This window comes from Gorilla gorilla, chromosome 15 (assembly GCF_029281585.2).
Source record: "Gorilla gorilla gorilla isolate KB3781 chromosome 15, NHGRI_mGorGor1-v2.1_pri, whole genome shotgun sequence".
Taxonomy (NCBI): Eukaryota; Metazoa; Chordata; class Mammalia; order Primates; family Hominidae; genus Gorilla; species Gorilla gorilla.
The window spans coordinates 37,845,080-37,917,168 of record NC_073239.2 but is presented as its reverse complement, the minus strand read 5'-3'; the positions used below and the strand labels follow the sequence as shown (position 1 = coordinate 37,917,168).

The 72,089-nt window shown below is 37.8% G+C and overlaps 1 protein-coding gene and 1 pseudogene across 1 annotated transcript; both read left to right on the top strand.

Moving 5' to 3' along the window:
• The first annotated feature begins 28,268 nt into the window (after window positions 1-28,268).
• LOC134757141 (uncharacterized) lies at window positions 28,269-41,907 on the top strand (annotated as a pseudogene).
• A 595-nt stretch (window positions 41,908-42,502) lies between these two features.
• Window positions 42,503-47,329, top strand: LOC115930605 (putative ankyrin repeat domain-containing protein 30B-like). Its single transcript, XM_055361172.2, is given in 4 exon segments — window positions 42,503-42,693; window positions 42,696-42,771; window positions 46,843-46,957; window positions 47,120-47,329. Coding segments are annotated over 4 exon segments (540 nt in total). The 5' UTR covers window positions 42,503-42,554.
• The last annotated feature ends 24,760 nt before the right edge of the window (window positions 47,330-72,089 follow it).

Sequence of the window (72,089 nt, the reverse complement as noted above, 5' to 3'; positions counted from 1 at the left end):
TCTTTATATCTTCTCTTATTTAAATTCCTGGAGTACCAGATAACTTCCTCTATTATAATTCTTACTGTATACAACCATAACTCTCATTTGAAAACAATGAATACATAATTATAAAATCAGATATATCATAAAATGATTGGTATCAATATGTGAAAAAAAATCTTCAATGTTGAAAGTACAAGATTACAAGCCATCTGAAAGTAACTAAACATCAATCAGAGAAAAATGCTCATCATTTTTTGATGAAACCAAAAGTAAGAGAATTTGGTATTAATCTACTACATCATTGGTAAATTACATATTAATTATTGTGAGAAAGAAATAATTGATGGAATTTAAAGAAAATCGGTTTTCCTTTATTTTTATTATTCTACCTAAAAGTATTATATCTAATTAAAATGATGATTTTAAAATTATCCCATCAAGTATGTCATCACACTAAAATCCATTGTATTTAATTTCTCAACTGAGAAATTGTATTTAATTGTATTCAATTTCTCTACTGAAAAATTAACATGAAAGCAATCACACAGCGTTCAGAAATTAATAAATATTTAAAGAAATTAAACAGCATTAGATTTTCTTGTTGTAAAATTTTTTTCTTCTCTCAGTATGGCTTATGTCTCATTGCTTCTATTGAACATACCACAATTCAAGTATTAATACAGCACCTTTATAAAAGTTGTGAATCTCAGAAATGAACAAGCTTACCTCCCTAGTTATTTATTAAAAGTTACAAGTCACGTTTTTTTAACTTCCTAATAATCTTAGAGGGGTATATTTTGTGTTTTTGTTTCCTACATCTTTTACAAAGAAGATCCCTAATGGTTTGAAAGTTAGAACCAATTTTCTGCAGGATTGAGCCACGCTCCTTGAACTTGTGTGTTTGTGGGTGGCACACTATGTCTTTTGCAGACCCGGTACCTACCCCTTGGTCTAGAACATATTTTCCTCCACCTGCCTTTAAGTTTTTATTTCAGCAGGGGTGGATGGTTTGTGGTTGACCGAAAATATAACGGACTACAAAAGCCCTTCCTGTTTGATATTGAATCTGCTATTTGAGTCACACTTACATTATGAACTGACTGTTAATTAACACATTTGGTAAGAGAATATCCTGATCTGCTTTGCATGTGAGGCTCTCCCAGTAATAAACAGAGAAGCATAATCAAACAAGATTTTAATTTCTCTATGCCCTGTTAGAAATTCAGATACAATTCAAGTCATCTTGGAAATTTTAAGTTGCATTCCGATGTCGTCTCTGTTCTGGTCATTGTGCAATGGGCCTTCAAATGTTGTAGTAGAGGCCAACTGATATTCCACTGTTATTCATTTATACACAGGTATATATATGGTGTATGTATGCAAATATATATATAAATATTCATATATGTGTATATGTGTACATACATACATATGGAGGTAATACAAGTTTGCATTGTTTTTAAAATTTTTTTACCCAAATTAACAATGACTCTATTGCATATCTTTATTGGTTATATCACATTTATATAAATAAATTTATATCAGTGAGAATTTTCAAGTAAGTGAAATTTGAATTGGATTCAGGGTTTTATTTTTTTGAAATTTCCGATTAAAATTACTTGATTTTTTAAAATTTTATCTTAAAATATTCAAGTCCCATTTGTAAAAAAAAATAGAGGATAAAAATGAAGTGTGTCTTTATGAGTCACAAATTTTTATTTTACTTTAATAATTGTTAAAATAATATTTTTTCCATGAGGCATTTTATACTGCCCTCTTTATTTGTTTATTTTTTTGGTGAAGTACTTTATTATTATTATTATTATTATACTTTAAGTTTTAGGGTACATTGTGCAGGTTAGTTACACATGTATACATGTGCCATGCTGGTGCACTGCACCCACAAACTCATCATCTAGCATTAGGAATATCTCCCAATGCTATCCCTCCCCCCTCCCCACACCCCACAACAGTCCACAGAGTGTGATGTTCCCCTTCCTGTGTCCATGTGTTCTCATTCTTCAATTCCCACCTATGAGTGAGAATATGCGGTGTTTGGTTTTTTGTTCTTGCGATAGTTTGCTGAGAATGATGATTTCCAATTTCATCCATGTCCCTACAAAGGACGTGAACACATCATTTTTTATGGCTGCATAGTATTCCATGGTGTATATGTGCCACATTTTCTTAATCCAGTCTATCATTGTTGGACATTTGGGTTGGTTCCAAGTCTTTGCTATTGTGAATAATGCCACAATAAACATACGTGTGCATGTGTCTTTATAGCAGCATGATTTATAGTCCTTTGGGTATATACCCAGTAATGGGATGGCTGGGTCAAATGGTGTTTCTAGTTCTAGATCCCTGAGGAATCACCACACTGACTTCCACAGTGGTTGAATTAGTTTACAGTCCCACCAACAGTGTAAAAGTGTTCCTATTTCTCCACATCCTCTCCAGCACCTGTTGTTTCCTGACTTTTTAATGATTGCCATTCTAACTTGTGTGAGATGGTATCTCATTGTGGTTTTGATTTGCATTTCTCTGATGGCCAGTGATGGTGAGCATTTTTTCATGTGTTTTTTGGATGCATAAATGTCTTCTTCTGAGAAGTGTCTGTTCATGTCCTTCGCCCACTTTTTGATGGGGTGGTTTGTTTTTTTCTTGTAAATTTGTTTGAGTTCATTGTAGATTCTGGATATTAGCCCTTTGTCAGATGAGTAGTTTGTGAAAATTTTCTCCCATTTTGTAGGTTGCCTGTTCACTCTGATGGTAGTTTCTTTTGCTGTGCAGAAGCTCTTTAGTTTAATCAGATCCCATTTGTCAATTTTGGCTTTGGTTGCCATTGCTTTTGGTGTTTTAGACATGAAGTCCTTGCCCATGCCTATGTCCTGAATGGTAATGCCTAGGTTTTCTTCTAGGGTTTTTATGGTTTTAGGTCGAACGTTTAAGTCTTTAATCCGTCTTGAATTGATTTTTGTATGAGGTGTAAGGAAGGGATCCAGTTTCAGCTTTCTACATATGGCTAGCCAGTTTTCCCAGCACCATTTATTAAATAGGGAATCCTTTCCCCATTGCTTGTTTTTCTCAGGTTTGTCAAAGATCAGATAGTTGTAGATATGTGGCGTTATTTCTGAGGGCTCTGTTCTGTTCCATTGATCTATATCTCTGTTTTGGTACCAGTACCATGCTGTTTTGGTTACTGTAGCCTTCTAGTATAGTTTGAAGTCAGGTAGTGTGATGCCTCCAGCTTTGTTCTTTTGGCTTAGGATTGACTTGGCGATGCAGACTCTTTTTTGGTTCCATATGAACTTTAAAGTAGTTTTTTCCAATTCTGTGAAGAAAGTCATTGGCAGCTTGATGGGGATGGCATTGAATCTGTAAATTACCTTGGGCACTATGGCCGTTTTCACGATATTGATTCTTCCTACCCATGAGCATGGAATGTTCTTCCATTTGTTTGTATCCTCTTTTATTTCCTTGAGCAGTGGTTTGAAGTTCTCCTTGAAGAGGTCCTTCACATCCCTTGTAAGTTGGATTCCTAGGTATTTTATTCTCTTTGAAGCAATTGTGAATGGGAGTTCACTCATGATTTGGCTCTCTGTTTGTCTGTTGTTGGTGTATAAGAATGCTTGTGATTTTTGTACGTTGATTTTGTATCCTGAGATTTTGCTGAAGTTCCTTATCAGCTTAAGGAGATTTTGGGCTGAGACAATGGGATTTTCTAGATATACAATCATGTCATCTGCAAACAGGGACAATTTGACTTCCTCTTTTCCTAACTGAATGCCCTTTATTTCCTTCTTCTGCCTGATTGCCCTGGCCAGAACTTCCATCACTATATTGAATAGGAGTGGTGAGAGAGGGCATCCCTGTCTTGTGCCAGTTTTCAAAGGGAATGCTTCCAGTTTTTGCCCATTCAGTATGATATTGGCTGTGGGTTTGTCATAGATAGCTCTTATTATTTTGAAATACGTCCCATCAATACCTAATTTATTGAGAGTTTTTAGCATGAAAGTTGTTGAATTTTGTCAAAGGCCTTTTCTGCATCTATTGAGATAATCATGTGGTTTTTGCCTTTGGTTCTGTTTATATGCTGGATTACATTTATTGATTTGCATATATTGAACCAGCCTTGCATCCCAGGGATGAAGCCCACTTGATCATGGTGGATAAGCTTTTTGATGTGCTGCTGGATTCGTTTTGCCAGTATTTTGTTGAGGATTTTTGCATCTATGTTCATCAAGGATATTGGCCCAAAATTCTCTTTTTTGGTTGTGTCTCTACCCGTATATTGCCCTCTTTAAAGGCTCAAAAATCTCAAATGCAGAAAGAATGACTTTTAAATATCCTACATATTTAAACCATTTATTTTATACAACAATCCCATAGATGCAAAACTACTACTAATAAACAAGTAACCTAAGCCGAATTAAATAAAAGTATACAAAGAAAAAATTAGCCATCTGTGGTGGTGGATGCCTGTAATCCCAGCTACTCATGAGGCTGAGGCAGGAGATTTGCTTGAACTCGGGAGGTGGAGGTTGAAGTGAGCCGAGATCCCGCCACTGCACTCCAGCTTGGACCACAGAGCGAGACTGTCTCAAACAAAAAATAAAAAAAAAGAAAGGAAAAGAAAGAAATTACTTCTTTTACACTTGCTCTTCTGTGTTTAGTTTTGAAATTATCATTTTCATGCAAAGTATTTAGCACAGTGCCCGGCAGATAGAAAAAGTTACCTATTATTTATTTATTTATTTATTTGAGATGGAGTCTTGCTGTATCTCCAGGCTGCAGTGCAGTGGTGCAACCTTGTCTCATTGCAACCTCTGCCTCCCGAGTTCAAGCGATTCTCTTGTCTCAGCCTCCTGAGTAGCTAGGATTACAGGCATGCACCACCACGCCAAGCTAATTTTTTTAAATTTTATTTTTTAAGTAGAGATGGGGTTTCACCATGTTGGCCAAAATGGTCTATGTCTCTTGACCTTCTGATCTGCCCGCCTTGGCCTCGCAAGGTGCTGGGATTACAGGCGTGAGCCACTGCACCCAGCTGCTAGCTATTATTTCTAATCCTTTGCCATGCTCAGGTATAATCTTCCCAAATCTAGAAGTAATTTTATAACTTCAGCTAATTGCAGTGATAAATTATTGAAATATTTTCCTAAAGAAAATGCACAAATGAAATCTTAAAAATACAAGGACTGGGCCGGGCACGGTGGCTCGCGCCTGTAATTCCAGTACTTTGGGAGGCCGAGCTGGGTGGATCACCTGAGGTCAGGATTTCGAGACAAGCCTAGCCAACATGGCGAAACGTTGTCTCTACTAAAAATACAAAAATTAGCTGTGCATGGTGGTGGGCGCCTGTAATCCCAGCTACTCGGGAGGCTGAGGCAGGAAAATCGCTTGAACCTGGAGGCGGAGGTTGAAGTGAGGCTAGTTCTCACTGCTGGACTGCAGCCTGGGGCAACAGAGCAAAAACTGTCTAAAAAAAAAAAAAAGGCTGGGCGCGGTGGCTCATGCCTGTTATCCCAGCACTTTGGGAGGCCAAGGCGGGCAGATCACGAGGTCAGGAGATGGAGACCATCCTGGCTAACACAGTGAAACCCCGTCTCTACTGAAGATGCAAAAAATTAGCGGGGCATGGTGGCGGATGCCTGTAGTCCCAGCTGCTCAGGAAGCTGAGGCAGGAGAATGGTGTGAACCCGGGAGGCAGAGCTTGCAGTGAGCCGAGATCGCGCCACTTCACTCCAGCCTGGGCGACAGAGGGAGACTCTGTCTCAAAAAAGGAAGGAAGAAAGAAAGAAAGAAAGAAAGAAAGAAAGAAAGAAAGAAAGAAAGAAAGAAAGAAAGATGGATGAAGGTATAGTAAATTATGAAAGAGAAAAAGAGAGAATAAGCATCTTCAACAAGAAAAATTAAAATAATAAAAACTATACAATTGCAAAACAATAACTCTTGTTAAAATATTTTACATGTCATATTGTAAATAAGACACCCTCCGTGTATGCAGAAATGATTACATTAGTATAGGAAACAGCTGTGATTGTAGATATATAAACTAGAGAAATGCGAATCAGAAATAACTTTATCAACTAGAAGAGAGGAGAAATTTTTATTTGAGTAAATCTACTGTCTGCAATTTAAAAATACACAATGGTATTTCTGTCATTAAATAGCTTTATTTAAATATAAAAATAAAAGCTTATACATAGGCCAGAAGAAATATTGCTAGTTTATAATAAGGTTCATAAGAACTAAAACAGGGTAATTAGATAAGACGGTGTGTAAATAATTATGTTATTTTAGTAAAAATATCCAACACTGTACCTTTCAAATAAAAATATACTGTTTTAAAGGTCAACAAAAAGTTATTGTGATTCAAATTTTAACATTTATCCTCCAAGTGAAATTACTATAAGAAGAAACAACTAACCTATAAATAAGTAATCTATTTTTTGGAAAAGTTAACAAACCTCTCTACACACAATATAATTAAGAAAGATAATAAGAAACATATATAATTTCAAGATTTTCAATTTTTTTTTACTAAGCCAGAGAAGATAAATGAGTTAATCATTCATGTCAGTAAGTAAATACAGGATCAAAAAACATACCTAATGGAAGGAAATTAATAACAGAAAAGTAAAACTTATAATCTAGAAAATGAAAGATATAAATCGATTCATAAATGGATAAGACTTTTAAGGCTTTTTTTTGAAGAAATCATTTCAAACTAGAATAAGCAAGAGGAATAGATCAAAACAAAAGGGAAAACAGTGAAGGTGATATGCACATCCTCTTACTGAAAATTAATTTTAAAGAACTGCTTTGTAAACACTAAAACTCAGAGTCATCAATGTGTCTGGATATGGATTCATTTTTATTTCTTCTGCTCAGCACTTGTTTTATACTGTAAGTTAGAGTCCTCAAGTCTTTCCTCTGCAATGGAAATTTTATGGCATCATGTAAAGTATACAAATAGTGAAGGCATTGCCAGTGTTTTCTTGTGTATAAGTATTCTCTACCATTAGAATGGAAACGTCATCAAAGTGGGCCCTTAGTGAGAGTTTGCTGAGTGGATGAATACTGTCCTTAAATATGGCTTCTCCATTCTCTTTGGACTCCTTTTGAAACTCCTATCATACATGTGTTGGGGACTTTCTTGACTGGTCTTTCAGACTTTTAAATCCTTTTATCTGGATAAATTCATCATTATCTCCCAATTGACTAATTCTTTGTGTTTATTGCATTTACACTTCTTTTTTATATAATTTTCATTTCTAGAGCTTTTATTTTTTTTTCCTTTTTTGAGATGGAGTCGTGCTCTGTCACCCAGGCTGAAGTGCAGTGGCATGATCTCGGTTCACTGCAACCTCCTACTCCTGGGTTCAAGTGACTCTCCTCCTGCCTCAGCCTCCTCTCCTGCTTCAACCTCCTGAGTGGCTGGAATTACAGGCATGCGCCACCACACTCGGCTAATTTTTGAATTTTTAGTAGAGACGGGGTTTCATTATGTTGGTCACCCTGGTCTAGAACTCCTGATATCATGATCCACCCGCCTCAGCCTACCAAAGTGCTGGGATTACAGGTGTGAGCCACCACGCCTGGCTGCTTTTAATTTTTTATATCAATCTTTACTTTGTTCTTTTTTGCCTCCTTTTTTTCTTCCCCCAGGGTCTTACTCTGTTGCCCCGGCCAGAGTGCAATGGCATGATCTCTGCTCACTGCAATCCCCAAGGGTTCTATCTATTCTCTTACCTCAGCCTCTGGAGTAGCTGGGATTGCAGGCACCCACCACCATTCCCAGCTATGGTTTCACCATGTTGGCCAGGTTGGTCTTGAAGTCCTGACCTCAGGTGATCCACCCACCTTGGCCTCCCAAAGTGTTAGGATTACAGGCGTAAGCCACTACGCCTGGTCTTTTGCCTGTTTTTATTTACATTTTTTTCTTTTCTTTCTTTTTTTTTTTTAGATGGAGTCTAGCTCTGTCGCCCAGACTGGCGTGCAGTGGCACGATCTCAGCTCACTGCCAGCTCTGCCTCCCAGGTTCATGCTATTCTCCTGCCCCAGCCTCCCGAGTAGCTGGGACTGCAGATGCCCGCCACCATGCTGGGCTAATTTTTTTGTATTTTTAGTAGAGAGAGGGTTTCACTGTGTTAGCCAGGATGGTCTTCATCTCCTGACCCCGTGATCCACCCAACTCGTCCTCCCAAAGTGCTGGAATTACAGGAGTGAGCCACCACACTCGGCGTCTGTTTCTATTTTTAAGTCTTCTATTCTTTTTGATGAATTTTATTCTTTTTTTTTGTTTTTGGCAGAGGCTCACTCTGTTGCCCAGGTTTGAATACAGTGATGCCATCTTGGCTCACTACAAAGTCCGCCTCCTGGGGTCAAGAAATTCTTCTGCCTCAGCTTCTTGTGTAGCTGGGATTACATGCACCCACCACCGTGCCCTGCTAATTTTTGAATTTTTAGTAGAGATGGGGTTTCACGGTGTTTGCCAGGCTGGTCTTGAACTCCCGACCTCAGATGATTTACCCATCTCAGCCTCCCAAGGTGCTGGGATTACAAGCGTGAGCCACCATGCCTGGCCCTGGATGTTTTCTTCTTAAAAAGCCAGTTGAGAATTCTAAGTGTACTCACTTAAAAGGAAAATTTAGTTTGCTATAATATTTCTCATATTTGCTGTGGTGAATTCACCTCTAGGAGGTTTCTTTGTATAATTATTTCATTATCTCTCTAATAGTTAATTCTCCATATGTTTTGTAATGTTTTTGCACACTCACCTTGAATGAGAAGTTCTCTACATGTCATAGTCGTATAACAAACAGAATTCACCCTCCTTCACCACAAATCACACTTCTGTATATTCAATAAAATGTGCATTTCTTCATGAATACTCTTTGAATCATCTAAATGGAGACTCTTTATAGAAATATTGAATCATTAATTCTTCCAACTATTGTACTCCTTTCCAACATACTGTCTTACTGATTTTTCACTTTTTCCTATTTATATCCATTTTGTTCTACTAACCCATCTGTCATTGGCCTTCTTCTATAGCCAACCTCAAATTTCAGTTCACACTAGCTGTGAACAGCACTCAAATTGCTGCTGTATTCTTAAAATATAAATTTACTTCATAAAGCAAAAGTGAATTATACGCATGTTACAAAAAATATTCCTAGCAGAGTTAAGATGGGATGGTATTTGCTGGGATGTACAGCATCGTTTTTTCCAAATTAATTTCTCTCATAATTCTCTCCTCCCTACTGCCAGGCAGAGCTCACCACTCACATGTCATGAATGACATTTTTAGTCATTTTTCATCTTATCTGATCATATGACTTGAATTAATGTTTAGATCTGCTAAGGGCAAACACTACCATGGAATTAAATTTGCAAGAGGGAAGAAGGAGGAAGCAGGAGAAGGTGGATAGAGTCTTCAGACTAGGGTGCAGATCTTACATCTGTAGAGGGAAAGAGGGAAGGAAGGCTGATTGGGGTAGAAAGAGACTGCAGCATGGTTCCAAGAATGCTTTGGCCTAGGTCACTGCGGACTCCTTAAATTAAAGTTACTCATTGGAGACTCTCACAACTCATTGGAAACGTCCTCACATACAATCCCCATGTAGCTCTATGACTGTTGGAAACATGACTGCTGCACAAGTGTAGAAGTGCTTCCAGAGACAGAGGGCTAAAGCCAGGCTGTCGCTGACTTATGCTGTCTGATTCAGGATATCTGCATTGCAAATTTCCTTGGTCATTAAAATCCATTACCCCCACCTCCTAACCCCACCACAGCACACACATATTTGTCCAAACAGGTTCTTCATACCAGCTCTTCCAAAATTCCCATGATCCTCTCTTTTCCAAGGGGAATCTTAGAAAAGGAAGGTTAATGAGACCAACTCTAGCCCATGCTATAGCAGTTGGTCCCAGAACTGCCTTTGAATGCCCAGTTGTGTGAGGGGGAGAGAAAGAGAGAGACAGAGTATGGGAGTGGGGAGTGTGTGTGTGTGTGAGTGTGTGTGTGTGAGAGAGAGAGAAAGAGAGAAATTATCTCTGCTTCTTTTGTAGAAAAGTAGCCCTACCTCCTCCTGCTAATCAGGGTGTATTCATCCTGTCCCAGTGGTGACGTATTTCTTGTCTTTTGGTTACTGGACCTAAGGAATCTAAAGCACCCAACAGATAACATTCTTTAGAGAGCAGGACTTGCTTGCCTTCCAGATCCCAGAGCTGCAGTGATGAGAAGCACAGGAAAACCTGAGAAGATTATTGGGAGCATTTGTAATTAGGGACATTCCTGTTTCTACCTCTGGTTTTCTGAACCTGTAGATTCTTCCTATGGAAGAAGAACTACTATATAAAGATCTGTGATAGAATATATATAAAAGATGGCGCCCCCTGCATTCAGAATGTCTCCTTTAGCATAGTGCCTCAGTTGCATCTTTAGAATGTTTCTCCAGGGCTCCATGAGTCTAGCTGCTTCTTGAAGAGTGTATGTAATACAAATAGTAGATTACATGGTCATGGACCCATTTCTGCCCATCCTTTGCTGTGAACAAGGAACCCTGGTCAGATGCTATACCACGTGGGAGTTTATGCCTGTGGATCAGGAATTCTGGAAGCCTCAGAAAAGTGGTCCTGGCTCAGGCTCTGTGAACAGAAGTGCCAAACCCAGCCCTGGAATAAGGATATATCCCTCTGAGGATGAAAAGGTGGTCATTCAAGGTCAAAAGACTTGCCATATAAGAGTCTCATTATTGATTTATGCTGCTGAAAAGTAGGACAGTCAGAGGCAGCAGTAGTTAGATAAACCTTGATACATAGAAGTCCAGGCTGTGGGGCCCATATGTATGGTCCATCTCTGCCAACATGGTCATATGAGTGACTGCATATGTGTGACTGTTGTGTTTGTTGTGGGAAAGCCAATCTCCAAGGCTGTCAGCTTGTCGAGTCATTTTGTCTGATTGGTTATTGAGTGTCTCTTCTGTGGTGAGTGCTTTCTTGTGAGTGTTAACGTGCAATACAATATTCTTTACACTCCGTGCCTGCTCCTGCATGTCCACTCATATGCTTCTAACCCAGTCTCCTTGTCTCAGATATTTCAGTTCTTTTCTATCTAAGCCTCTGACCAGATGATTCACCCACTGACTACGGCAAAGAAATCTGTTTATATTCCTGCCTTAGGCCATGTTTCTTCTATGTAAAGTAGATGGCCAGGGCCACTGCTCCCAGTGCTGCTAATAGGGAATATTTTAATTTCCTTCTGTCTTTCAGAGTCATTCTTGCATTGGGCTGCAATGCAACTACACCTTTAAACAGAGATTGCCCCTTTCTCCCTCCTTCAGATGTCCACAGGGACACAAATGCAGTCACAGGTGTGAGCTGAAGGAAGGTTGCTGGTGCAAACATGGTGGGTGACATGAGGATCTGGGTTACCTGCTACTCAACTTATCCACTTGCTTTCATCTTGCTTGGCCTTTGTCTCATATTTACTATTTCCACCTCATGATGAACTACTTCTTTTCCCTTCTGGTGTCATGACTTGGTGGTTCCAATAGAACTCAGCCTGCAAGAGGTAGTGCCAGAAGCATGGTAACTTATCAAGCACAGCATCTCTCCTAGGTCCAACATATAATTCTCTGCTATGGAAGGCATGGCTTTGTTTCAGAATCCCAGGAGCTGGTGTTGTAATTCTTTCACTGAGAATTGCCATGTGTGCCACACTGTGACCACCATTGACACCTGCAAGAATACAGGTCCTGCAAGATCATATGACCCAAGCTGCAGGGCTGTTCACAATGGAGCCTGGACATGCTGTGGAGCCCTGTCCTGCCCTGCACTCTTCAAACCCTGTGGTCTTCCTATCTCCCTGACTTGTCTTGTGGCTTACTTGTGTCATGTTGCTTAGGGTTTCTTGAGTTTCATGAGTTTGTATTTTTATAACTGTATAGATATAGATGGATATATATAGATATGGTCAAAGAGGAAGAGTAAGAGAGAAGAAAAAGAATTTTACAAAAGACTTTACTGGACATGTAGAAAAAAATATCAAACTCCACCTCTATTTCCAGCACTTTGGAAGGCCAAGGTGGGTGAATCAGAAGGTCAGGAGATCGAGACAATCCTGGCTAACACGGTGAAACCCCGTCTCTACTAAAAATATACAAAAAAATTAGCCAGGTATGGTGGTGGGAGTCTGTAGTCCCAGCTACTCAGGAGGCTGAGGCAGGAGAATGGTGTGAACCCAGGAGGCAGAGCTTGCAGTGAGCTGAGATCTTGCCACTGCACTCCAGCCTGGGTGACAGAGCGAGAATCCATCTCCAAAAAAAAAAAAACAAAAAAAAATCAAACTCCATAGTGAGAAGTAAAACAACACAATAACAAAATGGGCAAGAGATTTGAGTAGATGAAAATAACCAAAGATATATTAATGATTGATAAACACTGAAAAATGCATCATTAACCACCTGGGAATGGAATTTAAAAATCAAAATGCAATAACACTGCACAGAAACTATAATGGATCCAAAAAAATGTCAATTCTGAATGTTTGAGAGGACATACAACACCCTGAATTATCATATTTAGGTGGAAGTATAAAGTGGATAATCAGTTTGGATTGCAGTTTGGCAGTTAAACATACACTTACAATTTGACCTAGAATATTCCATTCTTACTTACTCAAGAGAAATGAAAACATGTGCATACAAATGAACATAGCAGCTTTACTTGTAATAATCAAGGAATAGAAACATTTGTAAATGGTTCACCAACAGGCTAAAGGATAAACATATTGTAGTATTTCCATACAATAGAATAAAATAGAAAGAACCACTGATTTTGCAACATAGGTGATCCTAAAATATATTGAGAGAATGAACCAACAGTAGGCATATTATAAAAGTTTATTACTACAAAATTGTAGAAACTGAATTTATAGTGGTAGGTTGCAGATCAGTGGCTGCTTGGAGCCAGAGGTTTTGGTAAGGAGTACAAAAGAACTTTTGAGGTGATAGACAGCTTCAATATCTTCATTGGTGGTAGCCACATAACTTTATATGTTTGTACTTAATTTGGATGTATTTTATTGTATTGAAAGTAAACCTCAGTTAAGTTGACTTTTAAAATTTATTAGATTCTAAAACATTAATTTGCTTCCATCCATTATATTTATTCACAAATCCTACAATAGTATATTTTGGAAGACCTGTAATAGACACAGTAACTGGCATATTCATAAAGGAAATTTCCTTATGTAGGATAGTTTTTAGGGGAAATGCCTGAAACAAAAAAATCTGCATCTGCTTATCATAATTCGCTGCATAAAAGATCTAAATGTGTAACTGGCAATCAGCTTTAGCTTTGATTATCTTTCATAGCAGCATGGATCAATTATGTTTACCCAGTTGGCTATTTCTCCATGCTAAACTCATATTGCATACATGCCTCTGAAATTCCAGTCATGTATAGTCTATAATGTATACCTATATTACACAATTTGTATACTTTTCCACTTTAAAGGAGGGATTTATACCTGCAAAGGGACTTGACCTACAACTATCATCCAATTCTGTTCCAAATTTTGGATACTATGACTCTATCCTGGAAATGATTCAGTAGTTTTGTTTCATTTGACTCTTCCTACAGACATAATGTGTTGAAGTAAACCTGTTTTTTATGTTTGTAAAGTAGCCTTTGGACGGGTGTTTTCTAGCTTTTGGAAAACATGTACTCGAAGCAGAAGTAACTAGTTGTTGAGGGAATAGAACCACAGCATTTCTGACCTAGACAAATTGAAACCTTGTCATCCTTGATGACAAACATGACATGACACATGATTGCCTTTTTCAGGGAGTTCTTATGTAAAATATTTTATCCCCAACTAGTTGGTATCATTCAAATCAAATTTGATAATTTTACTCTGTATTAGGATGCAGTTTTGTAATGTCCAAAGCATCTTTACACATATTTTTTCTCAAATAAATCCTACAGCAACTGTGTGACATACTCAAAGGTGAGAATATTATCCCCATTTTACAACTGAGCAAGCAGACTTCAAGATTTGTTAACTTTTTAGAGCTGAAGTTTAGTCCACTATTTTATGTTATCAACCTTTGATTTGCTGTGCTATACCTACCAATTTAGAAAAGAATTTACCCAAGATTGTAACATATAATACAATTAATTTATTTTTTTTCCTCTCCGCTTGAAAACAGAAACAGTGGTGATTATGGAGTATCTACTGATTATTTTGCTGGGACAAGTTGATGCCACTAAATTTATAAATTGAACTGAACTGATAACCTCAGTTACTTTGCCAAAATTCCTTCTTTTAATAATACATAAACTGTAGAATGCAGAAGAGGTACTTTTAATTTCTAATTATTTAAGTAGAGAAAGACTCAACACTTCCTTTTAGGCTCACACATAAAATTTCTGGTTGATACATCACCAGCGATTGTGTTTCAGCATGTATGTAAATGCAGCTTTCTGAATAGGCAAACTTACAGGAAATATGGAATATCATTGTATTTACATACAAGCAGTATCTCAGACATCATTCCAAAAACTAAAGGACAATGAGGAAATATTTCCAAAAGCCATATTACAGTGCTTTGGGGGAGGTGAAAGAGAGAATGCTGCAATATGTTTTCCTGTTTGACTGACTCAAGCTACATTCTAGGAGATATTTTAAAAAGTGAATAAAATCTCTGTGTCATAGTCAAAAGATGTAAGGCAAACCACAATTATCCAAAGAAATCTGAAATGAATATTACTAAATACAACCTTCTGGATTTGGTTTTACTTACCTAGTATGTTGACTATGTCTGCTTATGGTTTTCTTACTTATGCCTACCTACACCATCTTTTAATTAAACGTGCCGATAAAATTTCTAAGTGCAGAATTTCCTTTGCTTGACACAAACACTTTGTTCTACTGTGAATCAACTGCTGGGGCTTTCTATTGTATGGATGTCTGCAAAGGGATGTGCTGTAACTCAAGTATAAGCAGATGGTTCTTTCATTGTTGTAAATCAAATTGGTATAACCTGTGACTGGGTTCGATGTGGCCCCAGTTTCCTGAGGCCTGTGAAAATTGCTAGGTTGCTCGTTTTCATTTTTTCTTATCACCTTAACTGGAGTTGGAGGCCCTTGCAAGTCCAGGACAATGACGTCTTAGGCAACCTCAGTTGTCTAGTGTGACTTAATAAGCCTGATGAATGTAGTAGAACCAATCTTTCTTTTATATATAATGCCATTTTAAGTGATGTGAACCTTATTCTCTAGGTTACAGGTATTGGATTACTTTAGTTCTTTATTATAATAAGCAAGGTGTTAATTTGTTGTTGTTGTTGTTGTTGTTTTTTGAGACAGAGGCTCGCTCTATCGCCCAGGCTGGAGTGCAGTGGCGTGATCTTGGCTCACTACAAGCTCCACCTCCCAGGTTCACGCCATTCTCCTGCCTCAACCTCCTGAGAAGCTGGGATTACAGGCACCTGCCACCATGCCCGGCTAATTTTTTGTATTTTCAGTGGAGACAGGGTTTCACCCTGTTAGCCAGGATGATCTAGATCTCCTGATCTCCTGATCCGCCCGCCTCAGCCTCCCAAAGTGCTGGGATTATAGGCGTGAGCCACCGCGCCCTACCCGCTAATTTGATTTTTTAACTCCTAAATTCTACCACTTTCCTTACTCGCTTTCTAATGAAAATTGATGGAGAAAATAAACTGAAAATATCACAATTCTAAACATTCCACTATTTTGAGATTCTAAAATTATTGGCTTTTGGTGTTCACTGATTCATGTCAGATTTTTAGTAGCATAATCAAACCTTTTTTTGGCAATGGTATACAGTGCAAAATGCAAAGCCATTTGCCATGGTGTAGATGCTCACAGTATGCCCCTGCATCTAAAGAGATACAATTCTCCAACATAAATCAGACATATAGAAAATACTTACAGCACAGAAAATATGAACTATGGCATAGAAATACATTAAATTAGCTAAATGACATCCCTAATAAAAATCTGAATCTGGCCGGGCACGGTGGCTCACGCCTGTAATCTCAGCACTTTGGGAGGCCGAGGCAGGCGGATCACCTGAGGTTAGTTCGAGACCAGCCAGGCCAACATGGTCTGCAGAAAAAATACAGAAATTAGCTGGGCATGGTGGCAGGCACCTGTAATCCCAGCTACTTGGGAGGCTGCAGCAGGAGAGTCACTTGAACCAGGGAGGCGGAGGTTGCAATGAGCTGAGATTGTGCCATTGAACTCCAGCCTGTGCGACAAGAGCAAAACTCCATCTCAAAAAAAAAAAAAAAAAAAAAGAATCTATTCTAAAACTGGGAATTTTATGTTTAAGTAGATTCACTTAATTTTTTCCTATAATCTCCTGGGACAAATAAATGTTTTCAACAGTTGCGCTTAACAAACTGAAGAACTGGAAGGAGAGACAACATTATTAATAATTACTTCCAGAGTGGGGTGTGGCTCACATCTGTAATCCCAGCACTTTGGGAGGCCGAGGTGGGCTCATCACGAGGTTAAGAGATCGAGACCATCCTGGCTAACACGGTGAAAACCCGCCTCTACTAAAAATACAAAAAATTAGCCGGGAATGGTGGCGGGCGCCTGTGGTCCCAGCTACTTGGGAGTCTGAGGCAAGAGAATCGCTTGAGGAAGGCTGGCCAACATGGCTAAACCCCATCTCTACTAAAACTACAAAAATTTGCTGGGCATGTTGGCGCATGTCTGTAATCCTAGCTACTCCCAGAGGCTGAGACAAGAGAATCGCTTGATCCCGGGAGGCGGAAGTTACAGCAAGCGGAGATCACGCCACTCCACTCCAGCCTGCTCTACAGAACAAAACTCTGTCTCTCAAAAACAAAAAAAATAACAAAAAAAAAACAAAAAACAAAAAACTTCCTACGATGCATGATTAAATTACAAAGTTTTCTATTCTTTTCTTTTAAAAATAAATATCTTAGCTGCCTGTTTTCATTCTGGCCATCAAAATTGCCTAAATTCTTTGTGGGCAATATCATCAACCCTTGAGGGAAATTCAAGATATTCCCAACACAGAAATATTCTTAGCTGAAAAGAGTATGGGATGACAATTTTCAACCTGGCTTATATAAAAAGAAGAAAAATGTTGGGTAAATGAACAGCAAAAGAAAGATGACATTCGTATGTCCTATGCAATTCTGAATACTTATTTTATGTAGGTGAATATTTTAATGAAAGACATTTATTGATTCAAAGTACTTTTTAACTTAACGAACTTTGGCAAAACAATGCCCTTCAGTCAGTGACTATATTAACAAGTTTCACCTACCTCTGATCAAGGAAACAAAAATAATAGTAATTCCATACTCAGCATATGTGAGAAAATAAGAGCTGTGTTTAGTTCTAATTATTTTGAGTTATGCCACATAACACATAACAGCATACATTTATTTTGAGTTCTTATGTAGAATTAGACTACTTTTTAATTTTGGGAACATGGAGAACAATATTATAGGATTATATTAGTAAGGCTGTGGTAAATACTAATGTTAAGCTCTCCTTATGTGACACACACAGTTCCTTCACCAAAATGGGCAAAATTTTAGCTGAAGACTTATAATGAAGCCTAGACATTCATGAAGAAATTAAACAACTTGACCATTATTAGAATATAGTAAATACATGCATGTTCAATACCAGCCTCTTTTTTTCTCACTTTATGTTTTTTGAATGCCATTAGATTTACATATCCTGCTAACATAACATAAAAACAAACCTTAAGTTTCAAGAAATTAACAATTCTAGTTACATACTATTTACATGTTTTTCTTATTAACTATTAGTTATTTCAAAACTTACCTTTTATGTTTTGAGATAAAAAATATCTAATAGAAAGGTAGTTTTTTGAGAAGAATGCCTTTTTTATTATTTTTATTTTTATTTCTTTATTTTTTTTTGAGACAACGTCTTGCTCTGTCACCCAGGCTGGAGTGCACTGGCGTGATGTTGGCTCACTGCAAACTCTGCCTCCCAGGTTCAGGTGATTCTCCTGCTTCATCCTCCTGAGCAGGTGGGATTAGAGTAGCATGCCACCACACCTGGCTAATTTTTGTATTTTTAGTAAACATGGAGTTTTACCATGTTGGCTAGGCTGGTCTTGAACTCCTGACCTCAAGTGATCCGTCCTCCTCAGCCTCCTAAAGTACTGGGATTACAGGCATGAGCTACTGCACCTGGCTCTTTTTAAATTATTTTTAAAGGATACTTTAGTTTTCCTAGTAATCCATGTGAATGTATTCTCTATGAACTATAGTGTGTGTGTTTACTTTTTATATATAGAATACTACTGAGGAACAAGCTGTTTCTGTAAATGAAATGGGACTGAACCTCTACTGTGGTTGTGTTCTACAAGTTACAGAGACCTGGACAGAGACAGTATGATTATCTCATGAACATCACATAATCTCCTGTCACAGTCCCAAGATAAAACATTTCCTTAAAATCAAGACTTACTTTAATAACCATCACATTTATTACAATAATACCTTCCCACTATAATCAATATGGATATAAACAGCCTTTGTTCTATTTTTCTCATACTTGGAAGACTTTTGCTTTCATTCCATGAAAATCTTGTATTTCTCCTCAATTATTCTAATTAGAAAAATAGTGCTGGGGGAGAAAAAATAAAACAGCACAGAAAGGAAAGGGGCTCCTGCAATGCACTGTTTAGACAGATAAGGTAGCCTGGCCAGGTGATGGTCAGGTACGGACTGCCTTCTTCTCTCTGGTGGTGAGAATTGAGAATTGCTGAGAGGTGTGCAAGTGGAACTGATTGAGCCTGAGCACAGTCCAGCTTTCTTCCATGTTCTCTACATAAAATAATCAATAATCTTCAGCATTAAGACCTCATGATCTCATGTTTTGAGAAGGAGAGTTGAGAAACACCTACTAGTCTTATGATAAGTTGAGTACTTTAAAGAGTTTTGGGCCAGGTGCGGTGACTCACGCCTGTAATACCAGCACTTTGGGAGGCTGAGGCACGTGGATCACGAGGTCAGGAGATCGAGTCCATCCTGGCCAACATGGTGAAACCCCATCTCTACTAAAAATACAAAAATTTAGCCGAGCATGGTGGCACACACCAGTACTCCCAGCTACTCGGGAGGCTGAGGCAAGAAAATCCCTTGATCTGGGGAGGTGGAAATTGCATGAGCTGAGATTGCACCACTGCACTCCAGCCTGGGTGACAGAGTTAGACTCCATCTCAAAAAAAAAAAAAAAAAAAAAAGAATTTTGAAGCTTCTTAATTCCATTTATTTAAGACATTATTCTCATTGGGATTAGGGGGGAATCCCTGAATTTTGGTAAAAACAAATCCAAGTCACAAAATCAGAAAAAAAAGGGAAGATATAGGATGATGCGTTTCATTCTTCATATGAATATGCATTTTACAAATATATAACTAAGACCAATTTTGGATTTATTTTCAGGCTTGGAGATAACTTATGGAAACTTTTAACATTAAAGTTAAATTTGCAATTCAGAATTAATCCATACATTATTTCACTGTTTTCTTGTTAATATTAAATGCTGCTGACTCAGTAAAGTTTATTATTTGAATATAACAAGAATGTGTGAATTGTAAATGCCATGCTAAAGTCTGGAACATTTCTACAAAATTCAGTTTAGCAAATATTTGTTAAGACTTCAGTGAAAGCATTTTACAACTGCACTGCTCTAGGTTTTGAGGACTCAAAATAATCTCTGCTCACAAAACAGACATGCAGACAAATAAGGTTCTATGTATTAAGGTCAATAATAGAATTTTGCTGAAGACAAAGTATTATCGCAGACACAAAAAAATTAGCCAGGCATGGTGGCAGGTGCCTGTAATCCAAGCTACTCAGGAGGCTAAGGAAGGAGAATAGCTTGAACCCAGGAGGCGGAGGTTTCAGTGAGCCAAGATCACATCACTGCACTCATCTTGGGCAACAGAGTGAGACTTCATCTCAAAAAAAAAAAAAATCTTGATTCCTTTATCCCCTGTGCTTCACAGCATTCAGAGTCTTCCATATTTTCTGGGAGTTTCTTGGTTAGTTGGGCTTGGACTCTCCTCACTTACTGTTGGAGCCTGCCCTCTTCTCTGTGCTCCAGAGCAGATCATGTTTTCTCTACTCAGTTCCCTCTAGTGAGGAGACTCATTCCACTTTCACTCCCACCTTAGCACCAAGCACCATTAATTCAAGACAGCTATATGGAGGAGATAAGGGAGAATTACATCCCACGAAGAGCAGCAAAATGCATAAACATGCATATATATACACATATATGCATGTATATGCACATATACACACATATACATATATATGCACATATACACACATATACATATATATGCATATATACATACACACATATATACACATATACACATATATACACACACACATATATACATGCATATATTGCCACCACTATCCTGAATCTCCTCATTTTTTCCCATCAGAAGGAATTTCTCCACCCCAACCTACCATTTTCTTGGAACTTCTAGTCTCTCTCACATTATTAATTCTATACCTGGGGCTGCCTTGCCCCCTCTTGCTAACTGCCTGGTGGTAACTTGGCACTCCTCTTAGTTACTACTTAATGTTACAGCTCACCCTTTTTTACATCATATTTATGAGGCATTAAATATTCTAAAAGTGGCCGGGTGCAGTGATTCATGCCTGTAATCTCAGCACTTTGGGAGGCCAAAGCAGGTGGATCACGAGGTCAGGAGTTCAAAACCTCCTGACCAACATGGTGAAACCCTGTTTCTACTACAAATACAAAAATTAGCTGGGCATGATGGCGAGTGTCTGTAATCCCAGCTACTCAAGAGGCTGAGGCAAGATAATCACTTGAACCTGGGAGGCAGAGGTCACAAAGAGCCGAGATTTGTGCCACTGCACTCCAGCCTGGGTGACAGAACAAGACTCTCAAAAAAAAAGAAAAGAAAAAAACAAGCTACTTTGTCTAGGGTACCCTATTATACCAAGGAATTTAGTGCCTCATGAAAAAAGACTCTCAAAGATGTTTTTCTAAACAATAGAACCTTCTACCTTAGAAATCATTTATGATATTATCCAACATCATTATTTTTTATTTTATATATATTTTTCACTACAATGAAAATCTTTCAAATATATCAAAATACAATTTTATTAAAACAGAAAAGTTGTTTATTAGATAATCTTTTAATTTTAACATATTAATTTATCTATCGGGGTTCTATGTCATTCACTCAGGAAGAGAATTCAATGAATAAATGTGGTAACTTCACATATCAGTAGAACTTTTTCACAAAAATGGGCAATTTTTCATTTTTCAGAGTGAACACTGAGCCACCACCTGAGGAAAAATAAATGATCATTTTTAACAATTAAAGTTACTTTTTTAATCATCTGGTCTTTTAAGATGTTTTTAGACTTATAGATCAAGATAAGAAGTTAGCATGCATTTATCCTTCTTTCAATTTGTATCCATCCCTAATTTATTTCTTCCTATTGTGCAATAGCTCATTATTAAGCTGAGCTTCCATTTTACTCATTCATGTTTATTTATGGGTCAGGCAACTGAACTGCATACAAATTCACAAATTTTCTTTTTTTTTTTTTTTGAGATGGAATCTTGCTCTGTCGCCCAGGCTGGAGTCAGTGGTGCAGTCTTGGCTCACTGCAAGCTCTGCCTCCAGGGTTCATGCCATTCTCCTGCCTCAGCCTCCCAATTAGCTGGGACTACAGGCACCCACCACCACACCTGGCTAATTTTTTGTGTTTTTAGTAGAGACGGGGTTTCACTATGTTAGACAGGATGGTATGGATCTCCTGACCTCGTGATCTGCCCACCTCAGCCTCCAAAAGTCCTGGGATACAGGCTTGAGCAACCGCGCCTGACCTACAAATTTTCTTTGTACTTACCTTATTATTAAATTGGTCTTCCTAATTCTTATTTTTTTATTTTTTATTTATTCATTTTTTTGAGACGGAGTCTTGCTCTGTTGCCCAGGCTAGAGTGCAGTGGTGCAATCTCAGCTCACAGCAACCTCCTCCACCTCCCGGGTTAAAGCCACTCTCCTACCTCAGCCTCCAGAGTAGCTGGGATTACAGGCATGCATCACCATGCCCGGCTAATTTTGTATTTTTGGTAGAGACAGGGTTTCTCCATGTTGGTCAGGCTGGTCTCAAACTCCCAACCTCAGGTGGTCTGACTGCCTTGGCCTCCCAAAGTGTTGGAATTACAGGTGTGAGCCACCGCACCCAGCTTGGTCTTTTAAAATTTGACCTAAACAGTTCATCCTGTCATGTTCTTCATGAGAGATGAAGGTCCACTATTTTTCCCTTGTTACTTTAATAAAAACAACTATTTACCTTGAATATACTGAATATACACAAAATACATATTCATTTACACACCGTGGCTTTTTAAAAGGGTTGTCCTTAGATGTGGCCTCCAGGGATAGTTAAGCTGTAAATGGAAGGCTTCATATGTAAAGACATTTTCCTTTTGACCTTGTTTCTTATAATGAGTGTGTGTGTGTGTGTCTGCTTTTAGTGGTAGAAGTTAAGGGGAATCTCTATGATTGTTTTTCTTTCTCTCCATTTATCCCTCACTTTCTTTCTTTCTTTTCTTTTTTTTGAAACAGAGTCTTCCTTTGTCAGTGCAGTGGCGTGATCTCAGCTCACTACGACCTCTCCCTCCTGGGTTCAAGTGATTCTTATGCTCAGCCTCTCAGGTAGTTGGGATTACAGGCATCCACCACCGTGCCCAGCTAATTTTTGTATTTTAATGGAGACGGGGTTTTGCCATGTTGCCCAGGCTGGTCTCAAACTCCTGAGCTCAGGCAATCCGCCCACGTTGGCTTCCCAAAGTGGTGAGATTACAGGCATCAGCCACCATGCCCGACCCCATTTATCCCTCATTTTAATCTTTTTTTAATTTTTTTTCTTTTTTTGAGATGGAGTCTTGCTCTGTCACCCAGGCTGGAGTGCAGTGGCGGGATTTTGGCTCACTGCAACTTTGGCCTCTCAGGTTCAAGCAATTCTCCTGCCTCAGCCTCCCAAGTAGCTGGGACTACAGGTGCCCGCCACCAAGCCCGGCTAATTTTTTGTATGTTTAGTAGAGATGGAGTTTCACCATGTTAGCCAGGATGGTCTCAGTCTCCTGACCTCATGATCCACCTGCGTCAGCCTCCCAAAGTGCTGGGATTACAGGCATGAGCCACCTCGCCTGGACTATCCCTCACTTTATAACGTTAATCAAGTTCTTTTATAATTTTATGTTAAAGATTTTTGAATTTTGTTAATCTATTTTATTTTCCTTCATAAAATGATCAAAGCTAGAAATAACATTACAAAGTATATCATAATCATTAATAGAAAGAGCTCTATAATCATCTTAAATTTCTTTTGTCTCTTTTCTAGTTATGTGATCTTAGGCAAGTTACATAAATTACCTGTGTTCAGTTTATTTATTTGTGAAATGGGGAAAATAATGGTGCCTGTCTCTGGGTAAGATTGTAGTGACGGTGAATAACAGATTTATCAAGCATAAAGCAGTGCCTGGGACACAGGAATTGCCCTCTCTGCATGCCCCTGCATATGTGTGCATACAGGCATGAATCACTTGATGATGGAATAAATTTGGAGAAATATGTCTTTAGGCAGTTTTGTTATTGTGCAAATATCTCAGAGTGTACTTACACAAACATAGATGGGATAGCCTATTACTCTGCTAGAGTATATGATAGAGTATATGTAGCCTGTTGCTCCTAGGCTACAAATCTGTACAGCATGTTACTGTACTAAATACTGCAGGCAACTGTAACACAGTGGTAGGTATTTTGCATCTTATCATAGAAAAGGTGCAGTAAAAAGAAAAAGGGTACACTTGCAAAGGGCACTTACCATGAATGGAGCTTGCACAGCTGGAAGTTGCTCTGGGTAAGTGAGTGAGAGGTGAGTGAATATGAAGGCCTAGGACATTACGGGCACTGTTGTAGACTTTAGCAGTACTGGATGTACACTTAAGCTATGCCAAATTTATTTTTAAATTGTTTTCTTTTATCAATAATAAATTAGCTTTAGCTTACTGTAATTTTTTTATTTAATATACTTTTTTTAACCTTTTGGCTCCTTTGTCACAACTCTTAGCTTAAAAGATAAACATATTGTACAACTTTAAAAAAATATTATTTTCTTTATATCTAAGTCTATAAGCTTTTTCCAATTTTTAATTTTTGTGTTACTTTTTAACTCTTTTATAAAAACAAACACAAACACGCACATTAGTTTAGGCCTATACAGGGTCAGGATCATCAACATCATTGTCTTCCACCTTCATATTCTGTCTCAATGGAAGTTCCTTGGGGCAATAACACACATGAAGCTGACATCTCCTATGATAACAATCCCTCCTTCTGGATACCTCCTGAAGGACCTGCCTGAAATTGCTCTACTGTTCAGTTTTCTTTTTCTTTTTTAATAAGTAGTACCCTCTCAAAACATGATAAAAAGGGCCAGGCATGGTGGCTCATACCTGTAATGCAAGCAATTTGGGAGGCTGAGGCGGGAGGATCACTTGAGGACAGCAGTTCAAGAGCAGCCTGGCCAACATGGTGAAACCCTGTTTCTACTAAAAATACAAAAATTAGGCAGGTGCAGTGGTGGGCACCTGTAGTCCCAGTTACTTGGGAGGCTGAGGCAGAAAAATCACTTGAAACTGGGAGGTGGAGGTTGCAGTGAGCCGATATCACACCATTGCGACTCCAGCCTGGGCAACAGAGGGAGACTCCATCTCAAAAAAAAAAAAAAAAAAGATAAAAAGAATAAAGTAGTAAATATATAAACCAGTAATATTGTCACTTATTATCATTATCGGGTATTATGTTCTGTAAGTAATTATATGTGCTAGAAGCCTGGCAGCACAATAGGTCTGTTTTCACCAGCATCAGCACAGACATGTGAGTAATGAATTGTGCAATGATATTACATTGACAATGACATCACTAGGAAACAGGAATTTTTCAGCTCCATTACAATCCTACAGGACCAATATGTGGTCCACCATTTACTGAAATGTATTTACATGGTGCATGACTGTAAAATTACTAGTCTTCAAAAATCAGTTGTATCTTCAACATTTCCTACCTCTGCAAAATGCGTCACCATTCTCCCAGTTACCCAGGCTTAAAACCTCAGAATTCTATCAAATTATATCATTTCCTTACATCTCATGTTTAATCAGTCACTGATTCCCATCAATTTTCCCCTATCATGTTTAATAGTACCAACACACTATTTCTCTTAGAAAAACATTTTTCTAGTTTAAGCTCTTAATTTAGCCTATTTTTAAAATATCTCAAAGTTTTCCATACAGTCTTTATTTCTTATTTCTTAAAATATTTTCTACATTTTGATACAACTAACCTTTCTAAAGCATAAATATCTCACTTTGTCACTTCTATGCCCCCCCAAAAAAAACAAAAAAAAAATCTTCTTGGCCTAGAAAGTAAAATTATAATGCTTGGCATAATGTAGACAGAAATTCCCATTTATCCTTTTTCTCCTTTGCCCCCACACTTTTCTTCCATGTTCACATCAGTACCTAATGTCCCAGACATATGGAATTCATTGTTTCATGAATAAAGCCAACACATTCTAACTACCATGCATTTAGTCAAACCATCTGGCCACCTGGAATTTCCTACCATCCCCCATAAAATTTAAATTAAAAAATTCCACTGTTCTGTCCTCTCTGAAGATGTCCCTGAACCTTTATTGAAACTCATTGACATATCCTTTGGTTCCCACAGCCTTTATTGTATATGTCATAATTTAGCACATACATTACTCCGCCGTACATTTTAGTAAGTTAATGACCTGTCTCTTTTCACTGATAAAACAGTGTCAGGATTTTTTCATTTTTGTATTCCCTACTGGTCCACAGAGTGCTATGAACATATAATTTGCTAAGTTAATTTTAAATTGACTTAAACTTACTGGTGAATTCACCGATTAACTGTTCTTTTCCAGTATTACTCTTAGAAATGTCCTTCCCTTGATATATTTTATGTTCTAAAAAATTAATTTCATTTTAAGAATCACATCCTCCAAAACAAAAGAAACAAAAGCTCCCATACAATTCTAATGCTAGTTATAGGTAACATTAAAAAATGGCATACCAACTGTAAAAACCAAAAACAAAAAAACAAACAAAAACAAACAAACAAACAAAACAATTCCCATGAAAGCCAGAGGCAAACAATGCAAATTTTAATGTCAATATTGTCATTTTTTCCTAGGTTAGGGGACAATATAACCACATTTATAAACTTGTTCTTTTTGTCTCTCCTCATGTTGACCTCACACATAGCATATTATGCCATTAAAACAACAAAAAAAGGAGAAAATGCTATATTGAAATCCAGTATTTTCTTACAACAATTCCTTACTGTGAATTATGAATGAAAATTAAATTCTTTAATCACTAGGAAAGACTCTGAGTGTGAGAGTGTTTCTTTCAGCTGATATAAACATTGATAAGATCAAAGCTTGCTCTAAATTATCTGTCTTACCAGGTCTTGACTGAATCTCAGAACAAAATCCTGTAGTTTCTCTTTATTTCAGATAAACCTTTGATCTTTTAAAAATATAGGCACAGCTGGGCACAGTGGCTCAGTCCTGTAATCTCAGCAGTTTGGGAGGCCGAGGTGGGCAGATAACGAGGTCTAGATATCGAGACCATCCTGGCCAACATGGTGAAACTCTGTCTCTACTAAAAATACAAAAATTAGCTGGGCGTGGTGGTGCACACTTGTAGTCCCAGCTACTCAGGAGGCTGAGGCAGGAGAATCGCTTGAACCTGGGAGGCTGAGGTTGCAGTGAGATGAGAACGTGCCATTGCACCTAGGCTGGAGCCTAGGTGACCAAGAGAAATTCCATCTCAAAAATAAAAAGATAAATAGGCACATCTGGCTAAGGAAATGGCAAAAAGGCAAAAAGATATGCACAAAAAAAGTTAGCCACTACTTGCATTGAAAATGGGTTCGAGTTTAAGGTTTTGGCAAGTGTTTGAGAAAAATATGAATTAAGCTCATTTTCTGTGGAGACAAGTCTCTAGGCGTTTAGTTTTGGTTAAGTTAAATACTTAAATCTATTTAAAATTTTAAAGACCTTAGTAATGTAAACAAATGGTGTTGAGTTTGGACTTCTCTACAATATCTATGTGGAATCTTAGGAAAGGAAGAGTGAAAGGATACAATACATTTTAAATGGTAGTTCAGCCTAAATCCTAAGCATAAGCATAATACACTGCTGCATTTTTTTTGACAGATCCTAACTCTGTCCCCCAGACTGAAGTGCAGTGGTGCCATCTTGACTCACTGCAACCCCAGTCTCCTAGATTCAAGCTATTCTCCTGCCTCAGCCTCCCAAGTATCTGGGATCACAGGCAGACACCAGTCACACCCAGCTTATTTTTTGTTTTTATGTTTTTTCTTTTTTTGGAGACAGAGTCTTGCTCTGTCACCCAGGCTGGAATACAATGGCACAACCTCGGCTCACTGCAACCTCTGCTTCCCAGGTTCAAGCGATTCTCCTGCCTCAGCCTCCTGAGTAGTTGGGATTACAGGCACGTGCCACCATGTCTGGCTAATTTTTGTATTTTTAGTAGAGACAGGGTTTCACCATGTTGGTCAGGCCAGTCTCGAACTCCTGACCTCCTGATCCACCTGCCTCAGCCTCCCAAAGTGCTGGAATAATAGGTGTGAGCCACCATGCCCAGCCCATTTTTTGTATTTTTAATAGAGGTGAGGTTTCACCATGTTGACCAGGCTGATCTCGAACTCCTGACCTCAAGTGATCTGCCCCTCTCCACCTGCCAAAATGCTGGGATTACAGACAAGAGCCACTATGCCTAGCCAATATGTTACTTTTAAAAAATAAGTTATTCATTTTAGTTTTCTTCTGTTGCTAACGATAATTTCTATTTTGTAGGGAAAAGGAAGAGGGATCAGACTGTTACTGTGTCTATGTAGAAAGGGAAGATATAATAAATTCCATTTTGACCTGTACCTTGAACAATTGCTTTGTCCTGAGATTCTGTTAATCTGTAACTTTGCCCCAATCACTTTGCCCCAACCTCTTTGCCCCAACCTTGAGCTCACAAAAACATGTGTTGTATGGAATCGAGGTTTAAGGGATCTAGGGCTGTGCCTTGTTAACAAAATGTTTACAAGTAGTATGCTTGGTAAAAGTCATTGCCATTCTCTAGTCTCGATAAACCAAGGGCACAATGCACTGCGGAAAATGGCAGGGACCTCTGCCCTGGAAAGCTGGGTATTGTCCAAAGTTTCTCCCCATGTGATAGTCTGAAATATGCCTCATGGGATGAGAAAGACCTGATCATCCACCAGCCCAACACCCATAAACGGTCTGTGCTGAGGTGGATTAGTAAAAGAGGAAAGCCCTTGCAGTTGAGATAGAGGAAGGCCACTGTCTCCTGCCTGCTCCTGGGAATGGACTGTCTCCGTATAAAACCCGATTTTACATTTGTTCAATTCTGAGATAGGAGAAAAACCACCCTATGGTGGGAGGCAAGACATGTTGGCAGCAATGCTGCTTTATTGTTCTTTACTCCACTGAGATGTTTGGGCAGAGAGAAACATAAATCTGGCCTACGTACACATTCAGGCATAGTACCTCCCCTTGAACTTAATTATGACACAGATTCTTCTGCTCACATGTTTTTTTGCTGACCTTCTCCCTATTATCACCCTGCTCTCCTACCACATTCCTCTTGCTGAGATAATGAAAATAATAATCAATAAAAACTGAGGGAACTCAGAGGCCGGTGCCGGTGCAGGTGCTTGGTATGCTGAGCGCTGGTTCCCTGGACCCACTTTTCTTTCTCTATACTTTGACTCTGTGTCTTATTTCTTTTCTCAGTCTCTCATCCCACCTGACTAGAAGTACCCACAGGTGTGGAGGGGCTGGCCACCCCTTCATATTTTCACTTAATTTACTCTGAATCTATGCCACTTTTGCATTTGAGGCTAATGTTTGTATTGAAGGAAAGGATAGCAAGTCAATTTACAATTGGATTTTTTCAATGTATAGAGTTACATGTTTACTAAAAGGAGTAGCCCTTAATTCTTTTTAAAAAGCCCATAGCAAGCAAGATGATTAACAATTTTTATATGAATAAATGTCTTACAATATTTTAAACATCTAGAGAACACTGATACCGTCTTCACTTACTGACAATGGCATATTATCAATTCACTTTTCCAAAGAGATAGAAGTTACTTCTTTTGACTTAGATCTGACTTCTTAAACTGTCAAATGAAGTAGCTGAGTATAACTCACCACCTACAACTTTGATATTTAGCCTCCTCTCTTCATTTGCTTTGTATTATATGTACTGTAGCCCTTACTTTAATATTTCTATATCTTACACATCTTTCTCTCTTAAAAATGTGCTTTCATTTAGATGAGAAATACAATTTTAAGGGAGAAGTTGACTCATGCCTAGTTCTGTATTTTTTTTTAACTGCTGATCTGTCCTGAGGAAATTAATGTCGCCCTACTGGGTATGATGCTGTCCCTCTGGAGAGATTCCTGCAAGTTATGACCACTGGAGATTTTATAGGTGTCCACATTAAGCCTTTCACTGAGAGAAGAGATTAACTTGCAGTTGCCTCTCTGACACAAATATATCTAAGAAATCAACATAATCTTTCAAAACCCTTCTGGCTAATACTAGTTTGTAGCCACTATTAATATAGTGGTTCTAAGTTTGTTCCAGGGTCTCAAAGCCTTAAATCATTTCATGATTATACTCAGTTATAACTCAGTAGCTGAGTTATACTCAGCTACTTCATTTAACAGTTTAAGAAGTCAGATCTAAGTCAAAAGAAGTAACTTCTATCTCTTTGGAAAAGTGAATTGATAATATGCCATTGTCAATAAGTGAAGATGGTATCAGTGTTCTCTAGATGTTTAAATGTCTAGATGCAAATGTCAACATATAATGCTTACAAGGACATAACTGGGTGTTTCACACTATTATTTTAGTTTTAACCCACTTGATCCATCAAGTTATCTGTCATAGAACAAATGAAAGGCCCCTTTAGAGAAGTCTCAGAATAAAAAATAGGCCTAGTTATGTTTGTTGGGAGAGAAGTAATTAAAGCATGAGTTTACATTTTCTGTCTATAAGAAATTGTCATTGTAGCTGTTGTTTGTTTCAAAATCTATGTACAGTTCTGACCCACCAACTGACAATGGCTGCCTGACTCTAACACCCTGGTGTGTTATTGAAAATTCCCTGAGTCTTCTTTATAGCAAGAGAAAAAAATCAAGACATTCTGAAAGTAATACACTGTGGATATTTACATGGCCAGAGTATAATTTTATCTGCTTAATAATAAAACTTAATAATGAGCTTAATGATAAAACTCACCTACAAATACAAAATAAACCTGTGTCAAAATTTATGTCACTTATTCCTGAGGAAATCAGTAGGTGGGAAAGCTGGTTCCAGAACAAGTAAAAAAAAAAAAAAATTACAGATTTTCTTTCCCCAAAAACAAGAAACGTTAGAATAAGACAACTATGTTAGAAGCAAAACTGGGCTGGGAGCGCTGGCTCACACCTGTAATCCCAGCACTTTGGGAGGCCAAGGCGGGCGGATCAGGAGGTCAGAAAATTGAGACCATCCTGACTAACATGGTGAAATCCGGTCTCTACTAAAAATACAAAACCAAAATTAGCCGGGCATGGTGGCCTGTAGTCCCAGCTACTCAGGATGCTGAGGTAGGAGAATGGCGTGAACCCAGGAGGTGGAGCTTGCAGTGATCCCAGATTGCGCCACTGCACTCCAGCCTGGGCGAGAGAGTGAAACTCCGCCTCGAAAAAAAAAAAAAAAGAAGTAAAATTGATTAATAACAACAAATAGTACTGGGTAAACTGGATATCCACAGGCAAAATATAAAGTTTGGGCCCTTAACTTACATAATGTACAAAAATAAGCTAAAATAGATCAAAGACTTAAAAGTAACAACTACAACCCTTAAACTCTTAGGAAAAAAAACATACGAGAAAATATTCTTTATGTTAGATTTAACAATGATTTCTTAGATATGATATCAAAGGTACAGGGAATAAAAAAATAACAAAAAAATTAGTTTCATCAAAAGTAAAAGTTCTGTGCATTAAAAGTCACCATTGACCAGGTGTGGTGGCTCACGCCTGTAATCCCAGCACTTTGGGAGGCTGAGGCAGGTGGATCACAAGGTCAGGAATTTGAGACCAGCCTGGCCAATATGGTGAATCCCCATTTCCACTAAAAATACAAAAATTAGCTGGGCATGGTGGTGTGCACCTGTAATCCCAGCTACTTGGGAGGCTGAGGCAAAAGAATCACTTGAACCTGGGAGGCGGAGGTTGCAGTGAGCTGAGATTGTGCCACTGCACTCCAGCCTGGGCGACAGAGGGAGACTCCATCTCAAAAAAAAAAAGTCACCCTCAAGACAGTGGAACAACAACTCAAAGAATGGGAGAAGATGTCTGCAAATCACATATGTGATATGACATCAGTATATGTGGATATAATATGTATAGAATAAAGAACTCCAGCAACTCAACAATAATAAATGGTTCAATTTGTTAAATAGGCAAAGGACTTGAATAGATAATTATCTAATGAAGATATACGAATGGCCAACAAGCACATGAAAAGAGGCTCAATATCACTAGCATTAGAAAAACACAAATGAAAGTAATGATGAGATATCATTTCACACCCATTAGGATGATTACAAAACAGAAACTCCAGAAAATAACAAGGGTTAGTGAGGATTCAGAGTCAATGGGAACCCTTGTGCATTGCTGGTGGGAATGTGAAATGGTGTAGCTTCTGTGGACAACAGTTAGGTGGCTCCTCAAAGGTTAAACATAGAACTACTATGTGATCCAGCAATTCTATGCCTATATACATGCCCAAAGTAATTGCAAATAGAGACTCCAACAGATATTAACCACCAATGTTCACAGTACCATGATTTACAGTAACGAAAAGCAGGAAGCAACTCAAAGGTTCATCAATAAATGAATGAATAAACAAAATACACCATATTCACATAATGGAAACTTATTCAGCCTTATTAAGGAATGAAATTCTAATATACACTACAGAACTTCAATGACTACAACATACGTAAACTTTGAAAACATTATGCTTAGTGAAATAAGCCAGATGCAAAAGAATAAATATTGCTTGAAGTACTTAGAATAAGCAAATCATAGAGACAGAATAATCATTACCAGGGACTAGTGTGGGTGAGAAGTTATTGTTTAATGGGTACAGAGCTTCTATATGGGATGATTAAAGAGTTCTGGAAATGGACAGTGGTAAAGGTTGTGCAATTTGGTGAATCTAATGTCCTCTGAACTGTTCATTTAAAATTCATTAAAGTGATAAATATTACAGTATGTGTATTTTACCACAATTTAAAGAAGAAAATTAAAAGAAAAATATGTATTCCCAATTGCACTGTATTTTTTTATTAAGCATAAAATTTAAACTTTATTAAACTTTTTAGAAAAAGGGAATTGCAAATGTGATATAATGAAGTAATTCACAAAAATGTGTACAGTAAATGCACTCAAGAGCAGTTTTTCTGACGTTTGATGAACTCCTATCAGTTGTGAATTAAAACTGATTAATATCCTTCATGGAAACAGATCCATAAGGTCTGGCATTGTCTTTTTCTACTAGAGAGAAACCTAGAAGTTATCACATAATCGCATAGCATCTAGGATCAAATCAACTAATACCTGGCCAAGTCAAAAGAAAATGAAGTAATATTTGGGTTAACCCTTTAGAGGATAGCTTTTAATAATGTAATATTACACTAAAAATACATGTTTTATGTCAGAGTTTTAGATACTTTTCCTTAGCAGTCACCTATCACAAATATGTCCTCTGTTAGTGCTAATCCATAACTAACTCAGTTCCTTATTTTCATGTCAATAATCTCCAAGTGTTATTCTTTTTTTTTTTTTTTTTTTTCTTGAGACAGAGTCTGGCTCTGTCTCCCAGGCTGGAGTGCAGTGGTATGATCTCGGCTCACTGCAGGCTCCGCCTCCGTGTTCACGCCATTCTCCTGCCTCATCCTCCGGAGTAGCTGGGACTACAGGCTCCCGCCACCACGCCCGGCTAATTTTTTGTATTTTTAGTAGAGACGGGGTTTCACCGTGTTAGCCAGGATGGTCTCGATCTCCTCACCACGTGATCCGCCCACCTCAGCCTCCCAAAGTGCTGGGATTACAGGCGTGAGCCACCAGCTCGGCCTCCAAGTGTTATTCTTAATCAAAAAAAGAAAAAGTTTATCTGACTATATTCGACCCTGATTATTTATGTAGCTTCAGAAAGAGGAGTTAAACACATAGATGAAGTCTTCCCTCCACCAGGTTCTAAAATGTAAGATTCATGGCCTTCTGAAAACACTCCCTTACCAATGTGAGGCTGGGAACCATAGAACAGGTGGAGGACTTAGTAGGTATTGGCTCAACATTTAAAGTACAATATTTTTCCTTAATAGGTATTTTCATACCTTATAAACACATGTATGACCTTGGATGTCCAATTAAATCCCAGGAAAAAAGGACAGATTCTTGATGAAACTAGGCAAATAATGAGACAGCAAGTAAAAAGGGCTCCCCAGCAGAACCTCCGACCAGCTTGCACACTGGCAGGAGTGCACACTGAGGTGGAGCCTCGGGAACTTTGCAGCGGGGAGGAGCCTGGCCTCTTCTGTTCCAGGACGGAGGCTGGGATTCAATCTATGAGGCAGGAAGCTGGGTAGCAGGACTCACTTTACTGAGAGTCTCTGTTTCTCCTTTTTTCCCTTTTGCCCAATAAATTCCATTTTTCTTACCCTTCAAAGCGCTGGTGAGCCTAATATTTCATGGCTGTGTGACAAGAACGCAGCTTTTAGCTGAACTAAGGAGAAAGTCCTACAATAATAATATGTTGTCTTACAAGCAAGGAGAGTCAGTACAAATATATTTTTCTGAATTCTCAGAGAAAAATAGAAATTAGACAGCGTTTGAAGGATGTATTTCACTTACAAGCTGTAGCATATAAAATTGAGGATCAGAGCTAGAAAAAGAAACTGTGTAATTAATACTCCTTCTACTGGATGTTGAGTCAGTTTTTTGCTTTGATAAAATTATCTACCAATGAGGCAAAAAATAAATCCTTAAAACAATGAGATTTAAAAGTAAGTTGTTATGCTCAGTACTTTATAGGAGAACATTCAAGTAAGTGTTAGAGGAAAACAAAAACCACCTAGAGAAGCAACTAAATGGCTGTTTAATTTATATAGTAAACAATAATATAAAAATGGAGAAGAATAAAATTCTGCATTAGGTTCAACACTATCTCATAAAGACTTGACCAATGTTTCACCTGGGGGCATATACCTCTCCAATTTCCTATTACAGTCTCTAATCTGTGAGTTAAATGTCTACAGTTCCTAAACAATTCACCTGTTTTTTTTTCTTTTTTTTTTTTTTTTTTTTTGGACAGAGTATCCCTGTGTCACCAGGCTGGAGTGCAGTGGTGCGATCTTGGCTCACTGCAACCTCTGCCTCCTGGGTTCAAGTGATTCTCCTGCCTCAGCCTCCTGAATAGATGAGACTACAGGCATGCACCACGACGCCCAGCTAGTTTTTGTATTTTTAGTAGAGATGGGGTTTCACCATGGTGGCCATGATGGTCTCGATCTCTTGACCTCCTGATGTGCCCACCTCAGCCTCCCAAAGTGCTGGGATTACAGGCGTGGGCCACCGCACCCCACCACCATTCATCTTAATATGTAAGATTATGTAAAATGAACTGAGAAGGCTGAGTCTTTTAGAATTGACCTCATGCAACTCACATAGATGTGTGGAACTAATGAAGAAATATGGGGCATACCAAAGAAGCCCAATTTATTTTAGCCTCATCCATTTTATAAGGCAAAAATTGTCACAGTTTTTCTAGAGGTCACCTAGGAAATCTAAAAAATTCTTATTTTTCCCTAAAAATCAGAAAATATTTACTTTTTGGAATTTAAGATATAATTTCAGATGGGCAAAAATTAAGTGTTATCAGAGGAGATTTGGTCACTGTGATAAAGATAGGAATACAGGTACAGAGAAGAAAACGGTGGCAATAATCCCGATGACAATACAATATTCTAAAATAAGCATAGAAAAATATATCATAATTGTTAGAAAATGTATCCGTTTCATAATTAATTATGCTGTACAAATGTTTTTTTCTGTTTTTTCTTTCTAGCTTCATTGAAGTATGATTGATAAATAAAAATTGTACATATTTAAGTTATATAATATGATATGATGTATGTATACATTGTGAAGTAATAGCCGCAGTCAATTAACATTTTCATCAACTTACAAAGTTACACTTTCTCTGTGTGTGTCTATGTGTGCTTGTATGGAAATACATAAGACCTACCCTGTTAGCAAAATTCAAGTATACAATACATTCTTATCAGCTGTAGCTACTATGCTATATATGTTAGGTATCCAGAATTTATTCATCTTTTAACTAAAAGCATCTCCCCATTTTTCCTACCTTCTAATCCCTAGCATCTAATGAGTTTAAATTTTTTATATTTCACAGATAAATGAGATTATGCAGTATATTTGTCTTTCTGTGTCTGGCTTATTTTACTTAGCATTTTGTTCTCTCAGTCCATCAATGCTATCACAAATTTTAGGATTTCTTTCTTTTGTAAGGATGAATAATATTCCATTGTATGTATATGCCACATTTTCTTTATCCACTAATCTGTAATAAAGGCTATTATTCAAAATACACAAGAAATCCTTCAAATTTCACAAGAAAGCAAACAATTCAGTTGAAAATGGGGAAACAATATAAATGGATAAGTCACCAAAGGAAATATAAAAATGGCAAATAAGTATTTGAAAATATATTCAACAACATATGACTTTAGGGGGATAAAGCAATTCTATATATTGAAATTTCCTTTAACAAACAAAGCAAATAGAAAACTTTCTCAGAAAAACAAAACTTTAGTGATACATCATCAGCTGACCTGTCTTGCAAGAAATACTAAAGGAAGTTCTTCAAGTGGAGAGAAAATGATGCAAGTGAGAAATTCAGATACACAATAAAGAAGTAATAAATGAAAAAGAATAAATTAAAGTTAAAAACTTTTTTTATTCTTAGTGATCCATAAGATAACTGTTTAGTCACAAAAAATGGGTAATTATAGAATGTGGACAGATGAAATTAACAATAGCAATGTCATAAGGTACAGGAGGTACAATCTGGTAGTATTTTTATGGGATACCTACACTACGTGTGAAGTAACAATTTTATTTGAAGATAGACATAAAATGTATATAATCAATTCTAATTAATTTAAAGATAGACTTAAAATGCATATAATCAATCCTAAGAAAACCACCGCAAATTTTTAAAAGAAGTGATGAGATCACATCTCATGAGGTGATGAGATACACCAAGAGCTGAGACAAAAATGCAATCATAGAAGATGCTCAATTAAAATAAGAGAAGGCAGGCCAGGCACAGTGGCTCCTGCCAGTAATTCCAGCACTTTGGGATGCCAAGGTGGGTGGACCACCTGAGGCTAGCCCGACCAACATGATGAAACACCGTCTCTATTAAAAATACAAAAGTTAGCCTGGTGTTTTGGCACACATCTGTAATCCCAGCTACTCTGGGCTGAGGTGGGAGTATAACTTTAACCTGAGATGTGGAGGTTGCAGTGTGCAAGACTACCACTGCACTCCAGCCTGGGTGACAGAGTGAGGCTCTATCTCAAAATAAAATAAAATAAAATAAAATAAAATAAAATAAAAATAAATGAATATAATTAATGTTTATATTCTACTTCAACAAAAGTAGAATACACATTCTTCTCTAGTTTGTACAAGACACACTGCATTATGGGCCATAAATGTCTTAAAATTTTTCAAAGAATAAAGTTCACACAAAGTACACACTCAGACCACAATAAAAATTAAAGTAGAAATAAATAGCAGGAAGAATTGAAAAATTTTTCAAATATTTGAAGACTTAACAAAACATCTAAATGCATCCCAAAAGAAGACTAAACAGTAATTAAAATATTTGGAATTAAATGAAAATGAAATCACAACTTATTAAAATATGAGGTACAGTAGAACTAGTACCTAAATTTATAGCATTAAATGCATATTATTATGAAAAAAGAGATAAAATCAATAACCTAAGCTTCTGCCTTAAGAAACTAGAAAAAGAAAATCCAAAGTAAATAACAAGGGAAAAAATATATAAAGTTTAGCAGATATCAGTAAAATAGAAAACAGGAAAACAATAGAGAAAATCAATGAAACAGAAAGCTGTTTCTTTGAGACGATCTATAAGCTTGCTAACATTTAGACAAACTAATAAAGAAAAAAAGAGAGAATGCACAACTTACAAATATTGGAAGTGAAACGGGTATGGGTTATGACTACTGATTTTGTGGACATTAAAAGGATGATATATTTACTATATTAAAAACTCTATACTCACAAGTTCAATAACCTATATAAAATGGACAAATACCTTGAAAGACACAATATGCCAATACTCACAAAAGAAAAAATAGATAACATGAGTACTCTTATATCTATAAAAGGAATTGAATAAATAGTTAATAACCCACCCACCCCTCCAATGGTTCCAGGCCCAAATGGCTTTAGTGGTGAATTCTATCAAGCACTTAATGGTGAAATTATACCAATTTTCCACAGACTTTTCAAGAAAATGGAATTAGAGAGAACACTTCCTAATTCATTCTATGAGGTAAATATTACCCTCTTACCAAATCCAATAGACATAAAATTAAATAAAATCAATATATCAATATCTCTCATGAACAGATTCAATAATCCTTCACAAAATACTAGACAATTGAATCTAACTATGTATTTATTTTAGATAAGACAGTATGCAAGACTGATTCAATATTAGAAAATTATCTGCAGAATTTCCTAAATCAACAGGTTAAGGAAGAAAAATCATGTGACGGTATCAATTGATGTAGAAAAAGCTTATGGCAAAATCTATCACCCATCCATAATTTGAGAAACTCTCAGAAAACTAGGAATTGAGGTGAATTTTCATAACTTGACAAAGAACATCTACAAAACCCCTAAAGCTATCATACTTAATGATGAGAAATGGGATGCTTTTTCCCAAAAACCAGGAGCAAGAAGAATTTTGTTTTTTGTTTTTTTTCTTTCACCACTTGCAAAATGAAACCACCACTTTGGAAGACAGATGGGCAATTTCTTATGCCCATAGTTGCTATACTATATGTAAAAAAAAAAAAAAAAAAGTCTTACATATAATATAGCAATTGTGTTTTTTGTTTGTTTGTTTTGAGATAGAGTCTTGCTCTGTCACCCAGGCTGGAGTGCAGTGGTGCAATAGAAGGATACTGCAACTTCCACCTCCTGGGTTCAAACAATTCTCCTGCCTCGCCTCCAGAGTAGCTGGGACTACAGGCACCTACCGCCATGCCCGGCTTATTTTTTTTTTTTTTTTTTTTTTTTTGTATTTTACTAGAGACAGTATAACCTGTTGATTTGGGAAATTTTACCATGTGGCCCAGGCTGTTGTCCAATTCCTGAGCTCAGGCAACGTGACCGCCTTGGCCTCCCAAAGTGCTAGGATTACAGGTGTGAGCCACCGTGCCTGGCTGCAAATGTGTTTTTAGGTGTTTATCCACCTTATTTGAAAACTATGTCCACACCAAAACTGACGCATGAATATATATATAGCAGCTTTGTTTATAATTCCTGAAACTGGAAGAAACCAAGAGGTCTCATAATTGATGAATGGAAAAAAAAAAAAAAACTGTGATACGTCATATAAGGGAATATTACTTCCTAAAAAAGTAAATGATCTGGCAAAAGATTCAGTGAGGAGGTTTAATAGGTGAAGCACGTGGGCATTATTTGGACCAGTCAAAGTATTCTGCATGTTACCACAACTGTGGAATCACGATAGTATGCATTTGCGTTTTTTTTTTTTTTTTTTTTTTTTTTTTTTGAGACGGAGTCTGCTCTGTCGGCCAGGCTGGAGTGCAGTGGCACGATCTCGGCTCACTGCAAGCTCTGCAACCCGGATTCACGCCATTCTCACGCCTCAGCCTCCCGAGTAGCTGGGACTACAGGTGCCTGCCACCACGGCGGGCTAATTTTGTTTTTGTATTTTTAGTAGAGACGGGGTTTCACCGTGTAGCCAGGATGGTCTCCATCTCCTGACCTTGTGATCTGCCCACCTCGGCCTCCCAAAGTGCTGGGATTACAGGCGTGAGCCACTGCACCCGGCCTGCGTTTGTTAAAAAACAAAGAATCTCACAGCACAAAGAGTGTCACTTAATATATGCAAATTTTAAAAAAACAACAACAACAAAGTAGGTGTTCTGGGGATCCTGGGATGGAATGCAGAATGTGATAGAAAATCTAAAGTACTACAAATGTATAAAGCCACTTCACTCTAGGGAGTGGGAAAAACGTGCTGACATAATCATCTTAGAAAATGGATGGGCCTTCTGTGGTGGCTCACACCTGTAATCCCAGCACTTCGGGAGGCCAAGGTGGGCGGATCACCTGAGGCTGGGAGTTTGAGACCAGCCTGGCCAAAATGGTGAAACCCCATCTCTACTAAAAAGACAAAAATTAGCTGGGCATGATGGCAGGTGCCTGTAATCCCAGCTACTCAGGAGGCTGAGGCAGGAAAATCGCTTGAACCTGGGAAGTAGAGGTTGCAGTGAGCCGAGATCACGCCACTGCACTCCAACCTCAGCCTGGGCAAGAAGAGCAAAACTCCATCTTAAAAAAGAAAAAGAAAAAGAAAAAGAAACAAAGAAAATGCATGAAGACTGAAAGGAAGAGAAACTGCAAACAACTCATGTGATCTGGTTGGTATAGCTGTTTCCTACAGGAAATGGGATAGCGATTCTGATATTGATAGAGAATAAATGTATATTGGAACTAGACAGTTAAGCAAATGGATGACAAATGACAGGAGCCTGGTTTCTCACTATTAAAGTGGGAGGTTACATGTAAGCAAGGGGAGAAGGCCAGAATGATCATGTGATAAAAGAATTGAGTCGTAGACATCAGTATGAACTAACACTTATACACATTACATTTAGAAATATTTATAGTTACGTGTATACACAGCTTTGTATACACACATTTATTTCTTTGCTCTGTAAACTAAGACGGTCTAGAACCAATGATATCCCAGCAGAAATGAGCATATCTAACACTCAAGTCTTCAATTCTTGGGTTTTTGTTCATGATCCGGGATCCAGGAGTTGGGCCCTGGGGCTGGGCATTGTGTAGCCTCCGGGATGGTGCTGAGCATCCATTCCCACCCTCCTGCAGCTGGGGACCCATCCCTTGACTTGGGCCCCCTGGAGGCAAGAACATGGTCACCCACTTTAATCACATGGTCCCTATCACATAATCAGAGGGTGCTGTGGGTTTTAACTCTTCAAGCTAGATGTGTAAACAATTCGACATAGATAAGATATAGTGACTAGAAGTCTTTTATTTATTTATTTTGAGAGAGAGACTCTGTTGCCCAGGCTTGGAGTGCAGCGGCACAAACAATCAAACAATAACCAAAATCCAGAAGAATGAAAAGGTCAAATGCTGTCAAGGATGGGGAGCAACAGGACCTCTCATTCCTTGTTTGTGGCACAATCAGTTTACTGTACCCACGAACTCCCAGGCCCAAGTGATCATGCCACAATCAATCTCCCAAGTAGCTGGGGCCACAGGCATGCACCACCATGCCTGGCTGATTGGTTTTATTTTTATAGAGATAAAGTTTCCCTGTGTTGTCTAAGCTGGTCTCAAACTCCTGGGATCAAGTGATCCTCCTATCTCGGTCTCCCAAAGTGCTGTAAGTACAGGCATGAGGTCCTGCACCCAGCCTGGAAGTCTTTATAGATAAGTTCAATTTAACTGTTTCTCCATCTGCTCCACTCAGCCGAGTTTCCCTCTCAGTCCAAGGGTGAGAACTGCAGCTCAGCCCCATCCAGGATGGCTGCAGATGACCCAGCGCCACTGCCATACTCCAGATGCTGGTCAACGAGGAAGGGATCCTGAGGCCTGGCAGCGGGCGCTCTCAGGAACCTTGAAGCCCTCTAAACGGGACCCGCCATCCGTGCCTGTCAGAACTGGTGCCGCTACCTGCACTTGGCACACAGGCAAATATGGCCAAGCAACCCCAAACTCCCCTCTTCCCCTCTGGGCCCAGGCGGCGCTGAACCTGCTGCTCAGCCGCATCCTGGCGACTGCACAGTGCCCAGAGCCTGCAAACCAGCGCTCAGGGCGCGAGCCAAGGAAGAGCAGGGCCTAGAGTGGGAGGGCGTGTGCCACACGGCTACCCTCAGGCCGTCGGGCCCAGCCCTGCAGCCTCTACCGTGGGCTCAGCTGCAGCTGGCATTTGAAGGTGGCAGCAGTGGTGGCAACCCCAGAACCTGTCCGCGCCACCAGCAGGCGAACCCCAGGGTCGGACACCGCCACTGCGCCTAAGTCAGGCAGTGGGACCTCAGTTGCAGGATCGTGGGAACCTGCTGCAAAGCCTCGTCGCCGCAGCTGTACAGGGCCCAGTGGTCGCAAGCCTGCGCTGCCAGCGCGAGCCGAGGAAGAGCAGAGCCCCGGGTGGAAGGGCGATGTACTCGGCGATGCTCAGCGGTCTGGGCCCAGCCCTGTAGCCTCTACCGTGGGCTCAGCTGCAGCTGTCACCTGAACATGGCACGTGGCAGGAGAGGCTGCAACCCTGACCCTGCCAGCGCCACCAGCCGCGCGGATACTTGGGCCAGAAGCCTCCAGGGCGCCTAAGTCAGGGGTTGAGTCCCTGGCTGCAGGAGGCCGGGAACCGACGCTCAGCGCCACCCTGGAGGCTGCACGATGCCCAGAGCCGGGGCCCAGCTCCTGGATCTCAGGTTGAGGAGGGGCCAGGGGCGGCTCTGTCAAGCAGGTAATGTGGCAGGGAGCCCCCCACGTTCCGCTGCAAGGAGCCCCGCCAGCCCGATAGCGCCTCAGTGGCAGGTGCCACCTGCACGCCGTGCTGGGCGAAGCGCAGCCAGGGCGGTTTCCTGCCTCGCGTGTCTCCCAGGTCTGCTGAGTTGCGCATGCGCTGTTGCCTAACGGTTCTGCTCAGCTGCCTAACGGTTCTGCTCAGCTGCCTAACGGTTTTGCGCAGCCATTTTCTCCCGGGAGAGGCTGGAGTGTCCAAAAGCTTGGCCGACTGAGATTTCTAGTCGTGTCAGGGCGGGTGCAGGGACTGAAGAAGGGCGAGGGCGAGCGGCGGGGACTGGGGAAGGGCGAGCGGCGGGGACTGGGGAAGGACGAGCAGCGGGAGGCACGGGCTCTCTCTAGCAGGTGGCTGCAGCCATGGAGAGGCTCTGTGCCGCCGCTGTCAAGGGCCAGACGGGCCCAGAGCGCCCAAGCCCCTTCAGTCAGCTGGTCTACACCAACAACGACTCTTACGTGATTCACCATGGGGATCTCAGGAAGATCCACAAAGCTGCCTCCCGGGCCAAGCCTGGAAGCTGGAGAGGATGATGAAGAAGACGACAATGGACCTGAACATAAGAGATGCGAAGAAGAGGTACCAGGCCCTGCCTGAGCCGGGGCTGCAGGAGGAGGAGGAGGCTGTGGGAGGATCGCCCCTTCAGAATGGGGGAGCTGGGGGTCCTGGGGACGAGGGGAGCAGGTGGAGGAGTGGCGGGCAGCGGGGCGGCCGTCCTGGCCCCCGAGGTCTTGATCTTCTTCCTGGGAAGGCCCCCCAGGCCTTGGATGGGGGCGCCCTGCAGGGCGGAGGGCCCAGGCCACCTTAAAATCAACCCCAAACTTTAGTTAGCTGCTTTCTCCTTCACTCCCACTTCCTCTCACAGAGCACTGTGTAGAGAATTTTAAAGTGATTTAACTTACAAAATTAAGTACATACAGGGTTTTACTTTTAATGTACAGGTTTTAAAAGATAATGTTAGATACATTATGAAATGGTGCATAATGAAATAATTCCCATAATATATTAACTTCTTGGCTAAAAATTTTTTGGATAAAATCCAGTATCCATTTCAATATCAATGAATGTCTATGTAAATATATTCTTTGCTGAGGGACCTTAGAAGGTAACTTTGAGGTGGGAAGATGGTTTATGTTTTTGAATTTAAGAAGACTCCTTTTTCTGAAGATGCAAGTTCTTTATCAGTTTTACATAAACCAAATAAAGTTATCAACGTTTTAACATTTTTAAAATTACACACGCTGTCTTTTACTATTGTGATGACATTTAACAAATTTTGTAACGGAGTAGAAAAGTCTTGCCCTTCTAGATTTCAAAATGTGCTATTAATTTGCACAAAATGGGCCATGGCCAGGCGCGGTGGATCATGCCTGTAATCCCAGCACTTTGGGAGGCCGAGGTGGGTGGATCACGAGGTCAGCAGATCGAGACCATCCTGGCTAACACGGTCTCTACTAAAAATACAAAAAATTAGCCGGGCGTGGTGGTGGGCGCCTGTAGTCCCAGCTACTTGGGAGGTTGAGTCAGGAGAAATGGTGTGAACCTGGAAGGCAGAGCTTGGAGTGAGCTGAGATCGCACCACTGCACTCCAGCCTGGGTGACAGAGCGAGACTCCGTCTCAAAATAATAATAATAAATAAATAAATAAAATTTGAAAAAAAAAAAAGGGCCAGACGTGGTGGCTCATGCCTGTAGTCCCAGCACTTCGGGTGGCTGAGGCGGGTGAATCACCTGAGGTCAGGAGTTCAAGACTAGCCTGGCCAATGTAGTGAAACCCCAACTCTACAAAAATACAAAAATTAGCCAGGCACGATGTCGGGAGCCTGTAAGCCCATCTACTCGGGAGGCTGAGGATGGAGGATTGCTTGAAACTGGGAGGCGGAGGTTGCAGTGAGCTGTGATCCCATCACTGCACTCCAGCCTGGGCGACGTGAGACTCTGTCTCAAAAATAAATAAATAAATCACAAATTATTTGATAACAGCTGAAAAGACAGGTAAATGAATACAACACAGTAGAAAATCCAGAAACACCCAAATATCTAAGAATTCAGAATTTGATAATGCTCACACTTTATACTAGTAGGGAAAGAATTAGTTTCATAAGTGAAATGCCTGCTTTTTGGAGAAAACTAGATTTTTATGCCACAAAGTAAATTTCTGACGGAATATAGATTAAATTTTTTTAATATACAAAATGATAAAAGCACCAGAAGAAAACATAAATGCCTATTTACACAGGTACATTTTTATGTTGACAACACCTTTCTAAGAAGCTCAGAAGCAAGCAGTCTGAAGGATAATTAAGCAAAACAAAATTAAATTAAACTGTAAGGAGAAAAAATAAAAGGCAGCATACTTGTAAAATATTTACTACACATGTATGTGCTTGTGTGTATACATATTAGATTTTTAAATCATCATTTTATAGATAATTCACTTAAATCAACAAAAAATCCTCTAATTTAAAATTGAGCAATTTAAATTAGAGATCTAAATTGCAGATCTAAAAATAGTACTTTGCTTCTAATTTAAAATTTGGAAAGTATTTTCTTAAGATCTGTAAGTGACCTATGCACACAGAAAACAATATTTAGTGTTCCTGGTTACAGAAGGCATTTAAGTTAAAAGAGGAATCAAATACTGCTTTCTATCTACAAAGTTTGTGAGGATAAAGTGCAGTGATATTTATACTGCTGTTTAAAGTTTGAGTTGCAGATAACTTTTCAAATAGACAATTTGGTGGTAAGTACCATATTATTAAGAAGAATCCATATAATGACTTTTATAAATACATTTCAGTGAATTTACAGCATGAGATAATATGTGACCACTGAAGGTAGAAATATGTAGAGAAGTAGGTGACATTTGAAAATGTATTTTGGTGTATCAAGTGAGGGTAAAGTTCAGTTTGATTATACATACACACAGACTACAGTTTTGCATTATCTGAAGTTGTGTATGAAATATGATAAAATTTGTTATTTGAGGTCATTTGTTTTAATATAAAATGTTTTTCCTTTTTATTATCTTTGATTTCCACATTGAGCATGTACAATGCTGTTAGAAAAAGTTTATTATTAATGAAATAATTTTTGGGAAGAGCAGGAATATAATTTTGCACCAATAACAATAATTTCTCACTTTCCGTATTTTAATTATTATTTTTTGTGGATTAGTATATTCTGTGAACTTTTAGCATCTTCAAAAGACAATCTTTTTACCTGTGCTTGTTGATTTACATATACATCTTATTAGGCACATATTTTTATTATATATAGATTTCTTACATATATGTCAATAATTATAGATTAATTAGTGGTTTTATTATTAAGAAAATAAAATAGAAAATATAAGTGCTTTATTTATAGCAGTTTTTTTAAGGTATTGAACTTCTCAACTGTATTTATCCTTTTAATCAATTTATCACATGTAAGCTGAATGCCTATTATGTAGAAGATACATTAACTCTCAAGATCCTTTCATCCTTAAAAATTTCACATTTACCTGCTCAGCCTTAGCAAAGTGAGAGATTTAAAGTTGGAGTACTAGGAATGAATCTCAATTGAAGCTTTTCCTCTCATCTTTAAAACAAAAACACTTCTGAAGTAAGAAACTAGTAAAAGATAACTACCAACCACGATTTTGGAAATTTGTAACAGCTTTAAATAGTAATATTAATCATTGGAAATACCTAATTTACATGCATTCTATAAATTTAAATATGAATTTACATACATTCTGTAAATCTAAACATGGAATAAAATGAGCCATACCTACTTGAATCCCAAGTTTTCTTTGGCTTGAAGTTTTAAAAATATTAAAGAAGTACTTTGTTTTAACAGTTTGTTTTTATTTCAACTCTCCTTTTGTATAGCACTCTTAAAAGCTAAAATTTCTTTAAGTGTTAATCCTATGACTAGGACTGCCATCGTCCTGTTGTATATACCATATTCCACTTCATGGAAGGCACGGTGAATGGTGTGATGCCTCCTTATTTATGTACCAATAAAAGATCGTTTAAATTTCTGCAAAATATACTTGTAACAAATAATGACTTATAAGTGGCATTTCAATGTCAGAGATGTTAAAATATGAGAAATAGAGTATCTTAGAATTATTAAAATAGTTTTATCTCTAACCTTTAAAACATACCACAAAGTAGGCATAATTGTACCATTTTACTTAAAATGTTTTCTTTGTTAAGTAGTAGAAATAATTACAATATCTATCAATTACTGAGCTGTTACATGTGCTAGGAATTCTTCGAAATACATTGCACAGATTCTCATGAGGCATCACAGTGATGTCCTGTGAGATAACTGCTGTATTCATCTTCACTTTATTGATGAGAAAATTGAGGCACAGAAAGGTTAAGTGATAGCTAGAAGGTGAAAGACTTTAAAGTAATATTCAAGCCCAAGTTGAACTGAATCCAAAGGCCAAGCTCCTTCTATTCAAATAGGCCACTCTTTCATTAATGTAGTGAGTAATAACAGTGAATGAATGTTGTAGTTTCTTCAGGAGAATATTAAATATTTGTTTTGAAGGCAGAGAAAGAGCATGGTATTTAATGTTGACAATTACATAAATGATTCTATGTTTTGAGACAGTGGACTAAACTTTCCTTAAAAGGCCTCTCACTCTCGTAGGACTGCTCTACACTGGGTCTGTGCCAATGGCCATGCAGAAGTAGTAACACTTCTGGTAGATAGAAAGTGCCAGCTTGATGTCCTTGATGGCGAAAACAGGACAACTCTGATGAAGGTAAATGGTAGCCAGTTCTTTCAGCAGGATATGGATTTGGTTTGAATATATAGAATAAAAATGAATTTATCTCATTGAAATATAACTAGTTTGTGAAACCTGTGGAATATTTATTTATATTTCCTATAATTTATAATTTACTTCTTGCTTTAATACTGACAGGCTCTGCAATGCCAGAGGGAGGCTTGTGCAAATATTCTCATAGATTCTGGTGCTGATCCAAATATTGTAGATGTGTATGGCAACACAGCTGTCCATTATGCTGTTAACAGTGAGAATTTGTCAGTGGTGGCAAAATTGCTGTCCTGTGGTGCAGACATTGAAGTGAAGAACAAGGTAGACATTAACCAATGTTATTTTCAAAATATTTGAAATCCATTTGTTTTAACATTAACATATGTAAATTGTTTTATATTTGGAAGCTCAAACATTCCTATTTTTCTATGAAAATAGTTTGACAAAACTTAATTGTCTAGGATTTTGCTTTAACTATTAATATTTTTACAAGAACTATTAGTATGGCTTTTCTGTGCATTATGATAAATATTTAAATTTGTTAAAGGTAAAACATTTTCAAATATTCTTTCCCACCCAAGTTTTTTTTTTCTTTCCAGTTAGTGTAAAACTACAAGAAAGTAGAATTTGCCTGCATAAATTGAGTCAACATGTAAAATTTAGGAGACATACAGAAATCTGGATTTCCTCTTAAAGGATTGAATCTTGTGTCTCTTGAGCCCGCATGACTGTTTGGTATGCTATGAAGACATTCTAGTTTTACATAAAGCATATGTTTCCAGTTTGCTACTGTGCCCACCTAGTTACATCACTTATTCAACTTACCTATTTTGCCTCTGTAAATATTTCAGTTATCAATTCCTCTCTCATAGTACATTTTGGTAAAGATTTCAAGTTACTGAAGACAGTTTATAGGTGTTTATAATATATAGTTTATATTTTACATTAATTCATTAATAATGGGGTTCTCTTCTAGAATTTAGAATATTTTTTAAATGATGATTTCTCTTCATATAAACCATAAATAATCATCTTCTATTAGAAGGCCTTTAAGCCTTTTTAGATTAATCATGGTTATATTTGAATAGTTTATGCATATTGCAGAAAAAATATTATATCTTTCTCCACAGAATTGTCCCTTAAAAGTCAAGTGATTTAGTGGCTTCTATTTTGCTAAACCACATACATGAGTTAGAACTTTCACTAATAAGCCATTTTATTCATACTTCTGATATTTTGCCAAAAAATAGTATCAATTACAATAGAAACCAGAATAAAAATGGATTATTGCATTTTAAGAAGTAGATATGCATTAGGATCCTAGGAGTATCATTATAATAGAGAATAAACTTTTATACTGAATTTATTTTCTTTTTTTCTTTTTCTTTTTTTTTTTTTTTTTTTTTTTTTTTTTTGAGACAGAGCCTTGCTCTGTCACCAGGCTGGAGTGCAGTGGTGTGATCTCGGCTCACTGCAATCTTTACCTCCCTGGTTCAAGCGATTCTCCTGCCTCAGCCTCCTGAGTAGCTGGGATGCAGGCATGTGCCACCACGCCCAGCTAAATTTTTTTGTATTTTTAGCAGAGATGGAGTTTCACCATGTTGACCACGATGGTCTCGATCTCCTGACCTTGTGATCTGCCCGCCTTGACCTCTCAAAGTGCTGGGATTACAGGCATGAACCACTTTGCCTGGCCTTTTATACTGAATTTCTAATAGCTGAGATAAAATCCTATTGTCTGGTAATAGGATAAACCCCATGGACCATTTAAGAATATACAATCAAAGTTTATTTGAAGCAATCTCTTTTAATTTAGAGCCACTTCCTTAGTGACCCATTTAGAGCAGGAGTGCCTGACATTGGCATTTGGAATCTTGGGATCATTGATAGAAGAGAATCAAGTGAGTTTGTATCACCCAGAGGAAACCTCCATTTTTGGGGGGAAGCTTTCAAAACTTCATCCCTGAAATTCTAATTTGTCAAATGTTAATGTTTGCCACAAAAATATACTGTCAAATAAGGATTAGGTAAAGTTCAATTCATTTCTTGAATAATGAACATTTAATTCACAGTTTTATAACATTTCTTGAACATAGATAATGGTGGAATCTGTTGGGGTACAGTGCTTCTGGTAAGGTAATTATTCTTTGCAATAAGTTGAAGAAACACTGTTCTAGAGGTAATAATTTAGATTACTAATTTAGTAAAAAATAAAGTATTTACTACTATGTCTTAGGGTTTAAGGATATAGAGGTAAAAGATACAGCAAGAAACAAACATATATGGGATAACAGATATTAGATTTTTCAGCCTAGTCTGATTTTAATATAATTATTTTTAAGGATACTTGCCTTATTTTATAAAGATGAATATTTATGTCTAATGAATATGTAAATGTGTTTATAAAAAGTAACGTCATTTTAATTAGTTAACTCTAAATGATCTGTCCTTATTGAGGAGTAATTTTGACTGTTATATTTTTAAAATAATAATTTTCAACTCATAATTTTACTGGATAACTTCCAGTATTCTTTTCCATAACTGTTGTTGAAGTTACTAGTAACAGAATCTTTCTAACTAGAAGATGTTCTTTCTCATTATTTTTCAAGTATGTGCATCATTTGAAAGAGAGTTCAGTAATAAATTAAATACCTCAGAACTAGAAAGAAAAAACATATTCAAGAATATAGAAATTTTATTGGAATAATAAACCAATATACGAAGAAGTAGATCTCAAAGTGAATTCTATTTTCTAACAAAATGAATTTTAAGATAAGTATATTTAATGTCAAATTGACTTTAAACCAAGAAGAAGAGAAGAGAAGAAATGCCAATATATTAAATGAAAAAATTAGGGAAGAATTAGGAAAAATCGAAGAGCAACAAAAGAAAAAGTTAGAAGTGAAGCAACTTGAACTCACTCTCCGAATATACAAAATATGGAATTGAAGACTGTTAAGAAGTAATTTGAATCAGCTCAATCAATCGCTGGTAAAAATTTTATATTTCTAACTTTATTTCATCAATATTACTTTTAATATCCCTTCGATTTAGTATGTATTATTCAGAATTATGATAATGCCGCTATAATATTTAGATACAAACTTTTGTATATTTCATTCATAAGTTTTCATTTCTTTCGGGTATGTACCTAGGAATGGAATTGCTGGGTCATAAGGTACCTATGCATAACCTTTTCAGCAATCACCTCACAGTTTTCCAATGTGTGCACTATTTTACTTTCCCACCAGCGATGTATGAAAGATCTAATTTCTCTACGGCCTCACCAGGGTGGAGTGCAGTGGCGCACTCTGAGCTCACTGCAAGCTCCACCTCCCGGGTTCACGCCATCCTCCTGCCTCAGCCTCCCGAGAAGCTGGGACTACGGGCGCCTGCCACCACGCCCAGCTAATTTTTTGTATTTTTTAGTAGAGATGGGGTTTCACCATGTTAGCCAGGATGGTCTTGATCTCCTGACCTCGTGATCCACCCGCCTCAGCCTCCCAAAGTGCTGGGATTACAGGCATGAGCCACCGTGCCCAACCATTTGTCATTTTTTATTGTGGGTACACTAGTGGGTGTCAAGTGATATCTGCTTGTGGTTTTGATTTTGCATTTTCTTGATGGCTTGTGATGTTAGGCTTTTCTTCAAGCACTTATTGGACGCTCTTATATCTTCTTCACAAAAATGTCTATTTAAATATTTTGCCTATTTTTATGTATTTTTTCTTTTTGTTGTTGAGTTGTAAAAGCTATTTGTGCATTTTGGATACAGATTTCTAATCAAATATATAAGTTGCAAACATTTTCTCCACTTTTATGGTTGTCGTTTTATTTTCTTTGTTACGTCCTTTGAAACACAAATGTTTCTAATTTTGATGAAGCCCAGTACATTTTCTTTTATCACAGTGCTTTTGGTGCCATATCTAAGAAACTACTGCCAAATCAAAGGCCATAAAGATTTATTGTTATTTTTTATTCTAAGAGTTTTATAGTTTTGCAATTCAGAAACATAAAATCAAATACTGCATGTTCTTACTTAAAAATGGGAAATAAATAATGGGTACACATGAACAAAGAGTGTAAAATGATAAGACACTGTAGATTCAGAAGGGTGAGAAGGTGGGAGGGGTAAGGGTGATGAGAAATTACTTAGTGGATACAGTGTACATTGTTCCAGTGATAAACACACTAAAAGCTCAGACTTCACTCCTACCCCATATACCCATGTAACAAAATTGCACTTGCAATCCTTAAATTTATACGATTTTAAAAAATGGTTTTAGAGTTTTGGTTCTGCGATTAATTTTATAATGTTTTATTGTGGTAAAGCACATATAATAAGCTTTGCCATTTTAAACATAAAAGTCAGAGGCATTAATTACATTCAGAATGTTGTGCAATCATCAAAACTATGTATTTCCAAAAAAAATTTTCACCCCAAACTGCAACTCTGTACTCATTAAGCAACAACTTCTCATTCTCCCTTTCCTCCCAAGTCCCTGGTAGGAATAAATTTTATGGTATTTTAATTAATTTAAGTGTAAAAAACTAAAAGCAGCTGGTGGCTATCATACTGGACCTCACAGTTCTAACACCATCAGTATCAACCCCTGGACAGATATAATCATTCCTAAGCTGCCTTTACATTTATTATTATTCTATTTATGGTAATCTGTAATCTATTCTCCCACAAAGCTGGACTATTCCTGTAAGAACATATCTTATACCATTTCATTCCCAGCTCTGAATCCTCCAGTGGTTACCTATCACAGTTAACAAAGAAATCCAAGCTCTTTACTATGGTCTGTGTTAATCTGCTCCTCAGACTGTGCGTTCTCCTTTCCTCCTCCCAGTGCCTGCAGCCTGACTGGACTTTGTAGTGATCTTTGAGCTCATCAAGTGCTGTCTGTATTCATACTCTGCACAGTGTCTCTTCTCTCTGCCCTCTAGACATTCGCTTAACTTACTCCGTCATACCATTCTGACCTGCTCAAGTGTCATCTTCTCAAAAAGATTGTTCCAGAGCTCCCTATCTAAAGTAGCAGTCGCTGACACCATGAATGTGATTACCCTACCTTATTTTCTTTGTATTATTATACTTTTTATTTAGACAGGGCCGCAATCTGTCACCAAGGCTGGGGTGCAGTGGCACAATCATGGATCACTGCAGCCTCAAACTCTGGGGCTCAAGCAGAACTCCTGTCTCAGCCTCCCAAGTAGCTGGGACCACAGGTGAGCACCACCACACTTGGCTAATATATTTCTTCATAGCACTTAGTACATCCATCACTTTAGTGTGCAACTGTTTACGCATTTATGTTCTATCTCTGTCACTGTACTGCAAGCTCCATAAAGACAGACCTTCTCTCTCCAGTTCCCATAATACTACCCAGCATAAAATAGGCTGTAAGTAAACATTTATTGAGTACATAAAAGAAGAATCTTATTCATGTCAAGGCTGTAATCTATGTTAGACTCAAAGAGATAGTCTCCTGACTAAATGGAAGTGTTTCTTTATTGAAGCATGCCTTTAAAAAAAGTGTTGCACATGGTGGATAAGCTTTTGTATGTGCTGCTGGATTCACTTTGCCAGTCTTTTATTGAGGATTTTCACATCAACGTTCATAAGGGATATTGGCATGAAATTTTCTGTATTTGTTGAGTCTCTGCCAGGTTTTGGTATCAGGATGATGCTGGCCTCATAAAATGAGTTAGGGAGGAGTCCCTCTTTTACCATTGTTTGGAATAGTTTCAGAAGGAATGGTACCAGCTCTTCTTTATATCTCCAGTATAATTCAGCTATGAATCCATCTGGTCCAGGGCTTTTTTTGGTTGGTAGGCTATTAATTACTGCTTCAATTTCAGAACTTGTTATGGGTCTATTCAGGGATTCTACTTCTTCCTGATTTTGTCACGGGAGGGGGTATGTGCCAGGAATGTATCCATATTTTCTAGATTTTCAAGTGTATTTGCAGAGAGGCATTTATAGTATTCTCTGAGGGTAATTTGTATTTCTGTGGGATCAATAGTGATACCTCCTTTATCATTCTTTTTTTTTTTTTTGAGATGGAGTCTCACTCTGTCACCCAAGCTGGAGTGCAGGGGTGTAATCTTGGCTCACTGCAACCTCCACCTCTGGGGTTCAAGCAATTCTTCTGCCTCAGCCTCCCCAGTAGCTGGGACAGTAGGCACACACCACCACATGCAGCAAATTTTTGTATTTTTAGTAGAGATGGGGTTTCACCATATTGGCCAGGCTGGTCTCGAACTCCTGACCTTGTGATCCACCTGCCTCGGCCTCCCAAAGTGCTGGGATTACAGGCATGAGCCACTGCACCCAGCCCCCTTTATTATTTTTTATTATGTCTACTTGATTCTTCTCTTTTTCCTCTGTTAGTCTAGCTAGTGGTCCATTTATTTTATTAATCTCCTGGATTCACTGATATTTCAAAGGGTTTTTCATGTCTCTATCTCTTTCAGTTCTACTCTGATCTTAGTTATTGCTTGTCTTCTGGTAGCTTCTGAATTTGTTTACTCTTCTCTAGGATTTTTAATTGTGATATTAGGGGGTCAATTTTAGATCTTTCCAGCTTTCTGCTGTGGGCATTTAGTGCTATAAATTTCCCTCTTAACACTACTTCAGCTGTGTCTCAGAGATTCTGGTACATTGTCTCTTTGTTCTCACTGGTTTCAAACAACATTGTTATTTCTGCCTTAATTTCGTTTCTTACCTAGTAGTCATTCAGGGGCAGTTTGTTCAATTTCCATGTAATTTTGTGGTTTTGAGTGAGTTTCTTAATCCTGAGTTCTAATTTGTACATGTACAAATTAGAGTACACCGTGGAATATTATGCAGCCATAAAAAAGCATGAGTTCATGTTCTTTGCAGGGACATGGATGAAACTAGAAGCCATCATTCTCAGCAAACTAACACAGGAACAGAAAACCAAACAGTGCATGTTCTCACTCATAAATGGGAGTCGAATAATGAGAACACATGGACACATGAAGGGGAACCTCACACACAGAGACCTGTCAGGGGTTGGAGGGGAAGAGGAGGGAGAGCATTAGGACAAATACCTCATGCATGTGGGGCTTAAAACTTAGATTACAGGTTGATAGATGGAGTGAACCACCACAGCACATGTATACCTATGTAACAAACCTGTACATTCTGCACATGTATCCCAGAACTTAAAGTAAAATTTTTAAAACAGATATAAATATTGTATACATAAAAAAGACACCCACTGTTTATGAATAGAAAGATTTTATATTGTGAATAAGTAATTTCTACTCATTAAATTATGGTTGAATGCAATCCTACTCAAAATCCTATCAGGTAATTTGAAAATTGACAAGCTAATTTAAAATTTTTTTGAAAATTTAAAAGGACAAGAAGAACCAAGAAAGTTCTGAAGAAGAACAGAGCTCAAGAATGTATACCATCAGATGTTTCCAACTTTATTACAGTTAAAATAAGATGGTATTAGCAGGACATACAAATAGAGAAACCAAAAACAAACTCATACTTATAATCACCTGATTTATGACAAAGGTGAAACTGCAGTGCAGTGAGGAAATAATAATCTTCTCAATAAATGGTGGTAGATAATTTGGATATCAAAATGGGGGAATAAAAGAATTTAGCCCTTATCTTACTTCACAAACAAAAGTCAATCGTAGGTGGGTTATAAAGCTCAATCTGAAACGTTAAAAATTCAAAAAGAAAAGCTTCTGTAACATAGAAGAATACCTTTATGACAATGGGGTAGACAAAAATTTCTTAAGCGAGACTAAATAAGCATTAACTACACAGAAATAGTCTGATAACTTGAACTACATTAAAATTAAGAAATTGGTATTAACGAATTCACCATTAAGAGAAAGAAAAGACAAGTTAAAGTGGGAGAAGATATCTGCAATGTTTATGTCCAATCAAAAATTTATATCCAGAATATATAAAAAATCTCCTACAAATCTTCATATATTCTGGATAAAAATTTTTGATTGGACATAAACCAAAAAGTCCAGGACCAGACGGATTCACAGCTGAATTCTACCAGAAGTACAAAGAGGAGCTGGTACCATTCCTTCTGAAACTATTCCAATCAATAGAAAAAGAGGGAATCCTCCCTAACTCATTTTACGAGGCCAGCATCATCCTGATACCAAAGCCTGGCAGAGACACAACAAAAAAAAAGAGATTTTTAGACCAATATCCCTGATGAACATCGATGCAAAAATCCTCAATAAAATACTGGCAAACAGAATCCAGCAGCACCTCAAAAAGCTTATCCACAATGATCAAGTGGGCTTCATCCCCGGGATCCAAGGCTGGTTCAACATATGCAAATCAATAAATGTAATCCAGCATATAAACAGAACCAATGATAAAAACCACATGATTATCTCAATAGATGCAGAAAAGGCCTTTGAGAAAATTCAACAACGCTTCATGCTAAAAACCTCAATAAATTAGGTATTGATGGGACGTATCTCAAAATAATAAGAGCTGTCTATGACAAACAACAGCCAATATCACACTGAATGGGCAAAAACCGGAAGCATTCCCTTTGCAATCTGGCACAAGACAGGGATGCCCTCTCTCACCACTCCTATTCAACATAGTGTTGGAAGTTCTGGCCAGGGCAATCAGACAGGAGAAAGAAATAAAAATTATTCAATTAGGAAAAGAGGAAGTCAAATTGTCCCTGTTTGCAGATGACATGATTGTATATTTAAAAAACCCCATTGTCTCATCCCAAAATCTTCTTAAGCTGATAAGCAACTTCAGCAAAGTCTCAGGAGACAAAATCAATGTGTAAAAATCACAAGCATTCTTATACACCAATAACAGACAAACAGAGAGCCAAATCATGAGTGAACTCCCATTCACAATTGCTTCAAAGAGAATAAAATACCTAGGAATCCAACCTACAAGGGATGTGAAGGACCTCTTAAAGGAGAACTACAAACCACTGCTCAATGAAATAAAAGAGGATACAAACAAATGGAAGAACATTCCATGCTCATGGATAGGAAGAATCAATATTGTGAAAATGGCCATACTGCCCAAGGTAATTTATAGATTCAATGCCATCCCCATCAAGCTACCAATGACATTCTTCACAGAATTGGGAAAAAACTACTTTAAAGTTCATATGGAACCAAAAAAGAGCCCACATTTCCAAGACAATCGTAAGCCAAAAGAACAAAGCTGGAGGCATCATGCTACCTGAGTTCAAACTATACTACAAGCCTACAGTAATTGAAAGAGCATGGTACTGGTACCAAAACAGAGATATAGACCAATGGAACAGAACAGAGCCCTCAGAAATAATACCACACATCTACAACCATCTGATCTTTGAAAAACCTGACAACAACAAGAAATGGGGAAAGGATTCCCTATTCAATAAATGGTGCTGGGAAAACTAGCTAGCCATATGTAGAAAGCTGAAACTGAATCACTTTCTTACACCTTATACAAAAATTAATTCAAGATGGATTAAAGACTTAAATGTTAGACCTAAAACCATAAAAACCCTAGAAGAAAAACTAGGCAGTACCATTCAGGATATAGGCATGGGAGAGGACTTCATGTCTAAAATACCAAAAGCAATGGCATCAAAAGCCAAAATTAACAAATGGGATCTAATTAAACTAAGGAGCTTCTGCACAGCAAAAGAAACTACCATCAGAGTGAGAAGGCAACCTACAGAATGGGAGAAGATTTTTGCAATCTACTCATCTGACAAAAGACTAATATCCAGAATCTACAAATGACTCAAGCAAATTTACAAGAAAAAAACAGACAACCCCATCACAAAGTGGGCAAACAATATGAACAGACACTTTTCAAAAGAAGACATTTATGCAGCCAACAGACACATGAAAAAATGCTCATCATCACTGGTCATCAGAGAAATGCGAATCAAAACCACAATGAGATACCATCTCACACCAGTTAGAATGGCGGTCATTAAAAAGTCAGGAAACAACAGGTGCTGGAGAGGATGTGGAGAAATAGGAACACTTTTACACTGTTGGTGGGAGTGTAAACTAGTTCAACCACTGTGGAAGAGAGTGCAGTGATTCCTCAAGGATCTAGAACTAGAAATACCATTTGACCCAGCCATCCCATTACTGGATATATACCCAAAGGATTACAAATCATGCTGCTATAAAGGCACATGCACATATATGTTTACTGGGGCACTATTACACAATAGCAAAGACTTGGAACCAACAAAAATGTCCATCAATGATAGACTGGATTAAGAAAATGTGGCACATATACACAATGGAATGCTATGCAGCCGTGAAAAATGATGAGTTCATGTCATTTGTAGGGACACAGATGAAGCTGGAAACCATCATTCTCAGCAAACTATCGCAAGAATAAAAAACCAAACACCGTATGTTCTCACTCATAGGTGGGAATTGAACAATGAGAACACTTGGACACAGAAAGGGGAACATCACACACCAGGCTCTGTTGTGGGGTGGGGGAAGCGGGGAGGGATAGCAATAGGAGATATACCTAATGTAAATGACGAGTTAACGGGTGCAGCCCACCAACATGGCCTATGTATACATATGTAACAAACATGCACGTTGTGCACATGTACCCTAGAACTTAAACTATAAAAAAATTATTAAAAGTCATTGAAATGTACACTTTAAAAAACAAAAAAAGAGTTTATTCTATCAGGATTCTGACTACAGTGCTCTAGAGTATGACATAGGATAAGGAATGTCTTAATAAGCTTCAAAATTCTAGGAATAATGAAACTAGGAAACAAAGCTTTGAAAAATGCCAGGAATTCAACTGCCTCCCTGGCCTTTCCCTGCCAATCTATGTGCCCCAGCAGCCAACTTACATAGCACTGTGTGCAGGCTTGTAAATAGACCTTCCAGTTCTGCTATAATCAAGACCTTATTGTCCATAACTCAATTTGGAGAAGGTTTAGCTGTCTACCAACTCTTGTGGAGAGTTTCTGTGAAGTTTTGTTTTGGGTTGCAAGAATCTGGAAAACAGATACAGATGTTTTTGAGGAAGATTTTGAAATTTCTACTTATAAGGTACCCAAAATGGGATCCAAACTCTTGAATTTGGTTGATCTTCTGAAATACATACCTGTGTTTTAAGATTTGCTTGAGCAAACCTTTAACCATGGAAATTTTAACCAATGATTTCCGGGTTGAAACAATTCCAGTTTTGTCATTTAAATACCACAGATGAATCTGTTTTAGCACAGAGTACAAATATCTTTTTTCCTTTTGAGCATTTGGAATAGTGTGTTTTGGTAATAAAACATAGCTCTGCATATTAATGAAACATAGCTCTGCATATTTTGTGTGGGGAAAATTAGCATTCTGTGAACAAAGTCAATAATTTCTGGCCTTGCATTAGTTTCCCTACTATAATTAAAACTTAGTTTTGGCCAGGCGCGGTGGCTCCCGTCTGTAATCCCAGCACTGTGGGAGGCCAAGCCTGGTGGATCACGGGGCCAGGAGGTCGAGACCATCCTGGCTAACATGGTGAAACCCCGTCTCTACTAAAAATACAAAAAAAAAAAAATTAGCCAGGTGTGGTGGCAGTCGCCTGTAGTCCCAGCTACTCAGGAGGCTGAGGCAGGAGAATGGCATGAACCTGGGAGGCAGAGATTGCAGCGAGCTGAGATCATGCCACTGTACTCTAGCCTGGGTGACAGAGTGAGACTCTGTCAAAAAAAAACAAAAACAAAAAAACAAACAAAAAAAGCACTTAGTTTTGAAAGTATCTTAGTGTTAAATTTCCAATGCTTCAATATTACAATTAAAACCTTGCTTTACTGAGAGCAGAAACATAATGCAGAAAAGAAAAAAGACCAACAGTCTCTAGATTGCTGGATTTATGTGGATATGATGGGGTTGGTATTTAACGATTTCTCCCTTGAATCATAGCAAAGATGCTTTTGTGAAGCATAGCTCTTTCATAAATATACTTTCCAACCATTCAGCATTACCTATCTTTAGGTTTCTTTTGCTTTGTGTTTCCGCTCCGATATCATTTCTGGAAAAAAATTACAGTAACAAATTTATTGAGAGCTGGCATTGTGAATGGTGCCTAGGACTTAATTCATAAAGAGAAGGTGAATTCTGCTGAAAGGTGCTTAATACTCTGCCCCCCAAATCAAGAGAAACAGGCCATTCTGGGACACACATAGCCTGTCTCACACAGGGGTCAGGAAGCAGGGATATCAGGGAATTGGGACTATGTCTTTATGGTAGATATGCTTAGGCTTTGTGTACCCCCATCTCATCTTGAATTGTAATCCCCAGGTGTTAAGGGAGACACCTGGTGGGAAGTGATTGGATCATAGGGGGTGGTTTCCCCCATGCTGTTCTTGTGATACTGAGTAAATTGTCATGAATTCTAATGGTTTTATAAATGGTAGTTTTTTCTGCACACACACACATGTTCTTGCTCCTGCTGTCATGTAAGAAGGTCCAGTTTGCTTCTCCTTTGCCTTTTGCCATGATTGTAAGTTTCCTGAGGCCTCCCCAGCTATGAGTAACTGTGAGTCAATTTAACCTTTTTGCTTTATAAATTACCCAGTCTTGGGAAGATTTTTATTGCAGTGTGAGAATGGACTAATACAGTAAATTGATACTGGTAGAGTTGGGTACTGCTATAAAGATACCTAGCAATGTAAAAGCGACTTTGGGTCTGGAGATGGAGATGAGAAACCTATTGGGAACTAGAGCAAAGGTCACTCTTGCTATGCTTAAGCAGAGACTGGCAGCATTTTCCCCCTGCCCTAAAGAGCTGTGGAACTTTGAATTTAGATGATCTGAAATTGAAACTTACATTTAAAAGTGAAGCAGAGCATAAAAGTTTGGAAAAATATGCAGCCTGATAATGCTATAGAAAAGATAAACCCATTATTTGGGGAAAAATTCAAGCCAGCTGCAAAAATTTGCATAAGCGACAGGAAGCCTAATGTTAACCACCAAGACAATGGGGAAAATTTCTCCAGGGCATGTCAGAGACCTTCACAGAAGCCTTTCCCATCACAGGCCAGGAGGCCTAAGAGGAAAAAATGGCTTTGTGTGCAGGGTCCAGGCCTTGCTGCTTTGTGCAGCCTTGGTACTTGGTGCCCTGTGTCCCAGCCACTACATCTGTGGCTAAAAGGGGCCAAGGTACAGTTCAGACCATTGCTTCTGTAGGTACAAGCCCCAAGCTTTGTTGACTTCCATGTGGCATTGAGCCTGTGAGTGCACAGAAGTCAAGAATCGGGGTTTGGTAACCTCCACCTAGATTTCAGAAGATGTAAGGAAAAGCCTGGATATACAGGCAGAAGTTTGCTGCAGGGGTGGAGCCCTCATGGAGAACCTCTGTTAGGGCAGTGCAGAAAAGAAATGTGAGGTCAGAGCCTTCACACACAGTACCCAATGGGGCACTGCCTAGTGGAGCTGTGAGAAGAGAGCCACTGTTCTCCAGATCCCAGAATGGTAGATTAACCAACAGTTTGCACTGTACATCTGGAAAAGCTGCAGACATTCAATGCCAGCCCTTTAAAGCAGCTTGGAATGGGGCTGTACCCTGCAAAGGCACAGGGGCAGAACTGCCCAAGACCATGGGAGCCTACTTCTTGCACCAGTGTGACCTGAATGTGAGACACAAAGGAGATTATTTTGGAGCTTTAAAATTCAATGACTACCCTGCTGGATTCTGGACTTGCATGGGGCCTTTAGCCCTTTTGTTTTGTCCAGTTCTCCTATTTGGAATAGGAGCATCCTCATCCAATGCCTGTACCCTCATTGTATCTTAGAAGTAATTAACTTGCTTATGATTTTATAGGCCATGCTAATCAGCATTCAGTTCCAGATTCCAATTTATTCTCAGTGTGCCTGTATAAATTTTCTTTCCATATATATAGAATTAAATTTCTATTACTTATTTGAATGTTATAGAATACTGTTCATATATTTAAAATAAAACCACCAGGTATAATGATTTCTGGCTTAGTATAAAAAATATTTTACCCAGTTAGTGTTATTTACACAGGTGGATGTGGCTCCACAACATTTAGACAAGAAGAATAAATTCAGCTGTCATATGTTGCCATGACTCAGCCTCTGAAGAAATTATGAAAAAATCCAAATTTCAGCAAAATTATATAGTTGTTTTCAGTACCTCTGAGGGTGGTATATCAAGAATTCTCATGCTACTGTTTGAGAAAACAGATTCCGTAGTTACCTAGAAAATCAACTGCATGGCATTTTTATAACCTTACCCCATGTAAAAAACATATATTGAAATGTACTAATAAATGCAGACTACATTACTTGAAAAATGGTAATACAGAATGCCACTTTTAATATTTGAGGATATGAATTTTTGGTAGAAATAATGTAAAATAAAGCTTCTGGTAAGCCTTGGGTAGTTAGATTTACATCAGTGTAAAGTAGGATGAAAATCTGTAAAATATAAAAACAAAGAAACAAACAAAAACCTACACCAAAAAAACCCTAACATCCACCAATGCATACATATTGATCTTTGTGATGGGAAAATCTAAAGCAGAACATTTTGGTTAACTTGATAGTTATTTATTTTGACTATATTGGCATGTTGCTAAAACTGCTTATATTTAATTTGAGTGAAACATGTCCACATTATTAAAAGGGTTGCTTTTTACTATGAATGATGGATATAAAGTCTTGATCCTCACCCAGATAAATATGGCAACACTTTCTTCTGCTTCTTTCGAACTGAGGCATTATGAAAGCTCAAATTTGAAGTGAGAGGGACTTAACATCAGAGCCTGAAAAACCAAGAGTAATGAGGTAGGATGGTCAGCTCTGAAGCTCAGGGTGGCCTAGGGAAACTCAATATAATGATGTCAACTATGAAGCTTACTAGGTAAAACTACAAATAGGCTGATCTCATTTCACAGAGGTAAGCCCACACTCCCCTTTCCAAAAAAGTAAAAAACAAAAGAAGCAAATAAAACTAAAAATACAAACTTGAAAACACCATGGCTTAAATTTGGTGGGAAGAAGCCTGTGGGACAAAAAATAGTGGTGCCAAAAGAATTGAGCCAGCTGGGTGTGGTGGCTCACGCCTGTAATCCCAGGAGTTTGGGAGGCCAAGTTGGGCAGATCACCTGAGATCAGGAGTTCAAGAACAGCCTGGCCAATATAGTGAAGCCCCATCTCTACTAAAAATACAAAAAATTATCCAGGAATGGTGGCAGGTGCTGTAATCCCAGCTACTTGGGAGGCTGAGGCAGGAGAATAGTTTCAACCCAAGAGGTGAAGGTTGAAGTGAGCCGAGGTCATGCCATTGCACTCAAGCCAGGGCAACAAGAGAGAAACTCCATCAATTAAAAAAAAAAAAAAGAATTGAGCCAGAATAAAGTGTATTTAAGGGTTACTAATGGGAATGTTTCTAGCACATAAGTATTTGTTCCACTTCTTATTATATTAGTAATATCCTTTCATGTAATATCAGCTTCTCCAAGATAGGGATGTCAAAGACAAACTAAGACAAGTGCCTAATATGTCATAGGCATTTTGTTATCAAATTTAACAAACTTGTAATGATTATATAAATTTTACTGAATTGTGTTTTATGTATAAGCCTCACCTAAAGGCATTATCCAGTACATACAACCTTCAGTGTTTTCTGGGATTTTCTGTTGCCTGATTTCAAATCAACCTTATTGAAATTCTAGCAATTTCTCCAGTCCCAGATGTAAAAATAAAAAAGCAGAAATAAAGCCAAATTACCTCCAAAAGGATACGCATTATACATATAGAACAAATGAACCCAAAACCACATAAGGTAAACAACAAATCTACTGGTTCAAAATTCAGCCTAACTTCAACAGTACCAGGCAAAAACCATTTGTAAAAATTACCAAAGTCAATATAGAAACCCTTAGTCTATTATGACAATAAATATGGGGGAATCTGCCCCGATAGTCAAGTAGGTTGTTTTCTATTTTCCCTAAGTGTCTGCCAGTTTGAGAAATAAAGGGAGAGAGTACAAAAGAGAGAAATTTTAAAGCTGGGCATCCAGGGGAGACATCACATGTCAGTGGGTTCCATGATGCCCCCCAAGACACAAAACCAGCAAGTTTTTGTTAGGGACTTTCAAAAGGGGAGGGAGTGTACGAATAGGGTGTGGGTCACAAAGATCATGTACTTCACAAGGTAATAGAATATCACAAGGCAAACGGAGACAGGGCAAGATCACAGGACCACAGGACCGGGGCAAAATTAAAATTGCTAATGTAGTTTCAGGCACCATTGTTATTGATAACATCTTATCAGGAGACAGGGTTTGAGAGCAACTGGTCTGACCAAAATTTATTAGGCAGGAATTTCCTCTTCCTAATAAGCCTGGGAGCACTATGGGAGACTGGGGTTTATTTCATCCCTACCGTTTTGACCACAGAAGACGGCCACACCCAAGGAGGCCATTTATAGGCCCACCCTCAGGGGTGCATTCTCTTTCTCAGGGATGTTCCTTGCTGAGAAAAAGAATTCAGTGATATTTCTCCCATTTGCTTTTGAAAGAAGAGAAATATGGCTCTGTTCCACCCAGCTCACCAGTGGTCAGAATTTAAGGTTATCTCTCTTATTCCCTAAACAACTGCTGTTATCCTGTTCTTTTTTCAAGGTGCCCAGATTTCATATTGTTCAAACACACATGCTTTACAATCTGTGCAGTTAATGCAATTATCACAGGGTCCTGAGGTGGCATACATCCTCCTCAGCTGACAAGATTAAGAGATTAAAGTAAAGACAGGCATAGGAAATCACAAGGGTATTGATTGGGGAATTGATAACTGTCCATGAAATCTTCACAATTTGTGTTTAGAGATTGCAGTAAGACACGCATAGGAAATTATAAAAGTATTAATTTGGGGAACTAATACATGTCCATGAAATCTTCACACTCCACATTCTTCTGCCATGGCTTCACCCAGTCCCTCCATTTGGGTACTGTGACATCCTGCAACAAATAAAAAATTACCATTTAAAAAATACATTAAATATAACAGAACATATACAATTACAATAAAATATTTTTTAATGATAATCTTATTTTCAAATATTTACCATATTTGGATGAGACTTTTAATGAAAAATACTTATAGCTACAATGTATGAATTAAAATAGCCCTGGAAGAAATAGTAATTCTATACATAATAAAGATTAAGGCAGGGTGCAGTGGCTCACACCTATTATCCCAGCACTTTGGGAGGCCAAGGTGGGCAGATCACCTGAGGTCCAGAGTTCACTACCAGCCTGGCCAAGATGGTGAAACCCCATCTCTATTAAAAATGCAAAAATTAGCCAGGCGTGGTGGCAAGCCTCTGTAATCCCAGCCACTTGGGAGGCTGAGGCAGAAGAATTGCTTGAACCTGGGAGGTGGAGGTTGCAGTGAGCTGAGATTGCACCATTGCATTCCAGCCTGGGTGACAAGAGTGAGAATCCATCTAAAAAAAAAGTAAAGCTTCAAGCTTGTGGAATAATTTCTCCTGGACACACAGCTAATGTCCCAAATCAAGCTGAGATGTGTTTGATTTTAAAATTCTGCTTTTTCCACTGTGGACAATGTTGATGTAACAGTTAAATCTTGGTCTCAGAGTTGGTGGTTGGGAATAAATCAAGGCAAGCACTTTTATGCTTTGTTTTATATTCTTTATCACCAACATTTTCTTCTCTAATATGTCAGTATTTACATTTGGACCACAGCTGACTTTTACTGAAGTCTACTATAAAACATGGCTAAATTGAAAATTAATGTGATCATAAAATGATTTGTCATGAAAGCAGGTATATTTTTCCTTTTTTTTCTTTTATTATTATACTTTAGGTTTTAGGGTACATGTGCACATTGTGCAGGTTAGTTACATATGTATACATGTGCCATGCTGGTGCGCTGCACCCACTAACTTGTCATCTAGCATTAGGTATATCTCCCGATGCTATCCCTCCCCCCTCCCCCCACCCCACAACAGTCCCCAGAGTGTGATGTTCCCCTTCCTGTGTCCATGTGATCTCATTGTTCAATTCCCACCTATACTCATAGGGAATATGTGGTGTTTGGTTTTTTGTTCTTGCGATAGTTTACTGAGAATGATGATTTCCAATTTCATCCATGTCCCTACAAAGGACATGGATGCCAAAACAGACACATAAATCAATGGAACAGAACAGAGCCCTCAGAAATAATGCCGCATATCTACAACTATCTGATCTTTGACAAACCTGACAAAAACAAGCAATGGGGAGAGGATTCCCTATTTAATAAATGGTGCTGGGAAAATTGGCTAGCCATATGTAGAAAGCTGAAACTGGATCCCTTCCTTACACCTTATACAAAAATCATTTCAAGATGGATTAAAGACTTAAACGTTAGACCTAAAACCGTAAAAACCCTAGAAGAAAACCTAGGCATTGCCATTCAGGACATAGGCATGGGCAAGGACTTCATGTCTAAAACACCAAAAGCAATGGCAACAAAAGACAAAATTGACAAATGGGATCTAATTAAACTAAAGAGCTTCTGCACAGCAAAAGAAACTACCATCAGAGTGAAAGCAGGTATATTTTTCAAGTTTCAGCTCAGTCACAAATTTGTATCTATTTGAATTTTTTGAAAATTTCTGACATATACTCAAGTAAATATCAAATGTATTGTTTTATTCAATTGTTTGGATTCAATTAAAAAATAATTTATATTCAAGTTTGTTGTTATATTTACTTTTGACTAAATTTGACTTTCCAAACAAGAAAAGCTAAAGCATTTTTTTCAAAGGTTCAAGGGACTTAAGCTTACTGGCATCAAATGTTCTGTAGTAAAACAAACAGGCAAATAAAACCTAATATTTTTATCAATAATAATTTAATAGTTTTATGTCTGAGAACTTAAGAATCAATGACATCAACTCCAGATGATGTCAATTGCATAATTACACTGGTAAGATAGAAAATGATTATCAGAGTCTAACAAAGGATGGATATGGCAACCTAACACTTGACAAAACCATTCAGGATGTGTTAGACAAACAAGAAGGTACTACTAATGTAAAGCTTTTTCTTTCTCTAACTTTACTTTTTTTTTTTTTTTTTTGAGATGTAGTCTCACTCTGTTGCCCAGGCTGGAGTGCAGTGGTGCAATCTCGGCTCACTGCAAGCTCCACCTCCCGGGTTCACGCCATTCTCCTGCCTCAGCCTCCCTAGTAGCTGGGACTGCAGGCACCCACCATGACGCCTGGCTAATTTTTTGTATTTTTTAGTACAGACTGGCTTTCACCATGTTAGCCAGGATGGTCTCGATCTCCTGACCTTGTGATCCACCTGCCTCAGCCTCCCAAAGTGCTGGGATTACAGGCCTGAGCCACCGAGCCTGGCCCAACTTTACTCTTTATTCTCAACCTTACAACCATCAGATACTCCTGTACACAAAATAAGAAAAATCAACTATTTTTCCTTGAAGGCAATGTTTCGTCTTTTATGTTATAATATCTGTTCCACATTGCTGTGAAAATGCTGTTGAAGTGCAGCTTCCTTCCTTCCTTCACCAGAGATTGCCTGTGTGAATTTGAATAGATGGTCACTGGAGGGGACCAGCTTGGCACACTGGGTTGAATTGTCTCTTTGCTTTTCAGACAAAGTGGCTTTGAAAAGACTGAAAATAAAGTGACTGCTGATTAAGCAGATGGCTTGCCATGTCAATAGGACAATTGTTTGAAAATCACATCGCATGAACTACAACTTTTAAAATAAGAAATGCATGATGCAAATATTGCACAAAAAAATAGAATGAAAATGATGAATACAGCCAGAAAAGACAGCCAAACTCAATTTTAGCAATAAAGTAAAATATATCTACTGTCAGGGGAAGGTAACTTGAAGTACTTGAGATGTTCTTTAATTTAAAAATCCAAAAATATTTTTAGCTTTAGTTATGATAAAACATGTTTAAGCCTTTTCCATTTGAAATAAAATTTTAATTTCATGCTTTGTCAGTTTAGTTTCCCTAAATAAATAGAAAATAGTAAAATATCACATACTAAAAAAACAACTTCTTTGGTGATAAATAAGTGCAACTGTCAGACCAAAACATAGTTACATTTTACCCAATGTCATGCTGACCAATTCGATCAAACGCCACTTCCTTATAACTAAGAGAGATGCAAAGATGTAGACTTTATGTTGAGTGAGACAGGTAAGGATTACTAGGAGCTAGATAATTGTTTTACTAATCAAGGTCGATTTTCATTACTATTTTGTCTCTATGTTAATTAATGGTCTTGATTCAAGAAAATTTTTTTAAAAACTCATCTTTTCAGTCAGGCAAAATATTAACAAAAAGGCATAGAAATGAAGGCCTTTAACACAGTCATAGTTTACATTTTAAAATTAAAGTACTTCTAGAAATAACAAAGAAAGAAAAAAGACACATATAAAAACAAATGAACTTAATTTTTGGTGCAAAGCACTCATTACTAAGCCTAACACAAATATTTTGGTAAAGGCTTTCTAGCACTGACATTCTTCTCATGACTTAAAAGAGCCACTAATTTTACTTTTGACATATATTCAGTTTTAATGTTAAAAGCTAAAAGGAGCCTATTATTTTATTTATAATTTGTGGTCTGCATGTACATCATCATCCATTGAGTCGACTAATGTTTCTGAAAGTTTCAGAAACAGTAACATAAGAATACCTTTTCCGGCCATGCATGTTTTCTCACGCCTGTAATCCCAGCACTTTGGGAGGCCGAGGTGTGGGGATAACTTGAAGTCAGGCATTCGAGACCAGCCTGATGAACCTGGTGAAACCCCATCTCTACTAAAAATACAAAATTAGCTGGGTGTGGTGGCACATGCCTGTAACCCCAGCTACTCCTTTAATGACCACATGTGAAGTTTCTTTTGAACTAATTTTAACTACCTATTTTTATTGCTTTTTTGCTCCTATTAGAAAAAATATTAAAGTTTCTGTTACTACAAACACAATCTATTCAAATCTAAACATAGTGCTTATCTTAAAAGATCTGTATGCTTGGAATTATGGAAATCCTATTCTCCATTTAAAATACTGCTTTTCAGTAAGCCAAATGGGGCAATTGTGGCTCACAATCATAAGTTATTAAATATTAATACCATCATCTAGATGGAACTTTTAGTTATCTGCATGTTCAAATTGTTTTAACTTGTAATAAGTCAGAAACAATAAATTTTTATAAACTATAAAAATAAACTAAAACTATATTTATCAATGCATTTTTTTTAGTTTTAGAATACTTAGCCCCAGGATTATTTCTAGTTGACATAACACTAGATTTCAGATGATGTGGATGTAGAAACTAGAGACGTCCTGGTTGACTCTGCTTCACTTTCTGCTTTCATTTAGCACACAAGCATATCAGCACAATGAAAGCCAGCAATGCTAACCCTTTTGAAAAACACACCAGTGCCCTTCTACAGAGAATATATGTGTGAAAAGATTCATCTGAAAGTCATGCCATCTTCTTTTTGGTTTACAGACTTATATATGACAAATAATACAAATAAAAATTTAACACTGCCATATAATCAGAAAATTATTCTAAAAATTCCTTCTGACACATTATTCTTTGTCACCAAAATGGTTGTGATGAAATGATTGCCTTTGCAGGACTGTTGTCTTAAATAACCAATACTCCTGTTTCATTGTTCTTGAACTTTAACCATAACACTTTCATGCTTTTTCTAGAAATTTTATTTCCTAATTATGTCACTTAGGTATGATTATCATAGTTTCATATTTTCAAAAAATGGTTCTAAAAAAACTAAACCACTGACCATTTTTGTTTCCCAAAGAGTAATAAGTTAACACTATCATCTAGCATACTGTAAATAGATGAAAAATAAAAAAGTAGAGCAGGGGTGTCCAATCTTCTGGCTTCCCTGGGACACACTAGAAGAATTGTCTTGAGCCATACATAAAATACACCAATGATGATAAAAAAATCACAAAAAAACTCATAATGCTTTTAGAAAGTTTATGAATTTGTTTAGGGCTGCGCTGAAAGCCATACTGGGCCACATGAAGCCTGTAGGCCATGAGTTGGACAAGCTTGATGTACAGTCATTTATTTTAGCTGCACACCCAAGACTAAGGCCAAGAGCTTTCAGAGAAAATAGCTTATAGGCTGTCAGGAGACCTGTTATAGAAACATTCACCCCTATGTCTAAAGGGGACAAAATTCTATGTCTTCCATCCTTAATTCCAACCATTAAACAAAACTGGAGAAATATAACATGGCATTATATCACAAAGTATTTTATTCTTTTTATTTTGGATTCAAGGATACATGTGCAGATTTGTAACATAGGTATACTGCATGACATTGAGGTTTGGGCAATTAATAATCCCATTGCCCAAGTAGTGTACATTATACATGACAAGTACTTTTAAACCCTTGTACCCCTTCTCCCTCCATTTTGGAATCCTTAGTGTTTATTGTTCTCATCTTTGCTTCCATGTGTACCCAATGTTTAGCTTCCACTTATAAGTGAGAAAATGCAGTATTTGGTTTTCTGTTCTGTGTTAATTTGCTTAGGATCATGACCTTGAGCTGCATCCATGTTGCTGCAAAGAGTATTACATGATTCTTCTTCAGTGGCTGCGTAGTATTGGATGGTGTGTAATTACATAGTTTTTAAAATCCATCTTAAAATTCATGAGCACATGGTTTCATTCCATGTCTTTGCTATTGTGACTAGTGCTGCAATAAGCATACGAGTGCAGGTGTAATTTATTTGTATTTGGGTATATGCCCAGTAGTGAGGCTGCTAGGTCAAATGGTAACTTTGGTTTTAGTCCTTTGAGAAACCCCCAAAATGCATTCTACAGGAGCTGAACTAATTTGCATTCCCACTAAGAGTATATCAGGGTTCTCTTTTCTACACAATTTTAACATCTGTTTTTTTTTTTTACTTTTTCATAATAGCCATTTAGACTGGGGTGAGATGGTATCACATTGTGGTTTGGATTTACATCTCTCTAATCATTAGAAATGTTGATCAATTTTTCATGTTTATTGGCTGCTTTTTTTGTCTTTCTTTTAAAAGTATAGGTTCACATATTTGTCAACATTTTTTCTTAAATTCCTTATAAAACATATATATTAGTTATTTATTGTATGCAGTTTACACATATTTTAGCCCATACTATAGGTTGTCTGTTTATTCTGTTAACAGTTTCCCTTGCTGTGCAGATCACAATTTTTAATTTTTATTTTTGTTGCTTTCACTTTTGAGGATGTAGTCATTAATTCTTTACAGAGACCAATGCCAAGGAGAGAATTTTCTAGGTGTTCTTCTACGATTTTTATAGGTTGAACTCTTACAGATAAGTCTTTAATGTATCTTGAGTTAATTTTCTATATCATGAGAAGTAGTGGTCGAGTTTTCCTCTTCTGCATATGACTAAACAGTTTTTCCAGCACCTTTTATTGGGTAGGGAGTTCTTTCCATTTGTTTCTGTTGATGCTGTCAAAAATCAATTAATTGCAAGAGTTCAGCTTCATTTCAGGAATTCCTCAAGATTTTAACATTAATATGAAACCTCTAATTGTTATGTTGAGTAAGGCCTGAGGAATAGTAAAAAGCTTTGCCACATTCTTCACATTTATAGGGTTTCTCTCAAGTATGAATTCTTTTATGTTCTTTCAGTTTTGAGGATTTTCTAAAGGCTTTGCCACATTCATCACATTTGTAGGGTTTCTCTCCCATATGAATAATCTTATGTATAGTCAGGTTTGAAGACTACTTCAAAGCTTTGCCACTTTCTTCACATTTGTAGGTTGTATCTCCAGTATAAATTTTCTTATGTTTATTCAGTCTTGAAGATTGTTTAAAGGCTTTGTCACATTCTTCACACTTGTAGGGTCTCTCTTTAGTATGAATTCTCTCAGGTATAGTAAGACCTGAAGACTGCTTAAAATCTTTGCCATATTCTTCACATTGGTAGGGTTTCTCTTCAGTATGAATTATCTGATGTTGTCTTAGGTGTGAGAACCTGTGAAAGAATTGGCCACATTCTTTACATTTGAAAGGTTTCTCTCCAGTATGTCTTCTCCTAAGTCTATTTGAATTTGAAAATTTCTTTAAGACTTTCACACATGTATTACGTTGAAGTATTTTGCTCTGAGTAATCGACAAACATTGGTTAAGTCCATTATAACCTCCTTCCTGCACCTTAGATGCATTCAAACTTTTACAGCCTTTTCTTATTTGTAAATTCTCATGTCTGCACTTCCCATATCTTCTCAGCATCTCTTTTTGAAATGAATTTTTTGTGTTCTGATCTAGCCAAAGGTCTTCGGTGAAATGAGAACACAGCTGAAAGAAATAAAAATAACAAATTATCTCACTAGGCCCATGTAAATATACAAATCTATTGTTTACAAATCTATTGTTTACAAATCTAATACATAAAATTATACAAAGTACATTAGCAACATGGCATAACAAAAACACCACAGGTCTTAATTCTTTTATAGACTTATAACTAAACTGTACTGACCAAAATGTCTTTATGGAAAATCTAGAAATGAGTTAAGTGTGTTCAGTGTACCAGGTGAGCAAAATGCCACAAGCCATACTGAATAGATAGAAAAGTTTGTTACATTTGCCCAACACCTTTACTCCTCCATAATGCAACATGGCACTTTTAGAAGTAAACTGCAATGCCTGGCATCTTCCTCAATATAGAAAAAGAAAAAACTGGCTCGTGTATTTTTACTTCTGGCTTCTGGGCACTTTTACAGAGACTTGTTTCTGTCTCCAGTGACAAAATGTGCTGAAAGAAATGATGGTATACTTTGAAATAACAGCTGGAGTCTGCTGAGATCAAAGGTAAATGTTACAGCAACAAACTACAGTACCACAGGCATGCAATATGTATAGGAAGTAATTACAGACTGTTAAGAAACACAGACAAACCTCTTTAACTGAATAATCAACACAAAATTCCACACAAGACACATCATAACATATTTGGTAGGCTCCCAGAATCTCTAGTTGAGACAACTGGTTTCAGATTAT